General features: G+C 38.9%; 4 protein-coding genes across 8 annotated transcripts; 2 read left to right on the top strand and 2 right to left on the bottom strand.

The window, feature by feature from the left end:
- Nucleotides 1-13909: 13909 nt before the first annotated feature.
- Nucleotides 13910-43450, bottom strand: SEC23A (SEC23 homolog A, COPII component). Of its 2 annotated transcripts, none has more exons than XM_085061820.1 (20): nucleotides 43310-43450; nucleotides 39491-39732; nucleotides 37632-37689; nucleotides 37297-37383; nucleotides 35885-36121; nucleotides 35709-35788; nucleotides 34677-34821; nucleotides 33915-34073; nucleotides 32991-33106; nucleotides 30737-30860; nucleotides 29500-29580; nucleotides 27679-27768; nucleotides 26343-26449; nucleotides 25213-25366; nucleotides 24391-24468; nucleotides 23266-23427; nucleotides 21715-21801; nucleotides 20039-20194; nucleotides 19372-19437; nucleotides 13910-15347 (listed from the first exon to the last, which is right to left on the bottom strand). In XM_085061820.1, exons 2-20 carry the CDS (start codon nucleotides 39709-39711, stop codon nucleotides 15258-15260), a joined length of 2298 nt encoding a protein of 765 aa, XP_084917946.1. In that variant the 5' UTR covers nucleotides 39712-39732; nucleotides 43310-43450; the 3' UTR covers nucleotides 13910-15257. The 2 variants fall into 2 exon arrangements, with proteins under 2 accessions (XP_084917946.1, XP_084917947.1); XM_085061821.1 differs by lacking the exon at nucleotides 43310-43450 and adding an exon at nucleotides 40857-40990.
- Nucleotides 43451-46338: 2888 nt separating this feature from the next.
- Nucleotides 46339-58205, top strand: GEMIN2 (gem nuclear organelle associated protein 2). 4 transcript variants are annotated; one of them, XM_085061842.1, is made up of 11 exons: nucleotides 46341-46522; nucleotides 47046-47130; nucleotides 48303-48392; nucleotides 50341-50400; nucleotides 50566-50676; nucleotides 51257-51301; nucleotides 52014-52082; nucleotides 53411-53521; nucleotides 53730-53788; nucleotides 55582-55647; nucleotides 57860-58205. In XM_085061842.1, the coding sequence occupies exons 1-10, from the start codon at nucleotides 46401-46403 to the stop codon at nucleotides 55634-55636; spliced, it is 807 nt and encodes a 268-aa protein (XP_084917968.1). In that variant the 5' UTR covers nucleotides 46341-46400; the 3' UTR covers nucleotides 55637-55647; nucleotides 57860-58205. The 4 variants fall into 4 exon arrangements, with proteins under 4 accessions (XP_084917970.1, XP_084917968.1, XP_084917971.1 ...); XM_085061844.1 differs by lacking the exon at nucleotides 52014-52082 and having other exon boundaries at nucleotides 46339-46522; XM_085061843.1 differs by lacking the exons at nucleotides 55582-55647; nucleotides 57860-58205 and adding an exon at nucleotides 54104-54563 and having other exon boundaries at nucleotides 46343-46522.
- On the bottom strand, nucleotides 55061-59377 carry TRAPPC6B (trafficking protein particle complex subunit 6B). The gene is made up of 6 exons (XM_085061847.1): nucleotides 58646-59377; nucleotides 58501-58568; nucleotides 57279-57396; nucleotides 57017-57100; nucleotides 55888-55981; nucleotides 55061-55243 (listed from the first exon to the last, which is right to left on the bottom strand). The coding sequence occupies exons 1-6, from the start codon at nucleotides 58724-58726 to the stop codon at nucleotides 55212-55214; spliced, it is 477 nt and encodes a 158-aa protein (XP_084917973.1). The 5' UTR covers nucleotides 58727-59377; the 3' UTR covers nucleotides 55061-55211.
- Nucleotides 59378-59668: 291 nt separating this feature from the next.
- PNN (pinin, desmosome associated protein) lies at nucleotides 59669-69851 on the top strand. The gene is made up of 9 exons (XM_085061822.1): nucleotides 59669-59852; nucleotides 60146-60217; nucleotides 61046-61114; nucleotides 62231-62303; nucleotides 62387-62481; nucleotides 64399-64480; nucleotides 66067-66222; nucleotides 66305-66443; nucleotides 67465-69851. Exons 1-9 carry the CDS (start codon nucleotides 59740-59742, stop codon nucleotides 68748-68750), a joined length of 2085 nt encoding a protein of 694 aa, XP_084917948.1. The 5' UTR covers nucleotides 59669-59739; the 3' UTR covers nucleotides 68751-69851.
- Nucleotides 69852-71225: the final 1374 nt, after the last annotated feature.

Below are 71225 nucleotides of genomic sequence, written 5' to 3'. Positions count from 1 at the left end.
TTTTACACTACAAGGGAATGACTTTCCAGATCAATATGTTGATTGGACTGCTTGCATCCTTCCAACTAGGTCACAGGAGCATACAGGAAAGGCAATTCTCTTAAGGAGCTAGATTAACATTCAGGAGATGGAAAGCCATCTCTGCTGATGCCGTGATTTAACAGAGACTCCTGGTTAAGCCTGTTAAACTCTGTATCACTATCTATAAAATAAGGAAGTCAGAAGGAAGCTGCAACACATACATCAATGTTTGTAATATCTTCAGATGCTGACATTACTTTCTCTTCACTGAACCTTAAGGTTCCTTCCAATCCAAGCCATTCTACAAGTCTATGATCCCATGGTAATTGGAAGCTGTAGTCTCACTAGGACTTTCATCTGGGTGTTGAATCTGTGAGAAGGCTCAGGAGTCTCCCTTTTGTCTTTCTAGACTCATTTGATGCCTAAGACACAAATTCTCAAAACGCTATAAGTAAATGTCATTTACAAGCAGAAACAAAACAGCAAATACAAAATTGTTAAACCATAACATCCCTGATTTTGGGTGTTTATTCCTCTGGTCCTCCTTCAATTCTTACTATCCTGTAGCTTCATTTAACTCAATGGGATTTCTTACGTGAAAATGGTGACAATGCAAGCAATCTAGTAATGATCTTGCAAATGATCTCTTGTTTCTGTGAACACTCAGCTAGGCACTAAGCAGTAGAAATAACTCAGAAAAGAGCTATAGTTTTTCCTAAAATCTCTACCTTTCATTATTTTATTTAGCCTCACCTAAACTTATCATTTTTTCTGTTAAAGCACAGGATTACTGCATTACGGAAATTAGTGTGCTACTGTAATTTTGCACAACCTATTGGGGAAAATGAAATGTAAATTAAGCCTATATGTAATCAGCTTTTGTCTTAATCAAATTTAGGGTGGGGTTTTCTCCTTCTGCAACAGCTTTTATTGCATAAAATAAGAGAGTTGTAACATAGACACATTTAATGAAGGTTTGTGATAGGTTTTAGAACATACATTTACTATAAAAAAAGAAAAAAGAAGAGTGATACAATACAGAGGGCAATACTGTAAGCCATAATCCTGTTTAAGCATATAAAATACATCTACCTACAAGCAGATAAAAGAATGTATTTAATAAATGTGCCATACACATTTTAAATATTTAGACTGTATCAACTCATAGTGGTAAAATTAAAGCACAAACAGACAAAACAAGCAAAAAAAACCAAGAAACAAAAACACCACACAAAATCCATCCCTTGAGCAGTTATTCCAATGTGGAAGTGCTTTAAAACATTCAGCAACTTGAACCTTGTCATAAAAACCCATTTAATTTAAAGAAAGAAAATTACTACAAGTATACAACTCTTGAAGTTAGCATCTATTCCTTACTAAAACAAAAACTGTATCATTAGAACATTAACAGATACCCAATGACAATGTAGTCTCCTTGGTTATTCAGCTAGTGTTAATTAGAGGATTGGTGCGGCTCCCTAAATCAGAAACTTTGACTACAAAGTTTCTCCTCCAAAAAATTACATTCATTAGTACTTCTCCCAAAATATTTCTGACCAGCTATAATTACACAACCAACAAACCAATCCTACACTGCAGAGCTTTAGGTTTTCGCCATTTCAGTAAAGCAGTATACCACCACAACAAATAAATATCCAGATTAGGCCCAGGGACAGCAATGCCAACCTACTAAGATATACAGCATCTACAAGCCAGAGTTCTCAAGATAACAAGCTTCGGCTTGTTAAGAAATAAGAACTCCAACTCATAAAGTTTTTCCAGCTGTGCCTTGAGAAAACAGTTTTATGTCTTGTCAGATCACATAAACAAGTCTACTGCCGACTTTGCCCACACAATTTTGCAGAATTCTGCTGGAAAATTTACCTGCACAGTGCTGCCCAGCAAAGTCAACAATGTCTCCAAGGGCTTTCAAGCTACAGCAGCCTCTGGTGCTTGCGCAACTGGAAAAGCAAAAAGAAAAATGCATCACTTCATAGACTGTGTGGTCCCAATTACTTGAAATGCTGGAAAGAAGAAAAGTAATCAAGGAGGAGCATATCACTTGTCCTGACCTATCTCTATCTGAGACCTTGTGAGTTTTCAGTTGCCTCTATCTTTTACCATTAAGTAATGTGAAGGCAATATAGCATCATTTACCTCTATATTTTTTGACCATCTGTCTCTATTTCCAGGTCATAGCCTGCTTACGGCAGCAGCTCTAGGCAGGCAAGAGGTCTGTAATCCTAGATGCTTTTATTTGATTTTTATATGTTTTGTTCTATTTATTGCAAAAGTATCTTAATTACTCTCATTTATGAGCAGTGAAAACCTTAGATAATGGCAATTCAGGCCTCCATTGGATGACTCTGCTTTTTATTTAATTTAAGGAAAAGATAGGTCATGCTGTGTTCCAAAAGCCATGTACTGAATACCCAAGGAAGTAGATGGGTTTGATTTTAATCAGCACTGCACTTCAAGCACTCTCTCATCTAATCCTGCTTGAGGATGCAGTCACACTGAACAAGGGAGCTGCACTGAAAGGAGAACAATGCTGCACAAAAATCTGCTGTACTGCTTTAGGCCACTGTTGCGAGGTATTTTCCAGCAGTATAAAAACTACAAAGAAGATAAGCCATTGGTACTTTAGGAAGCAAGAAGTTCTCTCCAAATTACTTCCTTTCTTCCTTCTCGGGTTGCAGGGTAATGTCAAACACTGCCCTTATTTCCAGAAAATAGCAAAATGAGTGTTCTTTTCTGTAATAACAAAATCACCGTGAAGAGCGGAGTTGGGTGCTGTCTGGTGCTTGGGTGAATAATGCTGGCATCAACATAAGAGCAGCACCACATGCAGGCCTGGAAGAATTGCTCTCTAACCTGCCCCTCACTATAAACTCATGGGGCAGCTTTAAATAAATCCTTCTCTGAGGTCCTGCTGGTACACTTAAGGGACTCAGCAGGAATGTACAGCCACCCCACATTTCCTCACACATTTGACATTCACCATGTCACCTGCATGTGGCCCCTGAGGCCTGGCCAGACTGTGCAGTGACCGCGCTCCAGCGGGAAAATGGCTGTGCCAGCTCCTTCCCAGCAAGGAATCCTGAGCCTGGAGACGTGCTCCTAGAGCGCACAGGGGACGATGCTTGGTTCCTGTCATGGCACCCCAATAGCTTTCCAACAGGGAGGGTGTTTGTGTGCTGGAGGTGTCCACAGTGGAACCCAGGTCTGGCCTCACAGCAGGGATGAACCCACTGCAAGGTGTGCTGTGGGAAAGGGATTGCCTCGTCTCATTAGAGACTGAAAAAGACAAATACCTCCAAATTTCTGCCAAGGGTTTTAGACAAATTTCTGACAGGATGCCCTGACAAATGCTCTTTCCACCTGAAACTGAAGCTAGAGCAGCCAGACTGTGCCTCTCTCACAGGAGGGAGGCAGGCGGGCAGCAAGGATACAGCCAGGCCCAGCTCAGGGCAGGTTTTTGATCCACTACAAGAATCAGAAACGAGGTGTTATACCAAACAAATGTCTTTCTGCCTATTCCCAGAGCTCTCTGGGTTCACAGCTCACTCCCTCCAAAAGATGTTTCATGCTGTAAGTCAAGCCTGAGCTCTACATCTGTAGTCACAGCTCAGGAAATCAGCTAATTCAATCACACGGTGAGAAGTGCTGCTTCATGGTGCAGCAGCTCCTGTCTGCAGCAGAACCTGTGTGTGCAGCAGCTGCTCAGGAAGTGAAATCAAATTCTACCCTCACCAAACTCATCGTTGGATGATCCTATAGTAGAAGGTTGCCTGGTTCTGGGTAGTTTGTTTTTTTATATAATTTTCTCTGTTTTGACTGAAAAGGAAAAAAAAAAAGGAAAGAACAAAAGAAAGCAACTTTTCAAGCTATTTCCCAAAACAGAGGGTCAACATATTCTTACTACTAGTAATGAATCTGAAAATTCATTCAGTGATCACAAATTACTACTATCACCTTGTTCGTATAGATTTTTCCTATAGCCAAAACCACCTTTTTTTCAGTGCTGATCCTACTCTCCCTATTAGTATTTAAGGTATGGAATAAGCCTGGATTTCACACTACTCAATATGCTGATATTCAATGCCTCTTTTTCCCCCAGAAAAATCTTCAATTCTGTTTGACATGGAAAGAACTTAACAAGTTCTCTATAGTCCTCATGTGATAAATTACAAGAGGTGTAGTTCACAAATTATTTAGAAAAAAAAATAATAATAAGCTTTAATTCTTTACTTTTGCAATAATAAGTTTTAATTCTTTACTTCTGCTAAGTTCTGCTTTTACAAAAATAGTTCCTGTTTTAAAACCAAGCCGTTATGCTTATGCTTGCAAAATGGTTTTGCACACCCCCCTGGAGTAATCACAAGGCAGGCTAGCCTTGACACAGCCCCTGCAAGGCAGCCCAGCAGTAGCTCAGCCCCCCCCACCAGGAGCCCATGCAACCCCCACGGTGAGGACTATGTCCAGCAACGGCCACACAATGCAGAGTACGCCAGCCTGGACAACTCAGCGGCCAATCAAGACTCCCGAGGGGAGGCGAAGGGAGGGGGATGCCAAGGGGTATAAAAGATAGTTGCTTGTAACCATTGGGCGCGGTGCCCTAGGCGTAGCAAGAGACTAGCCTAGCCCGCCCAGCGCTGTCTTGACTGATAACCGCTTGCTTTAATCAATAAATTCTTTAATTGGATCTACGTCTCTGATTGGTTTTTGAGACCCAACTTATAACACTCACATACATAAAACCTTCTATCAGAATGAAGTTCTTGTGACCTGAGCCTTCCAAGCTAACAAGAGAGACTCTGACATTTGTGGAACAAAGATTTTCTTTCCCCAATTTGTGTACCTTGAGTATTGTGTTCCAAGATAAAAGCGTTGTTTTATCAAAAGCTGAGTTCACCAAAAGCCATGCCCTTATGCAATATGCTTGTACAATAAACACATTCCATGGTGTGTAACATTAAAGACTTAGAAATATTGAAGTATGCATTAGCAATCTGAATAAAGACAGGTCAGCTGGATCTGAGCTACATTTTTGTCTTGCAAAAGTTACATGTGAATGTCACCTTAACGACATCTGCATTGCTTTATGGTTAAAACTCCCAATTACTGAATGAAGAAACAGAGGGGAATCATTCAGATTTAAAGTGGCTCCTGCAGGGCAGGATTGTCATAAAAACTGGGTCACAAGATCTGTGAGTTGACCAATGGCAGAACTTAGTCTAAAAATAATAAATGGATATGTAAAAAAAAAAATACCCTTGAATTCTAATAAAAGGCTAATTTTGTATACAACCAAAAACTTTGGCAAAAGGCCCAATTGACAAAGCAAGGAGCAGCTAATGAATTAAAATGAAAAAAAAATCCAAAAACCAGAAACAAGGACAGGCAGCCAAGGAGGAATATAAGTTATTCCTTAGATAGTCAGGGATGGAGTCAGTAAAGACAGAGCCCACTTTAAGCTCAAGCTGCCCAGGGGCATAAAATTTTTTATGTATTCCATGGGGGTTTTTCTCCAAAAAGGAATCTGGAGTTATTAGAAGTATTCAATCAATCCTAAAAATCCTAACTTAAGACGTTTCCTTCTGGTCATTTTACACCTTCTAGATAATTGTCTTCTTATATTAGTTCCAGTTGAGTAAACACTTTGGGCAAGACTGTGACCAACCCATAGACACAACACATCTCACTTCCTTTAGTCAGTTACAACCTGTTTTCCTCTTTTCACACAAATAAAAAAAAAAAATATGCATGCAAATCAGTGTCTGTGTATTCAGTTTCTTATTTTATATATTTGTTAGAAGATGAGGATCAAAACAGGATCATTGTACTGAATTCCCTGTCTTGTGTTTATTTGTGCACATCTTAAAAGTTCACCTTTTTAAAAGGATATGTTTTGCTACACCTAGGAGAGTTTCAGCTTAAAATCGGGTTTTTTGTAGCTCTTTTTATATTATTTCTTAAAACATCAAAAATGTTTATGACAGGTTGTTTACTTTAGAGCGTTGTCATTATTTTGATCATAAACGTTAAAACGTTAAAAGAAAGAAAGAAAACATTGCTGTGTTTTTCTAAGTGAAGGTGGATTTAACTGAAATTCTACACTGATTGGGCCCACACTTATATGGATGTGTCCTGGTTTCAGCTGGGATAAAGTTAGATTTCTTCTTAGTAGCTGGTACAGTGCTGTGTTTTGTATTCAGTATGAGAATAATGTTTGATAGCACACTGATGTTTTAGGTGTTGCTAAGTTGTGCTTAGCCAAAGTCAAGGACATTTCCTGGTGCACAAGAAGCCAGGAGGGAGCACGGCCAGGACAGCTGACTGAACTGGCCAAAGTGATACTCCATACCATAGAATGCTATGCCCAGAATATAAAACTGGGGGAAGCTGGCCAGGAGCTGCCAATTGGAGCTCAGGGACAAATTAGACATCAGTCAGCAGGTGGTGAGCAATGGCATCGTGCACCACTTGTTGTTCTCAGGTTTTATTCCTTTCTCTCCATCTCCTTTTCATTACTATTATTATTGTTGTTACTGGTTAAAGGAAGATGTTTTCTTGTGAGACAAGTACCAGTACTTAATGCCAGACAAAGAAAATTAGCCCTGGCATTTGCATTCCCATTTTTTGTAGGACTGCAGGAGCAGGGCAACTTTCTTCTTTTTTTTTTTAATTATTACACTGTTCTTATCTCAAATCATGGGTTCTACATTTTTCCAATTCTCCTCCCTATCCCACAAGAGGCAAGGTGGGCAATGAGCAAGCTGCTGAGTAGCACTTATTTTCTGGCTGGAGTTAAACCATGACAGGATGTAAAAGAGGAACAATCAAAGACACTCAATTACACCAGTAACTAATTGGAACGAGAATCAGACCAGAAGCTTCAAGTATCTACTGCCGTCTGGAGGTTTGCTAAAGGTAATGAAGTGATGCAAATACTCCCACTCACTGGGAAGCTGCAAATCCATATCACTGTTTTCTCTGTAGTTGGCCTGCTACTGCAATCCTACAAAAACATGGAGTAGCAGCCAGAGTGTGGTGGAAAGGGCTTATCTATTAGCATTAAGTACTGATACTCATCTCAGAAGATAACACTTTCTTTTAACCAAAGTTCTGATCTTGCAGGAGGATCAGCACACACATTTGATCCACACACAGAGCAAAGCAACCACTTATTCCACTGGGATCAAAGTTGAAAGAGACAATTATTTCATTTCTTTGTGAGACTGGAGGTAGAAGCTGTAAAAGTACTCTTCGCTTCTCACAAGGACATGGGGACTGTGAGTTGCAATGTGCAATGCAGTATTTCAAATATTACATCTTTTTGATATATAGTTCTATCAGCAAATGAAATGGTTGCATCTAAGATTAAGAAGTTGCAGAAATCTGACTAAAACAGATGTCCTATATATTTTGTTCAACTTAATTCCAAGTTATTTCAAGCTCTGCTTTGAATGGCATTATGTCATACATTACCAAATATAGCAACTCAAAAAATAAATCCAGACTTATTTATATACATTACTTAACTAGGACAAAGTATAATTTTTCATACAGAGGCAACTGGCCTATTCTGCGGACCTGTCACTTCATGTATTTCAGACACGTACACGCAGGGAACAGCTTCATTTTTTTTTCATCTGCTTTCAATCTATTGATTAAGATGGATTAAGCCTTTGAAAGTGTCCGGCCCACGTGTTACCTTGTCAGTTAAAATAATCTCTCAAAAAATACTCCCTGTGTGTTTATACATGTAGTTTTGCACCATGCCAAAAAGAGCACAGCAAGCAGAGAGCTTTTGGTCCACCTCCTGCAGTTTATGGAACTATTTCTATTAGGGCTACAATTACACTGGATAGCAGGGTAGCCTGTGCAAGGACCTGTCTTTAAATGTGTAAATTTTCAACTCCTTTTCGAGCCCAAAAAAGCCCTCTAAGCAAGATCCTGGGCAATCACCTGTAGGTGGGCCTGCTTGAACAGGTTGGACAAGAAGGTCCTTTCCAGAGATCCTTTCCAACCTTCCCCTTCCTGTGATTCTGTGAAAAGTAATATGTACAGTAAAGGGACTCTATCCTGAAGCAAATCACATGTAATTACCAAATCCATCCATTTTTTACAGTTATCAATCAGGGCTGTATTGTTCCTTTCTCAAGGAAAATTCATTTGTAACCCTTAGCCAGAAAGAGGATATTAGGATAGTAAGTCACTTAATCACTTCGATCTGGAAGCTCCAGCCTTCAGTTTGTGCACCCATGATCAAAAGTACCCTGTCAACATGTGACTAACACATCTCATAAGTACAAAGTAAAGCAATTTCAATTATTCACAAAGGGGAAGAATTAACAGCAGAACACTTACACACTAAAATTTCAGCACAACCATATTTTTCATTGTAGTCAGCCAAATTATTAAAGTAGCAGTCACAGTGTACGTGGCTTGATTTGCTTTTGATGGGCCAAAAATCAGACAACAGAATTGAGTAAAGATCTTTTTGCTGTGAATGTACTGTATAACCCATTCTGCAAGGACTGCAGTAGTCTGCTCCACCACCCATTCATGGCACAGCTGTGCTTCTGGGGCCTTTTTGCCTTCCTTGGAAACAGCCACTAACAACTGCTTGCTCTAGGATGCCAAACCGGTGCTCATAATCAAATGAAAGCTCCAGGGCATCTTGCTAGCATTTCACATTAAATTAGCTTCCTGATTGGAACATAGCAAGGATTTTTCTGCTCTGGTTCGTTTGGCAGGGACCTCCAAGGTACTGCATTTCACATGGCTAACTTGTTCCATCACCTGGGAATTTCACTTAAAATTCTTCGCCATTGCACAGAACCCCAGACTTTGTCGTATGCTTTCTATCTCAGCTGCTTTTTCTCCCATATCACAGAGCAAATTTCATTTTACATTTTTATGAGAAAAGTTAGTTTTTCAATAGATGTTAAAATATCTTTTGCGGTTGACATCTTATTCACAGAGGAAACAACAAAACATAAACCTGCCTGAGCAAAGCCTCTGTTAGACAAGTATGGCAGTGGGAATTTATCTGATGGCAATCTCTCTTTCCAGACCTGTCTGCACTACAGTGAGAAAATGCTGGATGTTCTATGAATGATTTTAACTTCAAGGAGACTGTGATAAAACCCTCAGCTTCTAAATGACAGAATGTACATTCTTAAGAGTTCTGCAACAAGTTAGCTTTCTCATTTTCTGCTTTTACAGGGCCAAAAACAGAGAACAGTTCCATTGTCTGGTTCAATGCCATCATTTAAAGGGTGTCATCTCCGTTTACCTCCTCCTCTAGCAGGTGAGTGTGAGCAAGTCTAAAATGAGAAACTATACCACCTCATGCTCAAGAACTGCTCATGCCACATCTGGGCTATTTTCCCCCTCAGTGCAGTGTGTAAACCTAGACTGTGAGGAAATACTACAGCAACTTCTACGGGAGGGTCACATTTCGATCCTAACTAGACTGGCAACATTGCCTGAAACTATGAGCCACATCTAACAGCCCCAGCTTGACCCTTGAGAGCCAGCTTGGCCAGCTGTCAGTGCCTCCCCTTGCAGATTGTCTTTCACATCTGCTCTTGGACAAACAGGAGTTTGTCAGCAGCTGGGTTTCCATGCACACAGCAACTGCGGTAGCAGGAAGAGATCTGAGGGTCATTCACTGCTCTTTCAGCTGTGTCACAGCATGCCAGAAAAATGCAGCAAGTAGTATTTTGCCCACGTATAAACTTCCAATGAGTTTTCTAGAAAAAATTCAATATAAATCTTTTTTAAAAAACAGGGCTAACAAAAGTACACTCAGGGATGAATAAATTCCTTATAAAACTGCTTCATTAGCCAGATGTGACATATCTGCAGATTAGGATAGCTCAGTGTAAACTGTTCATGTTTCAGTTAGTAATTCAAGCTATCCTGTAGTGCTGACATATCGAGCAGGAAGAAACACAATAAAAAAGGAAAGAACAATCTATCTCCCTTGGAAGCACTTGCTTCAGGTCACACAGGATAGGGCCTTAAAAGGTTCACAACAATCCAGAGCCAAGACTCAAAGATGTCTGTTCTGTCACCGAAAATAGTGAAATCCATACCAGCTCTGGGCCTGCAGCTGAAAAGGAGCTCACAGTTGAATGCTAAAAGCATAAAATCCTTTTCTTTGGTACTTACTAATTACAAGGGCTACTTCAAACCAATCTAGTGCCACCTAAGCTTTGCTGGGTCTCCACTTAGCTTCTGTTTTTCACACATGGCTATGCTCCCTTGCTAAACTTTTACTAAGAAGCCTACAAAAGCAATGCAGTTCCATGTGCTATCTGTAGACTATGAACTCTGGTACATGAGTCACTGGCATTTCTCCTGAGGTTGAAAGGTTTGCAACCACAAAGAGGTGAGTTCTAACCCAGGAGAAAGTGCATGTTCAGGAGGCCATCCCAATTTTATTTTGGTCCCAACTCAACAACCATTACGGTTCCGAGTTATCCTGATCACATAATTTATATGCAAGCTTTGAAAGTGGTTAATCCCTTGAGCAGTTGTCTGCTGCCAGTAAAGAGAGAGTATGACAGGGCTGCCACACCTGGACTTCGTGAGACCCAGGTTCCTTTTCTAGTAAGGTGTATTAGGCTTTGGCCATTCTCTAGCCACAGAAGTATCCACCTAATGTGCACAGTTCCAGTGCATTAAGCTGATTGCAGAACATAACACATTTCCCCCCAAGAAAGCCAAAGAACGGCTTACTGCTTGTTCCTCACATATTAGGTGGCAAGCAAAGTCTTACCCCCCTTCGTGGCAAGCACACCACACAGCTGGATACCTCCAGGCAGTCATAGAAGAGGATGGAAAGACACACAAAATGGACAATCTGTAGGAATTGGGGACAGCCTCCCTTGTTAAAGTATGCAGTGATTATTTTGCTTAATTTTTGCCGAAAATCAATTTATGGACATTGATTTAATTGTTTCTTTTAGCATTACAGTTCTTCCTTCAGACAAAAGCTTACACTATTAGGAACAATCTGCTATTTTAAACAAGATTTTAGATTAAATTGAGGGCAGAGCAATGGCTTCATTAATTTTTCCATCTGTTCTGTTCAGGCTTGTTGGCTTTCATGTAACATTTAACTTTTGTATGAACACAAAATGCCAAAAGCTAAACTGAGCTCAATTCTATTGTGTTTCACAATCTGACAGGAGGTTATATAGTGATTTGCCTCAGATTTGGTTGAACAGGATAGGCTTCTCATCACTGTTCATCAACTATTCTATTTAACCAAGGGAACACTGGGAAATTCAATTTTCCTAACACTGTTGGCAGCCATAGGACCACTCACTATGTGGTGGTGTCACAGGATGTCACAGTTTCACATTCCAAGATGTGAAGTTCAAGGAATTTGACAATATTTGTATTTCAAGGCAAATCCACATACCTTTAAGCAATTCAGCTTCTGGTTGAGCTTGTTAAATCTGTGTCTAAACCTGGGAGCTATCCCATCCAAGCACAAGTAGATAGTCTACAATTAACGATTCACTACTTTATCCACAGGAAGAGGAAAGCAAATTATAAACAGTTGGTATTTTAAAAACCCAGAAAATATGAAACCAAGAGTAGCTAAAAAACCCCAATCCTACACTGTCTAAAAAGATACTGAAGCTATACTGTAATCAGTTAAATTACTCTCAAGTATTTCCAAAGGCTCTTAACACACTGACTGTGCCAGTCCCAGTCCTGTGAAGCCAGGGCAGCCGAGAGGCCAAGCCAGGGCATTTATCACAGAAGCTCAGTCAGCAAGAAACCAAACAGCAGAGGCTTGATGTCTTGCTAGTGAAAGAGCAGAGCACTGTCAAGGATGTTCTGACCTTCTTTCCAGCACACTTAAATATCTGTGTGGGTGGCAACAATTTTGGTTTTGAAGTCCAGTCAGAAATAATTGTTTAAAGGTTTTTATACATCTTAAATCATCATCCACATTTGAGATAATTGCTTTTATTGCTCTAAATGGCTTGTTTCAAAATAGATTAACCATCATTTCTCTTCCTGAATGAAAGACAGCTCTCATGCTTACAAGGTCCAGCCAACTTTTACCTAATCTTTAAGACACTGACAGGAGCTTTGTGTTGTGGGCTGATCTGAATGCATAAATGGCATGTGTATATAATAAATGGACTCAAGTTCAGGACATAAGGCACTGGAAAGAGAAGGAAAATTTAGATGGTTGTGTATCATGTATAGCCTGTAAAGGTGTGCAGAGAAAAAGGCAGCAGGCTAGAACTAAGCACCTTATAGACCAGGTACTATGTAAGCACAGTCAATCACAATGTGCTTTTTTGTATGTCCTAACACCACACACAACAATATCAAAGAACTCGAACAGTTGTTGCATTGCTGTGAACACCATCTGATTTTATTCTCCTGGCAAAACTTTTAATTTCAGATTCACCCATGCTGCTCTCTGAGACAAATGTATTTCCCAGATGGCAATGCCTCAGGCCTATACACGTCCAGCGAGGAACTTTAGATCAGGAACAGATCTTGTACTGCTCTAAAACTCACAGCCTACCTAACAACGTGGAGAAAGCAGCACCTGACTGCTTGTTCCCATACCTTGACTTCCCATGGATAACTTTCAGTCTTTAACTTGCCAGTCCTTAACAGAACAGTGAGCAACTGTTCTATCCCTTGTTCTGCAGAAAGTTGTATCTTCCAAGTCTTCTTCTCAAAAACGCTTGACCAACTCTTCCTCTGATTTCTCTTTCCAGCCAAAAGCAAATGTTCAAAGCAATCATAAATACCATGAATGTCATGGATATTGCAGGTTGGTAGCATCTTTTCACCAAGAAACCCAGTAATACGGACATTAGCAAGGACTTCAAATTGTAGCCATTTGCCTTTTTTAAACCACTTTCTCCTGTAAAACAACCCTACAACACATTCTTTTAAATGCTGATCAATACTCAGTGAATAAATGGCTTCCTTCCCCTACTGCAGCTCACCTGACCCACGCCAACGTGCCAGAGGTAGTAGATCAAGTAGACAAATGAGATGTTCCAAGTTACCAGGACTGGATGGCCTTCACTAAGGAGTTTTAAAGGAAGTGAGACATGAAGGGCAGATGTGCCAGTGAACACTTGTAGCTACCATTACAGACAGACACTGTACCAGATGAATGGCAGACCACTGCCCATGTCACTCTCATCCACAAAAAGAGCTGTTGAGGGAATCCTGCCAATTACAGACTGATGAGCCTGATCTTAATCCCTCGTAAAATTGTAGAGGCTGTAGTAAGATTTATGAGCCTATGGATAGATATGGACATTTTAGAAAGAATCAGCATGTTTCTTAGGAAGGAAATCCTGTCTCACTAACCACAGAGTATTTGGAAGAAGTGAATAGGCAGGATGAAGGTGATACATCAGATATATTTGGATTTCCAGAAAGCCTTTGACAATGTTAAATACTTGATAAGCTAATGTTGTGAAGAAATTGGATTAAAAAAAAAAAAACTATTACAAGGTGAAAGCTGGTTAAAGGGTAGGAAGGGAAAACACAAAAACCCCCATTCATTATTATGACTTGGTGATGAATTGATTTATTAGGTAAACAGTACTTAACTATCAAATAAATTGGACATATTTAGTGTTACAAGAAAATTTAAGCTGTTTATTTGCTAAAACGAAAGTCAAAAAGGCTACTGAATTATCTTCTAAACTGCCACTAGCATAAACCACTCAGTACCTCTGGAAGTTAAACTGGTTTGATACCAATTATTACATGAATAAAAGTTGTGAAATTATACTAAATTTTATCACTACTACCTTCATTTCCACATTTTATTTCAAGAACTGACAGATACCAATGCAATAAATACAAAAAGTGAGGGAAAAACATGGATTTTATTTGTATTGAGGCAAAAGGAGCTCATCTCATTTAGATCAAAGAAATGGAGAGCAATTGATTTAATCAAGTTTTAAGAATTTACAGAAAACAGAAAAACCACCCTCATGTTTATCACACTAGTAAACAACTGAATTTTCTATGTGAAAACTCCGTATTCTTTTAGGCTTGGCACAATTTTTTATTGCCCATTACCACACTTCACATCATTGCTTGTCAAAATGTTGTATTACCTATGTAAACATCTGGTTTATGTGTAAACTTCAACAAGTAAATGGGAAAGCCTACTATCCACCCAAAAAATGAAGTCTGAACTAAATATCAAATTAATTACATCACATTCTATGTAATACTGTTTCAACAAGAACTATGGCCTGTTGAATTCATAACAGAAAGGATGCAGAAACAAAAAGCAGATGTGCAGTATCATGCATTAGTGTAATAACATTGTAAGGCAATAATAAAAAAGGTAAATTTTATTTTTAAGTATACTCACCAAGACAAAAATCAAGGCTGTACTCTTAGTTCATTTTGGTAGTGTAGGATTCTTTCTTAGTTCAAACTGAAAGTGTTAACTTTTGACATATTCATCCGTTACTGTGTTTAATAATAGATACTTTGGCCAAAACACATGTGGGTTTAATTTTTGTGCAACAGTGGATTTTACACTTTTTCAGTTCAAATTCTTTATGTTCAAATAAAAAGAAGCTCTGTTTCCAAAAATTCAAATGGGGTAAATGGGAAGAAAAAGTTGAAATTAAATACCCCTAAAATAAACAATATATGAACAATAGCATCTCTGCAGGAAATAAAAGTTCATCAGCCTAGGTCAGAAGACTTAGCTAATACTATTTTTATATGCTTTTGGTTGTTGTTTTGTTCACTTCATGCTCAAATTGAGTAAGCAAAAGTAATCCTACGGCAGTCTGGAAAACCCGACATCACCCAAGATTTCCTTTATTGTTCACTTGGGCCTTTGTACTGCAGAGCATAATCAACCCCAACCATTTAAACAAGAAACTGAAATCACATCTCAAAGTTGCTGCAAATGATCTCAAAGTAATTACAGTATCACAGTAATCAAAATGACTGTTCTTTTTTCTCTGCTTAAAACGTAATATACTACCTGTAATTTTTACAAACTGCAGTTCCCATTAAAACAAATGCTGATAACAAAAGCTTTTCTTTGAAAACAACACTGCTTTACATTTAGTCAGGCAGCTTGTGCATATCAGAGCATTCTGTCAAGAGGGACATGGAAAAGGGTAAAGGAGAAAAAGCTAAAGTATGGCTGCAATTTGTCTGTGCCTTCAGTGCACTGCAGAATCTCAGGCAGCACTAGAGACAGCAAGTTTCTTCAGATGATCCATAAATACTTGTAAGCTGACATCATCAGTAAGAATGGGTGCTCCAGACTCCTTCGAAATAAGGGAAAAAAGGAGAACTGATTATACACATTGTGAAGAACAAGCATTTTAAGGCACAATATGTTCCACTGAATAAACATTTTATAAATTTAGAATGATCTTAGAAGCTTATCTTTGCTGAAATTCTCTGACAAAAAAAACTCAGCAGACTGTATATTTACATAAATTTTCATGCGTTTACATGAATTCATGCACAAACCACAACTACCTTCTCTTCCATATTAATGCACAAAGCAATGATTTGTTGTCTAGCAAGATCTTTACATCAGCCATACAAAAGAGTTTTTGACAGCTGCCAAACACTAACTTACAAACTTTTAAATGTGAATAAAATTTCCACGGCACAGTTCCTACATCATTCCTACCTCAGCAGAGCAAAGGGGAGAGAAACTGTAATATGCAAGTGACACAACCAACAAATCAGTATCTGTCAGTGAAGCTCAGACATATCCAAATGGTGAAAGCAAGACACAAACCCCCTAAGCAGCTGGCAACACTGCAAATGCTATATAGTAACTCCCTTAAGTCTTTTGAGACCAGTCTACCACTACTTTCATTTACAGATGTAGGAAATGAAAATGATTCAACAATTCAACCTTTCCAAAGGTACTAAGCATCTGTATTTCCAAATTAAACCAGAGCTATCTGAACTTTTGTGAAGTCTTCCAAAACACAGACATAAAAGTCTTAACAAAGACACTCAGAATTGGTGCTGTGTTCTGAAAACTGGCCAGACACAGTTCTCAGCTAATGGTCAAGGAACAATTCCAAGTGCAGCAAGATTTCTTGGATCACTACAATACATAGCCACTCTCAGGGAAGGCACACTAAATCATCTTATCATCTGCTGGTGGCCAAGATGAGATTAAAGGATGCGCTGCTTCCAAGCCTGTCAAATGCTAAGTCTGAGCATTCTTATTTAAGAATCATAGGATCATTTAGGTAGAAAAGACGTCTAAGTCTTTTCGACCGAGTCCAACCATTAACCCAGCACTGCCAAATCCACCACTAAACCATGTCCCTAAGAGCCATGTCTACACATATTTTAAATACCTCCAGGGCTGGTGACTCTAACACTTGCCTGGGCAGTCCATTCCAATGCTTGACAACTCTTCCTATGAAGAAATTTCTCCTAATATCCAGTCTAAATGTCCTCAGGCATCTTGAGACCATTTTCTCTTTTCCTATTGCTTGTTACCTGGGAGAAGAGACCAATCCCTACCTGGCTCCTTTCACGTAGCTGTAGAGAGTTTAAGGCCTCCCCTGAACCTCCTCTTTTGCAGACTAAACACCCCCAGCTTCCTCAGCTGCTTCTCACAGGACTTGTGCTCCAGACCCTTCCACAGCTTCACTTCCCTCTTCTGGACATGCTCCAGCACCTCAGTGTCCTTCTTGCAGTGAGGGGCCCAAAACTGGACACAGGACTCAAGGTGTGGCCTCACCAGTGATGAGCAGAGGAGGACGATCCCTTCCCTGGTCCTGCCAGACACACTATTCTTGAGCCAAGCCAGAGTGCCACTGGCCTTCTTGGCCACCTGGGCACATGCTGGCTCAAGCTCAGCAGCTGTCAGTCAGCATCCTCAGGTCCTTTTTTGAGTATTTTAACTGCATCTTCAAACACCAGCCACATAATAGAGATGCACAAAAAGTTTATCATTATGCTTTCTGTACTATTAAGGCACCTGTCTGCTGAAGTTTAAAAAAAATCTTAACTTAGAATATTAAAAACCAAACTAGGCAATTCATCCCATCCAGTTTTCAGTGGTGTGTGGGTGCCCTCTTCAGGTCAATGTGGTCTTTCAGTTTTGCACAAAATAAAATACGTAATAATCGAGGAAGGTCATGAGAAAAAAGCAGCCAGATGCAAGTCAGTTTTAAATTTCTCCCTGAAGCTACGTTCCTCATTTCATAATTAGTACTTGATTCAACTTTTTTCACAAAAAATCTGCAGATACAAGAGCATATTATCTTGAACACATACACTGCAGTGCCCTGGGGAGATTAATACAGCATTTCTCTTATGTTACCCTAAAACTGAATTCTTTTCAGCATTAAAATGGACAGCTATCTTTTGCAAGATATATCAAAGTCTCATCTGTCTAGCATGAAAAATTTTCTTACAGATCAGTTGAAGAATTTTTTTGTTTTTACATTTGGAATACTGTTTCATTTGCTTATTAATTAAACAAGGAGAAAACAGTTGTGCTGTACTGCTGGAAATGTGAAAACGTCAAAAAATTCCAGATAACATTTAGATGAAAAATAAAACCTTCCAAATTACAGGATTTGTGTGGGGGCAACATGATGAAGAGAGGCACTAACAAACTGCTGGTTAGATTTATCATCTTTGCAAGCAGAAGATTTTGGGATTTGTGTTCAAATCATGCTTGACCTGACTCAGTATAAAATTTTGAACTATTTTCACTTGAGACCTCAGTTCACTGCCAGAAGCTTCATGAGAACCAATTCATCCCCGTGAAAAGGTACCCTGATAAAACTTACTTGATAAAGACGATTGCCATAAAATTGCTACAGAGCTTTCTCGCTCATGAATTCCAACATTGTACATCATTTTACAAAATACTCTAAGAGCACAGTTAATATGTAGCTTCAAATGTCTGATGCCATTACATTTGCATGAGAAGATGACACTGCACTAGTGTCAACTACTAACCCACAGCAGTGCTTCTCTTCCCACTATAGAAGCTGAATGTGGAAGGAGAACAGGGAAGAGAGATGCAATATTCAAGAATACAAGCTGCTACAGAATGTTTAACTTCTCAACATAACTTCCTTCCTAAAGACAAGATCTGAAAACTGATTCCTGGTTATCGAGGCCACAGAAATTCTAGAAAGTGTCAGTACATTGGCAATGGTGTATTTTCCTGTTCTTGCTTATATCTACCTTCAACACTTATTTCCCCTATTGCAAAAAAGTCCTTTAGTCTTTATTTGTGGCAACTGCTCTCATTTCCAGTATTTTGAAGATATTTATACAGATGAGATCTAAAGCTCTATGAGACAGGTGGCCAAGGAGATAAAAATACATGGCTGCAACATGCTGACTGAAGAGAATGCCACCAGGCAAAGGTCAAGCAGCCTCACTAATGGCTCAGCCGGGTGGAGGAAGAAGCAATACGGAAGTGTTACAGCTCTGTTCTGCCCTTGAGCAAGATACTCACCTTTTCATCCACAAACCACACAGCACAGCCTGACCAAAGCTACCTAAATCCTCATTGTGCCTCATTTGTTTAGGAAAAAACACACCCACCAGTATGAAAATGATAAAGTGGCTGCCTTTCTACCATCTTTTACAGCAGCAACAGCGAACCAATCCTATTTGACTACTACAAGTATAAAATTGGTATTTTAAGTCCTCCATGGTGTGGACAAGAATATGATTCTACCTCTCAATTAGGCTGATGAGTTTGCTCCTCTCTCCTTCCAAAGCAGGAACACACTTTGGTAAGATCTGCATCTCTGCTACTTAGTGGATAATACCTGGATGAAACTAAACTTAATTACTGGTGAAGTTAAGCTTAATGAATTGTAAATTGTAAACTTAGCTTAATGAATCATTGTCTAGCCTTATTATATTTAGTGCTAAGGCAGTAAGTGCATTTGTCAGTGACTACTCCAAACCTTTGTATCTGTTACCTCAATAAACTATCTACTTTTGATTTTGCAAAACTGTTTCAGTGGAAGTCCTCGGAGACTCTTTTAGGCAAACATCAAATGCGTAGTCTTAAGACAACACTGTCTAAGAAAGCTGGCTAGACATGAAAGCAGCCTAACAGAAGCTTAAAATAGCAAACCAGATCATTGTTGTCTGAAGAAATAAAGCCTATTTTTCTTAACTTTTGTAATTTTGGTCACATCAGACCAAAACTGCATTTCTTTATCAGTTTCAAAACATTGCATTCTTACTTATATGTACACAAAATGCCAATTGCCTTCTGAAATAGAGGGAAAAAAAGATCATGCATATAAACTTCACCAGCAGATTCATACTCACCTGTCCCCATGCATACATATTGTTATGAGTCTGAGAGGGATTTACTTTTGAAAGCAGGAAACGAGCCTTAAAAAAAAAAGATAATAAATTGATCTTCTCAAATAGAATTTTCCCGCATTCAGAAAAATGTTGCATATGTATGAAATATGTAATTTCTATTATTTGGAGATACAGACACTATGAACAGCACCTTTGTAAATAAAGCCACACCCTGGACTCTACAGCTATAATAACAAACTGCTAACCGATTTCTGATACAGCTGAAAGTAAGCTGTCTTTTTTGCCTTTGTCTTTTTCAAGCACTAGCAAAGCAAATGTGAGTATCAACAAGATATTAATTAGTAAGTTTTAAAAAAATAACACGAAGAGTAATTCTGGTATTAGTTCAGAGACCCAGACAAATACTATATTTTCTGCCCTACACACCTTACACAAAGAATTTGAGAGTCCAAGTCAGTACGATTAAAATAATAATAAATATCAGGGTTCATAAATTAGGGAGAAAGCTACTCTTAAATATCTTGCTCTGTAAAAGCTTTAAGATTCAAAACATTGATTTGCAATTTATGTATATTTTAGCACAGAAATGCATGTTTGCTACCAAAAAGATCTTGCAACAATACTAACATCATTTCCCAGATTATTTTATATATACACTTCACCATACCTGGCTTCCTCCATGCTCTGTATCAATGTATCTGGGCATTGGAAATCTGGAATGCAGAATTTCTTGGGCATCGTCTATTGGAGCTTGCAGCAAGTGGTGGAAATTTTCATATTCTGGCATATCTTGGTACCCCGACTTACGCCACTGAGCTATGGTCTAGGGACAGGGGAAAGAAAGAAGTTTAGAACTGATTCACCAAACTTTCTCAGAGGATACACAGGACTTTTTAGAGGAGAATGTGCCATTGCTGGATTCTTTTCTATCACTCATCCCTTTCTGCCCTATAATATGCAAGTTAATTTTTAAAAGCCAAGATGTGCAAGTAACAAACCACTAGATTTTTTTTCCAAACTCTTAACGATTTCTGGTCCATTTGTATATTCTTTTTTTTTCTTTTTACTTTTTTATATGCCGAATATTTCGTTTGGAGGAAGTCAAAGATATTATTTACACTTCTCTAATATGCAAGTCTATGAGATAAAAGAAGTAAGTATTTATACTGATCTCTATCAGAGTCTGTAGCACAACTTCCCCATCCTCTAGAAGCAAAGCTGGCTGCTCAAGGTCAGCAGTTCCAGGCACTGATCACTGGTCACTGATCCAGGCAGTTGTTAGGAAAGACCTGGAGGGACCCTCAGCAGGGGTTCCTCCCTCCTCTGCTTGGCAGCTGCTTTTAAACTGAAGGTCTCATTCCTGGCTCCTGTCTGAGCCACATGCCTGTACCAGGCCATGTACCCTACTGATCTCAACCCCACTCAGGGACTTGACTTCATGGCCAGAAATTGGACCTGCCTCATCCCCATCAACTTGTCTGGAGATGTGGACTGAAGGCTGAGTCTGGCTACTGCCCACAACTGCTCTGCTTGCCTTGCTCAGGTACAGTGGGGACAGATCCTCAGAGACAAGACCATGTCTGCCTTGCAATGATGCTCAGCCCCCTGTTCCCCTTCCCTCAGAGAGCAGCCACCACTGCTGCTTACTGATAGCACCTTACAAAAATGAGATAACATTTTGCTACTTAAGAAGTGTTGAAGTTTAGTAAATATTTTTATCAGTGCAGCTACAAGGACATGATCCAGAACAGTATTTTTCAAACTCTCAGGTGTGATCCATTTACAACTGCACAGTAGTAAAAAGCAGCAGCTCAATTCCTCCAGGGAGGCAGAGCACGAGCAAGTCACGAGCACTTTCATTTATATTACCAAGGAATGTCTATCTGCCTAACTGCCAGGAGCAGTGCCATTCCTCCAGGACAGTGCAGATGAAGGGTGACTATAAAACTTGGTGTTCTGACTCCCCATCCTTGAAGAGCCAACTTAACTCTAAAATAAATCTAAAATAAATCAGTGAAAAGTGGGGAGGAGGGAGAGGCAGGGTATAACACTCCCTAAAGCAGGAAAAATGTTGGTCTAAACAAATACTCTGCACATTGAAGCTAATTCATCTCAAACTCATCTTAAGAAACAGGACCAAGACATCAAGTAATATCAGGTGACTGCATATAGACATCTTAAACTACCAAACTACAAGCACAAACTAGGACTCTGCTGTCAGCCATGCAGGTGAGAGGGTCAAGCACGGAGGTGCATTAGAACTGGAGCTTGACTTACAGTGATTTTCATAATGTAGCATTCCTACAGAAAAAGAGTATTTATGTAGGAAATGACAATTCTTACCTCTCCATGATAAATAAGGATTTGGAAAAAGGTGTCCATAAGGAGAATACGATCTGGTAAAATGCTGCTGCTATCCAGGAGAACAGGCTAAGATTTAAAAATAAATTTAAAAATTATCAACTGATGAAGAATTTAGCAATCATACAGCATTACCAGATTTTTTAATCAGCAACTGAATCTTAAGAACTTTTTCAACCATTTACTAAAGCTCTGTATTTGCTCCTTCTCATGTTACATATCTGCAACCCACACAATCTCACTCTTATCCTGCCTGGTTTTATACATAAAACTTCATGAAAGTAATAAAAAATGTATTCAAGACCTGAAACCCCTTTCATTATTATGTGCTTTTCTAGTTTTTCAAGCACCTTCGTATTTACCCGTACAATGCCATTAATTTGAATTGAGTAACTGCTGAATCCTTATACATTGAAATACAAGTATAAGATTTTGGGTTTGTGAGTTGTTTTGGGCTTTTTTTCAGTCTCTTTTCAGTTCTTGCAGCTATTATTACTGTGCATCTATATCCACCAATACCATATACAGTAAATACTCATGACTTATGAAATCTAATGTAATATTTAAGGTTTTAAGTCACCTTTTTAAGGGTAGTGACACCTTATTGGTGCTATATGATTTAATTGAATCGATATTACTAGGGATAAAAAAAATATTAGCTACTCCAAGAATCAAGAAAAAAATACTGTTATTCATTCTACACTGAGACATCAGCTCCTGCTTAATCATATTTCTCCTTCAGTCACCAATTGAACTACTTGTTTTTCACACATGGGAAAGTGGTCTTACACTTGCAAGCTGCTCTTCACAAACCACCCTATTACTTCCATTTAAACTCCACTTCTAAAAGTCTTTTTTTATATCCTCATGAATAGTCTTTAAAAAAAAAATCCTTAAAAAAGTTAAAAATGCAACCTGCCAAGATCCTTGACTACTATGTTTGTTTTCACTGCCTCCCTCTCTTTCATGTAACAGACTACTTTTGCTGTCTGCTGTCTGACACTTCTTTCAGAAGCTTCTCGGAAGATCAGCTTTTTATTTTAGGTTTATACAGAATGTGCCATGACAAGGTCAGCTGGAAGGTTCTGTATCAAAACTACACATAATGGAAACTGTATCAAAATTAGAAGCTTTGGATTAAGGCATTAAAATAGAGGAAATTTTGTACATGTAAAAAACCCGCAACTTTTCTTTCAGGCAACAGTGGAAGTACATTTTAATATAAAACCTTGTTTTTTATGTTTACATTCTGGCACAACAAAAAACAAAACAAGCTTTCAAAAAACTAACAGAGAAGTCCCACCCCTTAGTTTAAAACATAACCACTTTACAAAGTGACTTTTGTTCTCATGACTGCTACATCAGAATTCTGAGACATGCCTTGTTCATGCCTGCTTTAAATTAAATCAATGTCTTTTCTCATACAATGAATTTTAAACCAATACATTTTATAACATGTAGCAGTGAGGACAGCAATCACCTCTCTCTCAACAAAGCACCTTTTAACCCACTATGGATTATATTTACTGATACCTCTGGAGGTCCATTGAAAGAGTAGGCATAAAGAATTGGCTGAACCATGATAAGAGACTGGGTTAGATCTTGACGCATAAAATGATGACGATAGTAGGAGCTCTCATCCGGACTGTTGTTAAAAACTTGTAAGAAAGGAGATCTTCTCAAGTGAAACATGAACTGCAAAACAATAACCATTGGTTTGAACTCTGACAGATAAAAAGGACAGTTTTACAAGGAGAGAAATGTTTTTCACAAACTAGATGAGGCCAATCCCACAACAAAATTGAATTCCAACTCCTTTAACATTTCTAACTTCTATATGCACCTTTGCCAGTTTTTACACTGGCATACATGACAGTATGAGAGGTATCAGAATGGATAAACCTACAAAGTAGCTTTGAAATCCTTCCTTTACTATTCCTATGAGGGAGGTTGCTGTTCTGGAACAAAGTAAGTTAGCACGTGAAAGGAAAAAGGACATTAACCACAGCAAAGTCAAACTTAGCTAGTAAATAGAAAAATCATGTACTTTCATTGCTGAAACAAATTCTCTACAGGCTGACTCAATCTGTACACAACATCTAAAGACAGACTGGTAGGTAACTCAAACAGAATTATCACAGAAGTATATGAAGAGTCCAAAAGTGAAGTATCTGGAGCTAGCAAAATGCAGGAATTTTTCAGAATGGATTATTAGCAAAGAAGCTTATATTAAAAGTTTAATACAGTCAAGGTCAAGTTCACTTCACAGAGCAGTGTTTCTTTTCTGGTCAGTATCATAAATCATATGGGAGACAAACAACAAAGCAAACCCATTTATTTTCTTATGTTTTCTGAATTTCTTCATTAAAACTGCCCTTAAAGTGTCATTATATGAATTACAAATTCAGGTGAGGAAAAAATTTCATTATAGGAGAAACAAAAAATACACAGTTAGACAATGTTTAACTGTAAGGAGAGAGGACAAAAGGGAACACAGCATCACAGACAACAGAAGTGATTTTCCTCATGTCACATGCCAGACAGTAGCTGGGGGTCTGCTCATCCTGATATGCCTTATTGAACTATGTGCTACAAGGACTCTTCACTGAGCATTCTCTTCTTATACCTATAAACAAACCTCCCTACAGACAAACTCACCTGTGGGTAAAGTGAAAATGTTTCTGAAAATCTGAAAGAGCTTGGATCATCCTTGTGATATTCTCCAAATTTCTGACACTGGAGTAAATGAGAAAGAAAATCTGTATTAAGAAATATACTTGCTTGGTCATGCCATTACTCTACGTTTGGTTTTAACAGACACATAACTTCTGGCGCTTACAACTTTTTTCAACAAAGTAAACAACAAAGTAAACAAACTGAAACCTAGCAAAAACACTGACACAAGTTCTCTTTTTAACAAGCAGTTATATTCTTGCATATGAGGCTTTAACAACTTTGTGTTTTGGCATTTTCGCCACTCTAAAATCATTATGCAGATTTAGATGATTAAAGAGCCCAGATGAATAGGTTTTAAATTAAATTATTAATAACGACTTACAAATAAAAACCAAAATGCATTAAAAAAAACAAAGAGAAAATTGAACTTTTCAAAAAAAATTCCATATGGTTTTCTAGATACTTTGTCTCCTTTTTTTTTTTTTTGCTAAATATCATTATAGCCAGCAGAAAGTAGAGAAAACTTTGATTTCTGCTAATCTCATGATATAATTTCTCTTAATTGCAGGCAATTATCATCCGTTGAGGAAATGTTAATAAATCAACTGAAAACACACCTGCTCTTTTTTTTAATTTAAAATAGAAAATCTTAGTTAATTTTGTATAACCACATGTTATACACATGAACACATTCAGTTCATTCTTTTGTTTTTAAGAGAAACTGTCACTAAGCAGTAGTCACTTAAGAATGATGTGTCTGCAAATAAGAAACCAGTCTGACTCTTTCAATACAGCTCATTTTACCAGTCGTATTAGTTGTCTGTCCAGCCACCTCAGCACATCAGGCCCCTCTTCTGTCTCTGCCCTGTACACTGCCAATCTAGCCATGAGAATTGCAGCAGCTTCCTGGTCAAAAGATGCAGCAATGTTTTGAATCTGGGTCTGTGCATCTGCCCAGCTGCAAAATAAAAATACAAGGATTTGCATCACAGTGAAAGGAAAAAATCCAACCTCAAAATATCCCTTCCAAATTAAGGCAAAGAAAGTTTAACAGTTAACAGTTTAACAAATTCATGCTGAAGTTTCAAAAAATCTACTGGGTAGATTAAATGAGCAGCCTCCCAACTAACCATTCTTTAATTAGAAATGTTCCTTATTTCTACAGATGCCATGAAACCAGTGAAATAAAATATATCACTAATAGAACAGCTATCATATTTTTTTTAAAAATTAATAACAAAAGGATAAGTTACAGAAAACACCATCCATTAATCTAATCACACATTCCCACATAAGCAAGCTTCTTGTGCATTTTGCCAGTTCTTTTTAATTTATAGAGTAAACTATTAATCACACCTTTCATCCATTGCCAAGATTTTACTAACACAATTAAGTTAACAACATAGTCATATCAACAATTAGGGCAATGCTTTTTTTCAATAAACTGAATTTTACATCGAATTAACCAAGCAAAGATCTCCTTCATCTTGGAGTAAATAAATGTCACTGGACATTGAAAAATGTCTACATATCATTAAACATAATTTCCTAAAATTGTGAAGTATATTGAATCAAGAAAACTGCAGGTAAAGATTATACATGGAACATCAGGTAATTACATCCCCCTGAACTGCAGTTAGCACTCTCAAGTGAAGTTACAAAGTGATTCTTGCCATTCCCTGACTTTAAACATCTCCTCAGTTTAGGCCACAGAATTTCACTCAAAGCTTCTCCTTCATCTAAAATCACTTGGCTTTCTTCAGAGCACTCCTATAATAACATTATACAGCCACTGTAACCTCTCAGAGAAGAAACAGTCCACAGAACAAGAGAGGCAACTGTCTCAAACAAGAGACTGCTTACAAAATCTACAGACTAAAAGGCATATATATATCGGGACTTTTCAAAAATTATTCACAATAAGTAAAACATACTTTCTGGCAACTGTGGTCACTCTGATACGTCTCTGTCCACTGGAATGCTGGTACTGAGTCACAAACTGGATTGCACCACGTCCTCCTTGAGGAATGGGAGCATTGTGCTAAGTACAGAAGGAAAAAATAAATGAAAGGGAATTTCAAGATTTTACAGTATAATTTGAAAATGTATAACTAATCACTAGAAAATCATAACACTTTTTGCAATAGGCAGCCCAAGTAATACAAATGCATTGACTGGTGCTTTTATTATGTTGAATACCTTTACAAAACACAGATAATCAACTTGGAGATTGTTAACGGATGTTAGAAGCAGTTGCTGTAACCACCAAATACCCTTAAAAAGCAACCAATGCTCTCTCTTTCCACATGCCCTCACAGAGACAATCTTTTCCAAGGGGCCTGACAATTCCTGGCTTGATTACATTTTATTTGGACACCATATGATTCACTGGAATTACAGGACACGAAAACTGATACTAGTCTAAAATGTTGATTAATGAATCTCCACTTGTGCCATCAAAACAAAGACTGAAATCTGTGTGTAAACTGAAATTTCAAAACTCTGCTCAGTGAAAATTCAGGTTTACACACTATGCAAGCAATTCAAAAGAGGAGAGTTGAAATCAATTATTACACACCATGACTAGGCTGGTTTTAGAGCTACTAACAAAACAAGCCCAACATAAATATGCAAAAAGTAAAATCAAAAACTGGCTAAGGTAAGTTCAAGTTTTCAAACCTTTGCATAGATAACAAACTACGAAATAGAGCATACTAAATACATAGAAAGTACAGTCAGCTCAGTTCCTGAGCTGCTTCCTGGAATAAGAAATGGTATGAGAACGAGTGGCACGTTTGCTCCCCGTATTTTCATCATCTTTCCTAGTAGCCCCTCAGGGAAACAGGAAACCAGACTAAATATCCCTGATGCATTTCAGTGAAACCAATCTTCACTTGCAAATACTGAGCAATAAATTAAAACGTAACACTATGCAGTAATTACCTTGTAACTAAAACATCAGAGAAATACTGAAAAGTGCTTTGAATATTACAGATTACAGCACTTTCATATATGCAATTAAAATACACTTAATAAGTAACACACTGAACTCTATCCAAAATTTGCAGAGGTCTTTAGTTCTCATTATCACATACAAGAAGATTAGCCCATCATTAAGCAGTTAGTGTTTACCTCTAAACTTTGACAGCACAAAATGGCTGCATTTTTATCCCTCCTATTGTGCCTAGGGGAATCACACAAAAATACAAGCTTCAATAGCCACATAAAATAAAATTACCGTGTTTAGTACACAAGACAAATATTTATTACCTGGTTTACCACCTCAAAGTACAGTGCAAGTGTTGTAGTAGGATTAAGACCACAAATCTTCCACTGACAAGTGCCTCCTGTTCCAATTTCCTGCAGAAAGATTTTGTAATACTGTTATAAACCAGAAGCCTTTCCTGGTTTGTGAAACACAGCATCTAGCCATTATAGGTAACTGTTTATGACTACTCTGTCTCAAGGTTTCTCCCTGCTCACTGTCACTTTCTCAAACACTCCTACAAAGCAATTGCAGCACTGGATGCAGGAATAACAAAAGAGATTGTTTTAAACTATCAACACATTAGAAACACCAGAAGCTGGCATTAGAAAAGAATTGAAAAAACAAGTCAGAAACAGGAAAAAGTATCAGACTTTACTTAGACAGTGGCAAAAGAAGCAGCAAAAAGCACATGTAAGTGGAACGACTCTTCTAAGGCACAGCAGTAAAGCCTCAATAAATAGCCTTACACATTGTATTTTATGTAGACACATAGCCTTTAGCAACTAACAAGGTAACTGTACACAGATACCAATGTATTTCAACTGACAATTCCTTTCTGGCATCAAAGCAACATAAATATCCAGAAAAACTAATTAAAGTAATCCATCATTCATAACGGACATGGCGAAACCAAATAAAACATTCAAGGAAAACTATGCTGGCAATATTGTCACTGTGCCTGTATTCACTTGAAAGCATTAGGACTAGAGGAACTGTCCAGTTACCACTGAAATGAGCTGCATGCATTCTCTTTTTATTGATATTCAAATTTTAATTTAGATAATTTCAACAAAAAGGGGTTTGGAATATAAATTAATCTTGATATAATTAATTGCAAGGCAACAAATGAATTCTCAACTGAATTTCATATTATCTCCAATGTAATAAACAGATATGTAGTTTAAATAAGGAGATGTACCTTTAATTTAGTTTTGGGGTTTTTAACTTGTATTGTAATATACACAAGCCCTCCAGGCAATGAAATAAGAAAAATCTGTACCAGATCACCAAGAAAAAGAAATGCTGATTATATTGAAGTTTTTATATTCAGGAAGATGCAATCATAAATACAAGGAAAATTTAAGGAATACAATTGCTTGATTAAAGCAGGCCATTTGTGAGCATCTTCATACTGGGAAGTCCTCTGTTATGCAGACTGTTAGAAACAAAAGTATGACTTCTCAAATGTAAGACATTTTGGTTACTTGCAGGAATCGTTTTTTTATTGGTAATCAAAAGTTACTAACATTATCTGATAAGAAAATAATGATGATTAAAGTCATGATTTAAGTCTAATGTAATTTAAAGGTGTTACTCGAGGAGCCTGCAATAGTTGGACCTTCCAATCAAATGTGCCTTTGGTGAAACAGCTACATAAAAATGGGGAGTCAAGATAAAAGGGTGTTTCCAAAGTTTTGTGTCCTTCTGCTCTGTCAAGTCTTACTAATAAATGCATTTTTATGGTTCATTTTGGATAAAAGGACACAGCTCTGATTTTAACAATAAAGCATGCTAACTCAATTGCTACTTGGTTTCTGCTACATCATCATGTATCTTCTGTACAGTAATTTTAAAGCAACCAAATCTAAACAATCTGAACAAGTGGACAAATATAAAAAAGTAACAAGGGATCTGCAAGGTCTAATGCAATTGAATCTGACCTAGTAATGAATGTGAGCTTGCATGTATTTAATTTAAAACTGGTAAAAAGTGAACACTGCTCCACTTATAAAAAAGTTTCAGCCTCTCTTCAAATCCAGAAATCTTAAATCCTGTTTCTCCACAGTAGGATATTACCTTCATTTTCAGGAAAGTTTACTTACATTTTCTGAGACACAAGGCCCCTTAGAGTTGAGAGAGACACAGGGTCCAATGGCTCCAGAAATCTTTACTTCTCTTGAAGTCTTCATATTTCAAATAAAAATATACATTAACATGTCATGCTAAAGAATTCAGTCTCATTTTATCATTCGATAATTAAAACCCCAATGCATATTAGGTTACTGACACCTTTAGGAAAGGTTATACATATAATAATGTTTGATACATTTCGAGAAATTTTTCATGTGCTCAGCTTCCACACTTGATTACGGGTTTTGCCATACTAATTAGTGTATCTTAACAGCATGAACATATATTAAAACATGGAGAAAAGCTGCTTTATTTATAAACATGAGCCTATAAAGTATACTGGATAATGTTTCCTTTCTAACAAAATGATTAAAATATTCAAAGGTAAAACTAAAATTGAAGACTTGTAAAATAAGCCTACACAGAAACACAACAAGGAATTTATACTCTATGTCCTAAACATATTTAGCTAAAAACAGGATCCAGTTATTTACATTCCTCCAATGTCATTTTCCTGCTTGAAGTGATCTGTACATCCCTCTAGAACTGGGGCTCTATTTTTAAATTTTCCAGGATCTTTCAACAAATTTCCATGAATATGCATGTGAAAAAAAAGAGGGTTCAACTATTTGTCCTAGTAGTAAAAATCTGAACAGAGTTTTTCCAAAAATGAAAATAGTCTCTTATTCTTCTACAATGTAGTAGTTTTCAAGAAACATCATGGAAGACAATACCTGAACCTAGAGCATATTCAGCTCTAAGCTCTTCAAAATGGTAGAAGCAAAATAGAACATTGTTAAAGTGTCTGGGTGGATTCTGGTAAGGATGGAAAATGAAAAAATCTTTTCCTGGACTATGTAGAGAAACTACCTGAAGAAACTACCTAAAGACCTACCTAAAGAAACTATTGATATCAAAATCTAAGCACACAGCATTTTGAGTTTCTATCAGAGATATTTCTTTTACCTTAGTCTCTCTTTTAGCTGTCAGTGAATGCAAGGTGAGAAGGAACTACCATTACACCTAACTCACATTTACAGAATCACAGATCTGCAAAAAGATGGCTAGGCAATAACAGCTATGTACAGGCTGATCTTAATACATCTGTTTAGCATGTTCCTAAAAATTCCTTAAAACGGCAAAGATTCCGCAGTTTATAGCCATCCTATTCCATTGTTTCATTAACAGACTGCATTTTTATATGCTTACCTTTATTTCTAATGTGCCACCAAATCCCATTTTAAATTGTCCTTGCATATCTTTAGTGAATACTCTCTGGAAAGTTTGTTTGAATAAAGATGTATTGAAAGAGTCTCCCATTACCATGTAGCCTCTAGACAACAACAAAACAAACAAACCCCTTGAGTTAGAACAGATTATTTATATAGCTCATTTTTATTGAAGACTAAAACTAGAGACAGCTCATTGTGAGACATATTTTTACCTTCTTAAAATAGACTAACATTAAATTAATATTTTGCTGCAATGTCAAGGATAAAATTTTTAAGTAAGCTTCTTGCCCTGTGCATCTTAAGGTCATTATGATGATATTACATAACAAAATCTTTCACTGGGAAAAGACTGTACTGGACTTCAACACTAGGGATGTCCCAAGATCCTGTCATGCAAAGCCAGTTTACTTCTAATATTAATTATTCCAAACTATTGCATTTTATGCAGTTCACTCATTATTTCAAGGTTAAATCTATGCTCAAGAAGGATGACTTCTTTTTATGCTTAGCAATATTCTGTGGATGTAACTACAACAGTTGCCACTTGTCATGAAATACCACACTGCCTTTAGGAAACAGTAATGGGAGATATTATTTTCAGTCATCAAAAATATTAATTTAATCCTCTTAGTAAAATATGTCAATAGGTCAAACATTACACCCAAAAGTTTTCAAGTAGATACTCAAAGATAGAAGAAAATAGACATGGATAGGATCAGAAATTCTTCCCTGTATGCAGGATATAACCAAAACCAAAATAGAACAAACTATACATTAAGGCTACAGAAACAGGGTGAGTAAGACAAATAGGCAAAAAGAGCAAAGCAGTATATACAAAAACACAACTTGAGTTTGATGCAGAAAAGGAATAGGTATCAACTAAGCAGGTAAAGTCAAATTTAAACATAAAAATCCTGAACAGTGAAAGCTCCCAAGCTAAGGCTATTCACATGGGTCTGAAGAGCCGCAGTGATTAGCACGGCCAAGCTGGCCTGAAACTCAGTGGCACATGTGCATCACAGACTACAGCTGCACCTCTTGCTCTCCTTGGTATGCCCAGATATGTAGCATGCACTTAGGATCTTGTCATATGAAGACACTGACAGGCACCTAAGAAGGCCTGTTACTCACAGATGTAACAATTATTAAACTGACAAGCAAAGATGCTGCATTTAATTTTACCTGCACTTCATAGTGACAAAGCTAAGAGTAACAAGCAAGAGAAATGAGCTCAGCACAAGAATCCAGACTGACTACCCAAGTCTAACCTAAACCTCAAGTGGTACATAAAGCAGATGGCCATACTACAAAAGATGAAGTATTTTAAGTGGAGAACAGGCTTTCAGAAAGAGTAAGAAAAGACAGTATTTGAAAAAAATAGGGAAGAATTGGCAGCATTTACAAAATGAATGTGCGAGCAAGAGCCAAAGGCTACACCAGACTGCAGAACTGAGGAACAGGAAGGGTAAGGGTGTTAATCCACAGGGACAGACAAGAAGCGAGTGGTTTCAGGAAAAAGAGTAGAACTTGCTTTGATCATATGAAAGTGAACTGATGGCAAGACAAGTTGAAAGGAATACAAGACCATGTCTGAAACGTAGATCTGGATAGACAGAGCAAAAACCAGGAGCTGAACCTGACTGTCACCTAAACCACTAGCTTAACCTATAAAAAACAATATATATATTATATATTATATATAGAATATATAGAATATAGAATATATATATAGAATATAGAATATATATATATAGAATATAGAATATATATAGAATATATAGAATATATATAGAATATATTATATATTCTATATAATAGAATGGCATAAACAAGACAGAAAGAATAAGAGGGTTTTGCACCACTCTGAAGAGCAACAAAAACAAAGATGAAAGGTCCTTATCTTTATTGAAACCTGACACTTACATAGATGCACATGGAAAAACAGAAACAGCACATCTGATAATTTGTCTTTTTAAAAGACATCCATGTTACTTAAGTCTCAAATAGATCACTTTAAAAGAAAACTGCAAACCCCATTCTCATTAAACCCAAAACGGTGGTGACAAATCTGCCAGAGGCCAAGATATTCCAAAATTCCAGTACAAATGCAACCACCACAGTATATCACAGTGTGTTTATGCTTTTTTTTTAAATAGCAGAACGTTTTTTGCAAGTGCTTCCTGTTAAAAACTGCATCTTAATTTACTATGTAACAATAAACAGACACATACCCAGTGTAGTTGGGACAACACTTCATCTCCAGTAGGCCAGTCTGATCCAATGCACATGCATATATGTCAATAACATGACCATTTGTTGCAGCTCGATTAGCCAGGGCTTCAAAATGCTAAATCCAAGATGAAAATACAGATCACAGCAATTTACAACGTGAACTCCCCTGATCTTCATATTAAATCATCAACTCACAAAATTTTTCTAGAACAACATTATCAGACTTTATTTGCATAAAAGTATACTTTTTCCTGAAGTTAAAACTAAGACTGGAATTTTCAACACTCGGGGGGCTTTTTCTGATCAGCTGAGAGCCTGACTCACACTAAAGAGAAAAATGGTTACTTAAACTAGAAAATTACCTTGATCTTTCTCTTTTTAAACTTTGCATTTAGTACTAGATCTAGCACAGAACTGAGTTTACTATTCTAATCTCAAGTGTCTATAATGAGAAGTGCCTGGAACTGAGCTGATTGTTTAAGTTCCCATTATAATCAGTCCAGATGAATTCAACAGGTTTTGGATGCAGTTCAACAACCCAAATGCACATTTTTAATTGAATTAGCTATGACTTAACTCTACAGCCTAACCCTCCCCCCACTAGAGAGACGGTTTTGAGCACCTGTCTTAGAAGCACCAGTCTTAAAACATCAGATAAACCATTTGGTCACATAATTTTTTTCTGAATTAAACCAGAGAAACACTCCAAAGAACTTTAGTGTGAGCTAGACAAGTCCTAACTTAATATACTGAAATTTCTGATTAAATTCTTGAGACATACTCCTATTCAGAGCCAGGTAAACAAAAATACACAATTCCCATCCCTTTATACATTCACTACTACTAACAGCATTTCACACTGCCAAGCACTTTAAATGTTTACCTACTGGGAAGATGTATGAAATCCCATGATCACTCCTTACCTTAGTTCCCTTTTTCACATATTTTGCATTGTCTTTTTCAATGTCATGCCATGATCTTATAGGTAACTTCAATTCATCCCCTACGACCATGCCAGGTCCCTGTGTAGCTGGTCCTCCAATGAACATCATTATACGTGCACCAGTATTAGGGAAAGTGCACTGCAGGAAAAAAAAGACAAATAAAACCACTGGGTTTGCTACAAACTGAACAAAAGGGATAGATATGTGGGTGTGGCTAGCACAGGTCTTTCTCGTGAGAACATTCCGTTGTGTTTTATAAACAAAGATAAAGTTTGGATGTTTTTTAAACAGTGTTTCAAGATTTGGACAGTTCAGGCCTGGCCAATCAGGCCTAGGGGGAGGTTTCTGGCTGACCAATCTGGGCGACCCCTGTAAAGCCTATATATATTGAAATCAAAATAATAAATTTCCTCTTTCTTGCCACACTGAGAACTCGGGTCTTTTCTCTGCTAGTGGCTCGACAGCGACATGTGGGTATTTATCACACTGATGGGACTGTAACAATAAGCACATTTTTTCACTCCTAAACGTTAAATCTGCCATTAATTCAAAGTCTCAATTGTGCCTTATTAAAATGTGTAAATGTCTAGAAGATTCTATGCACATAAAGGATGATATCCATCAGAATTATCCTACAAATCTAATATACATCAACTAAAATGGTTTTTACATATTGATTGTGGCAGCTTTTCTGCAAGAAAATTATCTATGTTTTAGCATAGCTGTAGTTAAAGCTATTACCTCAAGGAGTCCTACAGCTATAGAAAGGGCCACTCCAGAAGAACGCAAGGGCCGTTTGCCTTGTGGAACAGGCCAAGGATCCCGTTGCAGTTCACCCAAAAGATCAGTAAGATTCATATCAATTTTCTGCACTGGTTGCAAAAATCTGGAAAACAAACAGATGGAAGTAGATTAGATTTAAATTACTGGGTAAAAATTTTATCAGTTGCTCACCAGCAATATATTAGACATGTATTAGAAATATCTAATTCTAAATTCTAAACTGAATTCAGGACAACGTCTCTGCTTCATCAAAATAAAACAGTTTGGAATTACTACATTCACATTCAGCTTAAGAAGTTCAGCAAAGAGCTTGCAAAACTAAAATCTGCAGACTAGAGATACCACCACTATGCAGAAAGAGCCCTACCTAGTCAAAACAACAGAGCAGGTGATGACCTATGAATCTCAAAAACAGACACATGTTTCACTACTCCAGTGACAATCAAAGATCAGGAGAAAAATTAACATACAAGATCTCTTTTGTGCTGCTGCAGGCAGTCTACATATGGAGCTAATTTTTGGAGGGCAGGAACAGCAAAACTGTCTCTTTTTTTTCATTTGATAAATTTCTTCTGCGTCACATTGTAAAATATACAAGAAAATCAAACATCAGCCTGTAATTTCCAAATAAGAGACCAAAGGGGAAGGAAGAGGAGTAGAAGAGGAAGGCACAACTAGGTATCGCATGAAAAAGGGGCACTAAAGCATCTATTAACACTTTCCAGCACACCAATCAACAGAACCACCATCATTTATGCACCTATAACATGCCTCTCAGAACACTTTCAAAGATCATCAGATAATATTACTATTACACATTGAGTAGTTTCTTCCCAGTACAAACTGTAGGAAAGAACAGTCAACTAGTAAATTTGTGCCTCATCAAGAAGTTTGGCTGTCAGTTTACTGTTTTCATGGTCATAAACCCTAGGTTTTCCAGTACATCAGTGCAGTTAAGGTACATGTTTAAAGATGTTTAAAGTAGATTACCTGTTAGAAGGTGGTGGCTGCTGCACTTGAGGACCCCGACCAACTTGTGAAACAGCTACTTTTGTAAGCCCCAGCATTTCCTGCAGTCAAAAAAATAAGATTTTATTACATAATTTGTTTAAAGACTATTTCACCATTAGCACCTTCATTTCTTTTTGCTTGCTTCTATTCATTACCTGAAGCTGTTTTGCAGATAGATCCTTTGTTCCTCTGAAGACATAACTTTTGGAAATTCCTTCACAGCCAAGCTCATGAACTTGCACCATTCGGCCAAAGGTAATGAGACCTACTAATGCTGTTGGTGGCAGGAGACTAAGGGACATTTGCATAGATTCCTTCAGAGCTTGCAAGTCTTCATCTTCCATGCATGTATCCACAACATAAAGAAATATCAGCGGCATCTGAGGACCACGCTTTAAGAAACACAATTATAATCATATGAAAAACAAATCTTGCAATATTTAAAGAAACAAAAATGAACAACTAAGATACATCTTGTAAAAATTTTGATTTTAATCATAGCAGTAATGTCAATGCTCCATCTAACTTAACTCCCTCTCAATTAGTAATTGGGATCCAGAACAAAACCCCTACTGTAGTTTGTACTCTGTACAAAAAGGAAATGCTTACTACAGAAGAAAAGAAAAAATCATTTCAGGATATCAGATAGTTTTGAAGCATGAGCTAATTATACACATCTTTTAATACACAATGAGCTTTTATTGCTTCAAGTGAACACAACAGTCATTAGGCTATTCACAGTTATAAACTATTCTAACCTGATGACATTCCATGACATTTCACCTCATAATTTTGCTCTAGAGATCATCAGTTCTTTTGATTCTATCTAAACTAATTTTGCTGTACTATGAGCAAACATTCCACTTACATTGCATTACAAGAGTTGGCAAAAAGCACAGATTCTGTTCAGTATTCACTCTTCTTTTGATTAAAATTTGTAAGACTTCAGTGAGGATTCAGATTACGATCTGCCTCACTGAACTCTTACAAATTTTAATCCTCAAAAGTGGAATTTGGAGATTACAGATTTGCAACTGGGAATGTTTGCAAATTAAGAGGTTCAGGTTTTTTATTTCTATTCAAGTAACCTCTATCCTGAAAAAGGATGAATATTAAAATTCAAACATCTGAATTGAATACATATTATCTGTTGTCTCTAAATCAGAAAGCACTAAAACGAACTACTTATCATTCAAATACAAATTTAAATTCAAATTATTAATGAGAGGTCAATCAACAATCAAACCTCTACTGAAATTATTTCAGCAAGCAACAGAGGTAAGCAGACTCCTGATACAAATTAAACTCCTTGTAAAGAAACAGACCTAACAAAAGTATCCCCTTTAGAAGAGAACTCCCTTTTTGTTTTCAACCAGTCTTATTAGCCATCCTAATTCTCTTATAAAATGTTGTCCTTTTCCAACTGAGGGCATCAATGTTCGATCTACTAACAGGCACATATATATACTCACTGTCATTAAAATACAGTAAAGAAGTAAAATTGCAATTTATTCTTTTTGTATATTGCAAGGCAATAGATACTCAAGATTTTATTTAATTACTTTACCTGTACTACATATTCAATGCTGGAGAATTGAGGCAAAAGTTCAGCTGGCTGATTCATTTCAGATATGCCAGCATAAGTAGGAGGAAACTGCAAATAAAAACACAGAAATTAAATATAAATAAAATATTACCATTTCTATTAAAAAAATAACTTCTTTGCAACACATGTTCATTATTGCTGTTATGAGAAAAATCTCAATGCAATGCCTGAAGATATAGCTGCACACTCCTGCTCTTCCCACCAATTTCAGTTTGCAACTATAATTTGAAAAATCAAGATTTTCATTTCACCATGTGAAAAATGTTTTCTGTATGCTGAATGTTTCATTTTCTTACCTGGTTTCTCTGGTAACAAAAGTTGCAAGCCCAGAGTTTTGCTCGATAATCCACTTGGCTATAAAAATACAATAAGAAAAGTTAATATAGCATGAACAATTCATTTTCCTCCACTGTCCCTAGAACATATTTCTTTAAAATTTAAAAAGAACACATTGACTTTGAAAAAGCTTCCTTCTGATATACTTTCTCCTAAATACCCATATTACAAACTGAAAATAAGTGTAGTCTTACACAGATGTATTAGGCAAATTATTCTGTTTAGAGAGAAAGGATGGTCTTCAGGAAGAAGACGGAAATGAGAAATTTAAAAATACAGACTCAGCACCTATATTAGAGCCTTCCTCCATGGTTTTAGCAAATCTTTTTAACTCTCCCCACCTTTGCATTTTTCTTCCTTCTCTGTCTATTAGCTGTCAAGAGTCTGGGACAACCCTGAATACACATTATGCCCTAAAAAAAACAGTTCCAACATAACAGCTATCTCTATAAGAAAAATAACACTGTATTCAATTGATGAGTCTACCTCCTTTTGTCTACATTTTTATTAGTATTCAGACAGTTAAAATAAAAAATGCAAATTCTATCTTCATGCCACAGAGATGTCTTAACAAAGTCCTAATCACATCTTAAGGGAATGTCAACTTAATAGTTCTCAATGTACACTTCCTGCTATTAGATCTCCTGTCTACAAGGGCAAATATCTTTTTAAAATATCATTAAATCTTCAGCTAAGTCCCAGCATGCTGTAAACAAAACACAGCTCTGTTGTTATCTAATTAACTTTACCAATTATAGGGGCTGCAAATTACCTAGCCCAAAGTGCCACACGGGCTTCAAAAGCCTCCTCAAACTGAGTCTGAAATCACACTTTGGGGGGAAAAAATCCAGTCGTGACTTGCACGTGATACAAGAAAAACATGCACAGTGCAGTGTAACGTCAGCATCTGACTGACCCTTTACAACTTCGTCTTTTCCCTGTTCTTCTTCCAGCTTTCAATAAAAGATAATGCTTCTTTAAAAGTTAACTTCAGCTAAGTCTGACTTCCAGTACATAATCAGCCACTGTGGCTGTTCAATACTGAAACACAATTTCACACCTGCTTTGAAGCTGTCTTTTCTCCCAAGCAGTGACAAGTCATTCATAACATCAAATTTTTTCTACAGGTTCTCTGACATCATGTCTAATCTCTCACTATGATTCAGGACCCTTCCCATGCCTATCAAACTCCAACTTAGAAAACATTCTGTTTCTTTTCCATACTTCACTGACAGGAATGACATATGAAACACCTCCTCTGCTTCCAACCCAAATGTATCCATGACTAGTCCACAATCATTTGAGCTTGTGCCAGTAACAACCTTAAGCTTAAACAGTTTTCCACCCTCTTTCATGCCTACTTCTGATGTTATCTGTATCTGTCACCTTCTCTTTTGGTGAACTAAACCAGCTAACCTGCTTTGGTCCACAAATGAACTCAGGTCAGTAATAAAAGTAGTTTATTTCATTTGAAAATTAAACTGTATAAGGGCCAAACAGTTTAAAAGATACAGTATAGTAACTTTTTACCCATTTTCTAGAGGCAAAATACAAGAGCATACTAACTCCCAAGAAAAACAACATACCTAATCAATAGTAAGAACATTGAAATGACTTGTTAAATGAAAGCTATGTTTTAAGTATGCATATTACATATGCAAACCTATGTGCAGAACCTTCTAAGATCTCCAAGTCTGCGCTGTATAATGATGTGAGGAGTACCTGAACTTCCATATGCCAGATCTTTCACACAGTTCAGCTAGCACTGTTCTCAAGATTCTAAGGCAAAATATTGCAGTAACATATGCATTAGGTTTACCATAAGGGATTAAGAACAGCTCGGCACGTAGTCCTACTGCACAACACTGGCTCATACTGAATAGGAGGCAAGTCTGGCCGCTCCTTCAGGGGCGTGAAGAGGGCAGCCACTGGGACTACCATTCTCGTAGCTTCAAGACGACTTGAAGGCCAAACATTCCAGCTGAATCTAACTCCATCTCTGTCCTCATTCTGCTGGATAAATTCCAGGAAGGTTGTCATGGTCAACTTCTGTCTTTATCACTACAATAAAAAGATAACTGTTAGCAGAATGTTGACATCCAAACATTTTTAACCACTAAATGCTGAATGCACTTAATGACAGTCACACATTCAAATACTGTAACTGAGTTATAGTCAATAAAACACCGAGTAGAGCTTCTTAAATCCTAAAAGCAGTGCACAGCATTCTAAGAGAAAACAAAATACTTCTGTATAAAATTTTGTAAGAGTCATCTAACCATACTTTCGCTATCTCATGATGCAGCCTACATGCAAACATAAAGGAACAACAACTTGATATTCCACAAGAGTACATTCCTACAGCAATGCTAGGAAATAGCTTTGTAAGAAATACAAGTGCCATATTCCAATTCACTGTCTACCAAGAAGCACTTTTCAACAATTCTCTGAATTCATATTTACCATTGTGGGCATTGACCTAAGCCTTTCAAAATTTTCTGCTATGATTACTCAGAAGCTGGAAGACAGGGGAGCACAGACACATCTGAAAAGCTCAACTGGTACCTGTAAACATCTGGGAAAGCCTGCAAAGAGCGCTCCCTCTTCCCAATCCCAAACCCCTCAGCTATATACACACTGTTCCTGACAATCTGCTGTATGCTACACAGTACCTTTCACAGTACATGTAGCACAGGTTTTTCCAGGAACTGAGATATCTAAACCCATACTGCCTAATAATTCAGGATTTATTGTAAAAGCCTGCATGAACCCCCTAAGAGGAAGTAGAAACACTCCTAGGTCTCAATTTATACTGTTCAAAGTTAATAAACAGCTATTAGAAACACTGGAACCCTCCCAAATTGGGATTTAAATCAGGAATTCTCACAAGCACACTGACATTCTTAGGTCTGCTGTTACATATACTACAAAAGATTCCTAGAAACTCTCAATTTATCAAAACTTACCCCTATTTATCAAAATTATAATGGCACCTCCAGTTTCTATGACAGCTAAAAACTTTTCAAGTTATTTTAAATTATAACCTAACTTAATGGTTTTATTCTACTCCCGACATTTAAGAAAACAGAGTAACAAAATATATAAAGCAAAGGGAAGTGCCACATTTCACAGTTAATAACCTTAGGAAATAATCAACTGCCAATATTTTAATGGGTATGTCTTACTGATAGCAGGAGCAAATCTGGTCCTATCTAGACACGTCATGGCAATTACAACACAGGGAGCATGAGGGACTTTGTGCACAAGAGCACTTCCACCATCTCTTTTACTCAAATTGCTGCAAGGCCATTCAGCAGGGGACAAAACTGAGCAAAAGTGAGAATATCTGGAAGTTGTAGTTATTGCAGAGAAATCAGAAACAGAAGCTACCTAAGAGAGGAAAGAATAGCCTGACATTTGAAGAGGATATAGAATTCAAGAAATTTCTCTCCTAATAGATCAAAATGCATCCGTGTTTTGTAAAAATCTGAAGGAACATCATCACTGAAAAATGGGATACTGATGCAAGACTCTGTATGAGGCACCTATCTCCACTATAACCACAAAATGAACAATCTCTCCACTTAAAAATTATTTTCTGAGAAGACAGAGAAAATCGCAATTTAAGACTATTTCAGCCATTCACTGGCATCAGCTACAGAGCTTACCAAATCCAGCTGCAAACACTGCAATGTGTCACAATTTCTGTACTGGACTTCAAAGTGTTTTCTCCATATTTTACTCTAGCTATGTTTGAAACAGCCATATATACAAATATGTATATTACTTTTACCATTCAGTTACTGTGCCCTAAAGGGAAATGTACAAACACCAGTGTGCAGTGACTAATCACATACACATACCTACAGAAACAATTTGTTGGATTTACTGAGTTGGATTTACAACTCAGTTGGATTTACAACAATTTGTTGGATTTACTGTTATTTTCCAATAAAGTACGGATTTCAGATTCAGAAGGCAAAAGCAGCTAATAATCAAGTTCTTCTCCACCTTTTCTTCTATCATTCTCTTCCTTTTCAATAACCAATAATGCTTACCTATTTCATCATTCATCACATGTGGAACTCTTGGTCTGGCAAGTTACATTCAGTACCACTCTTAGAGCCTATGCAGACACATTTTCTGGGATAGGTGTGGAGATGCATTGCATTAGACAAGAACAGCAAACGCTCCTGAACTACAGGCTACACACCAAATTTCAGACACCTGAATGCCACAAAATACACACTGCCGACCTCAGAAAACCAGAGAGAAGGGATTTTCAGAACAGCTGAAGAGCACCTGTTGCCATGTTGGGGTGTCACTGCTTTACCTTTGCTGCAGATTAGGATACCCAGAAAAAAAACAGAAATCCTTTCTGGCTCGCTTCCTCCCTCCCACTGCTAAGGCTGAAAGTACCTCGGAACCCTGCACCATGACAAACTCAACTGTGTGTCACAAAAGAAGCCACACTTGAATTACATTGAGAGTCACTGGTTGACTATCAGCAGCTTTAAACATTTACACATCAAAGGTAAAGGTGTCCCAATACAGACTATCCCCAAAATAATATCCCCTAATCCTTGGAAGTATATACAAACAAAATCAAAATATTTCTCTCTATGGCATTGTAAGGGCTCCAGCACAGCTAGAGTGAAGAAGGCCCTCACAGGACCATGTGCTTAAATATGACTAAATGAGTACAGTTCACTATACACTTTTCTTACAACACACCTATTCTTTCAATTCATTATGCACTAACAACATGGTAAAAGAGATTAATAATAAACCTTTAATTAATTTTTTATGCCCAAATCATGTATCAGATACAAATCCATTCCAGTTCCAAGGAAGAACTAAAATATACAAGGAGAATGGTTTAAATAGTCATCTAAAGTAAGTTGTCAAGCTGACATTTTCACCACTCAAACGCAGTCATCCTCCAAACCTGCTCTCCCAGTCCTCTCACTGAGAGCTTTCTTTTTTTTTTTTTAAACAACCAGGGTATGTGATAACCTACCTAAATGAAAACATAAACACATATTCAAACACAGCAGGGCCTGCATTGTGTGAAGCTTTACCTATACTTCGAGGCACCCCCGAGAATGGCACAGCGGCGCAGGTACAGCAGAGCTCCGGGACAGGAGCAGCAGAGCCGCTGCCGGAGAGAGCCGCCCTTTAGCCCCGGCCGAGCAAAGGCCGTGCCCCGCCGGCCCTACCCGAGCACCGGCCGAGCTGGAGGCAGCTGGGGGCTGCTGGGGCCGCTGGCCCAGCGCCACTCCGCCGGGCGCTCTCCGCCGCACGGCAAGGGAGCTCGCACCCCCGGCCCGGGAGGCCGCGGGCAGCGCTGACCAGGCGCCGGTGGCAGCCCCGAACCCGCAGGCCCCCGGGGGCTCGGAGAGCAGTTTCGGGCCCCTGGGGATCCCCCACTGCCACGGAGGGGACGCGGGCAGCTCCCACCTCGCTCGCTCCAGGCCCGGCTGCCGTGCGGGGCCCCGCGGCCCGGGCTATCTCCCGTGCCCTGCAGCGCGGGGAGCCGGGCTGCCGCCTCTCCTCCCTGCCCGCGGCACCCCCAGCTCCGCCGGCTCGGGCTCCTCGCGCCCTGCACTGCCCCCTCAGCCCTGCTCTGCCCGCTCACCCGCGTCCCGGCCGCCGCCGCTGCTCCCGCCGCGCTCACTCTCCCCGCCCGCCCGCTCGCAGCCGCCCCGGCGCTGCCGACGCATCAACATGGCTGATGGGAGAGTCCGCGCCACGTCAAGGGGCAGAGAGCGGGGCGGGCTGGGCTGAGCTCCGCCGCTCCCCCGCCCCCGGGGCAGCCCCGCCGGCCTCCGCAGCCAGCGCGGCGGGGCCTGGCATCAGCCATCCCGCAGCTCCGACTGTCGCCTCGCCGCCTTGACGGCTCCTGCTCGCGTCTGTGCGTGTGTGTTCTCCGCCCTGTTCGGCTTTCAGATTTCTTCTAAAGGTCGATCGTCTGCATCTCTATCCCAAATCCGTTCAGGAAAAACAGCATCCCGAGCACCGAGGGCAGTTTTGCCTTCTCTCCGCCGCGGCAGCGCTCGGCTCCCCCGTGCCGAGCTGCCCGCGGCTGGCTGCGCTGCTCTGTCCGCTGCTGCGCTCTCCGGCACGGAATTGCTCGGGACCGAGACAGCCGGGCTTCCGGGAGTCCTTGAGCTGACCCGGCTAATGTCCATCTTCCACCACGTGTACTTGTGACAGCTTTTTAATCTGGAAGGTTATTTACAGATTTCTTCTGAGTGCCTGGTGAATAAAATATAATGAAATTATATTCCTGGTGTGTTTTAGCCTGAAACAACCCCTTCATCTCATATTTATAAATACTTTATACATGTTTGTTTACTATCTGCACAATAATTATCACATAGCCATTGCCGTATGGGTTTGTCCGGATTTTTTTGTTAGTGTGGTCATCTTTTATCCCCAAACCCAAGTTACAGTGACTCTTCAGTTTCAGGAATTGTTTTTAACAAGGCCGTCATGAAAGGCCAGAACAGGAACTTCTGTCATTCCTGAGATATCTTACTGCAACTAAACTGAACACTAGGGAAGACAGAAAAACAGTCTGACTAACTACCATATCCTCCTTCAACGCAACTCAAAACATTCTGTGACCACCAACCAAATATAAATTACTAAATCCACCTTATCATCTTTTCTTATATGTCAAACACAATTATGATAGAGTTTCTTTGCCATTACGATCTCCAGTATGGTTTATGGTTTACCAGTCCTCTTCAGTCTAAAAACATGAATAGGTAAACAACAGTAGAATTTATGGGAGGGATTTTAAATTTCCTCATCCACAAATCACACTCCATTTGTGAAAGTGTTAAACAGGAGCTTGCCAATGACAGGTAACATCCTTACTTTGAACACAAAAAGAAAAGGGAAAAAAAATAAAAAACCAACCCCAAAACCCCATAAAATGGCAAATTTCAAACAGATGCACAGAAAGCAATTCAGTATTATAATTTCAAAAGCACGGAAATTACCTTAAAAAGAGGCAAGTCCTGAAGTCTAAACTGCAGGATGAACCCTATAAATACGAGAAAAAGAGGCAACTGACAGTTAAAGACACTCAAAGGGCAAAAGGGGAAAACAGGAAAATACACTACTTTGAAAATTCACTACAAATAAAAGATATGCAGTGTTTTTAATTAGACTTCAGCACAATTAAATTTCATTACATAACTCAATCCAATGCTCCAAGCTTAAAGAAAAGTCTTGCAGCTGTTACAATTCTGAAAACTGCAGAGAAAATCAAGAAGAAAAAACTTAGTATAGAAAATAGATATGTACTCATTAAAAAAAATATTTTATTTGCTTCCTGTATTAGAATGTAGATTGAAAGTATTTAATTTTTCATAATTAATGAAAAGCATTTAATTTTTCAGAATTTATGTGTTACTTTTTTTTTTAAAAAAGCCAACAGAGCATATCCATTAATGCAGCTCACCCTTTCTTTGGAAAAAGTACTCTTCCTTAATACCTAACCAATTGAGGAGAAAGAATATACATTTCCAGTTTAATTTTTCTCTTTCTCCACTGAGTCATATTTGCTAGCCATTGCATCAGCATTGTTGGTAAGACATGTTAGGAACAATTTTATTACCTGTAGAAGACTATCTGTAATAATTTAAAATATGTTGCTTTGTTTAAAAAGTATCCATGGAACGTTCCTGAAAAAGTAATCTAAATATAGAAAGTATATTTAAAGTATTTATATCTGTGAATTCTCTTTCTGTTCATAGTTCTTGACTTTACAACAAATAGGAAAAATAAGTTCTGAATATTAGCAAAGTATTAGAAATGAACTTTTTATAGCTGGACTCACCAAAGTTTTTGTCTTGATCATCAGTCAGCCTTTCCAGAGTTACCCCTCTAGCCTTAGCTAAGCAGGTCTTGTTTTTGGTGGTGCATGCAATTGTTGCGTTCTCAACCAGGACGTGAGATCCGGGTGTCAGAAATAAAACACCCTGGTACACGTAGGTGCTTTTGGAAACACCGTAAAACAAACAAAAGCCATCGGAGAGGAGGAGTTAAGGTAGACGTTTATTTAGAACTGCTGGAATACAGGCTTGAAGGGGATTTAAAAAAAAAAAAAAGGCTTTTTATGGAACCTATGTCAGAAGTATCTAAAACTACTCTGATCTACTAGATCTAAACTGACTTTGCATGCATTACTAATAGTAAAGATAATATACTGGTTGACATTTTGTGTAACAGGAATTTGATAATACACCCTGTCAATGACTACAGCATCATCCTTCCACTTTTTCTTTTACATGAGAAACAATGTCCCTTTGTGCAAATGCTACCTTGCAAGTAAGAGGGTACAAATGGGCGAGCTTCAAAGAACGCCTTGGAAAAACTACAGTGTATTAGAATAATGGCACGGTGCCTAATGAAAGAAGTTGTTAAAGGCTTACACCTGTTCACCGCAAGAGGCCTAGTCTGATGGGCAGTGAGTTAACAAACCCCTTTCCTGTCACTGCTCTTTGGCCAAGTTCCCTTGTATTTCCGTCCCGCGGTGTCCAGCGCAGCCCAGACGCGCAGAGCGCTCGCGACACCTCACCCGCCCGGCCGAGCGCGGCGGAGCTGCCCTGAGGCCTCCGCGCGAGCACCGCCGCCCCGCGCCGCCCGACTCTCGCCCCGCCGCTCTCGCGAGAGCTGCGGCCGCCGGGCGGGCTGTGCCGCCGGGCGGCGCGGCCATGGAGTCAGGCGTGGAGGAGCTGATGCCGCGGCTGCTGCCCGTCGGCGACTGCGACCTGGCTGAAGACTTCGACCCCACCGTGCCTCCCAGGACGCCGCAGGAGTATCTGAAGCGCGTCCAGTGAGTGGCGCGGCGGACGGGCCGGGGGTGAGCCCGTTAGCTCCCCGCGAGAGCGGCGCGGCCGCCGGTGCTGCCCGGGCGGGCTTCGCGTCGGGGCGCGCCAGGCGGCCGTGCGGTGCTGCCCTTGGCCGGGATAGCCGGTGCTTCGCACACCTGCAGCGGGGCACGCACCGATCGCCTCCCTCTCGTGACCGGTAACAACACTCGAGGAAATGGCATGAAGCCGTGGGAGGGGAGGTTCAGGCTGGATAGCGGGAAAAGGTTCTTCACCCAGAGGGTGGCTGAGCACTGGAACAAGCAAACCCAGGGATGTGTCACAGAACCAAGCCTGACAGGGTTCGAGAAATATTTGGACACCGCTCTCAGGCACAGGGTGTGATTTTTGGGGTGTTCTGTGCAGGGAGTTGGACTCAATGATCCCGATTGGTCCCTCCGTGATGTTATGAGTATTTCAGAGACATCCGGCATATATGGACCTGTTACAGGAGAGATAAAACGTAGCCCACTTGATTCTGTTTTGTAGGATTGAAGCAGCTCGATGTCCTGATGTGGTCGTGGCACAAATAGATCCCAGAAAATTGAAAAAGAAGCAGACAGTAAACATTTCAGTAAGTCTGAGAGCTTTTACACGTTTTGAGAGGGAAAAAAAAAAGAGGGAAATAGGTTACTATAATGATGTTTGTACTAATTTTGAGAAGTAATTGGCATAACTAAATAGCACTGCTAGATTTTAAAAGCATCTACAGAATTACATATCTGAAGAAACATCTGCTCAACTGCTAGGTAACAGCAGTCTTTATAACTGATTAAATAGATAATACCCATACTATTAGATACACAACAGGTTATTTTACTGTCTGAGGAAATCAAATGTTGCATTAAATTTTACAATTATTTAATCATAAAACCTGCATAAATTTTAGAAAAAAGATACCTCCATACCTGTCCTTTCGTTTAAGTCTATATCTAGCATAAGGGTAGTTAAGTGCAGCTAAGCTTTACTAAAATGAGAAGAAATTATAGCACCACTTTTTTTCCTTTTGGAAAGAACATTTTATTGGAACTTTTCCTTACTGTTGAAGCAGATTTTTCTGTTGTTGCATTGTCTTGCCAACTTGGTTTTTAATCTACTTTCAAATGGTTCAAGAGACCAAGTTTGCCTTTTTCCAGTGAAAACCATGTAATCTGAAATTTCACTACGAGATTGATCAAGGAAAGTTTCTAGTACTGACATGACCTTGCAATTTCTGTAGCCATTCTCGTCATCTGTGTTTAGTGGTATTCTTAAACACGTGTAGAAAGATTTTAATTTTTTAAATAACTCTTTCATGCTAATCTTTAAAGAGGTTATATCTACTTAACTGTCAATTTCCTAGATGTTTTTGTGGTCTTCTGTCTTCCTCAGCTTACTGTCGTGACAGGCAGAATGCCTAAAATTGATGGCATCTGTCCCAGATAAAGAAACAGCATCCTGCTTTTTATGAGCAGGGAGATTAAAGCAGAACAGTTACTGAAAGGAAGAGCTTAAATAATTCTTTGACAATGTATTTTTGAAGATGTAGTTTTCCTTCTTATGTACATATGACGAGTCAAACAGAAGAAATTTTGTCTACACCAAATTCTTATGTCAGTCTTGGATAGGGTCGTGAAATTACCTTTCTTAAATGAAGATTTAAAAGATATGTTTACCTGACAGTAAACGTTCACTGATTCTCTTGTTCTTAAGAATTCTTCTCATAAAGCTCTCTTTACATTATAATTATTGCCAGTGTTTTCTCAGATTTCTGGATGTCAGCCTGCTCCTGAAGGATACTCTCCAACACTCAAGTGGCAGCAGCAGCAAGTGGCCAACTTCTCGGCTGTTCGTCAGGTACAAGATAGTGTGTGAGAGGTCTTGCACGGTCTAGATAGAACATACCTGTGCTTTACAGGGGACAGCTTTACATCTAGTATAGAAATGTTATTATTTTGTAGCAGGATAGATGTTTATGGGCAAGTGTTTTAAGTCCTTGAAGGCTAACTGAGCATATACTGTGTGGCTTTTAAACCTCTGATAAAACTCTTGTCACGCTTAAGAAATTCTCTTTCAACTTCAACAAATATATGTATTTAGATTAAATGATACAGAGTAGTTGAGGAAGGACAAAACCCCCTATGATGTTATGCAGTTATACTAAAACCTAGTGCTAACAGGAAATGTTCTGCAGAACTCCACATTAACTAAAAACCAAGTGGATTCTAACCCGTCAGGAGATTCATAAAGTTCATTCACACAGTCCATTTAGGAATCTGTTGACAGAGGTGGCACCCATTATGAGGAGAAATACTGATTTGGTAAAACATATTTGTAAGGTTGTGGTGTTAGCACAGACTTTAGTCTTCCCTACCACATATGCAACCTGCTTGAAATAACAAGAACAGAAAATTAAGCAGACTCAAAGGGTAAAGGTTATAAGTTCAGCTGAGCTTTACCAAAATTTTAAACAGAAGGAGGATTTGGATTAGATATAAGGAAAAATTTTTTTACAATGAGGGTGGTGAAACACTGCCACAGGTTACCCAGAGAGGGTTGCATGCCCCATCCCTCAAAACACTAAAGGTCAGGTTGAATGGGGCACTGAGCCTGATCTAGTTGAAGTCCCTGCCTATGCAAGAGGGGTTGGACTAGATGGCCTGTGAAGGTCCCTTCCAACCCAAATCTTTCTATGATTCTACTATTCTCTATGCACAGTTCAAACAGGTGAAAAGGAAAATACAATAAAGATTTAGGTAGAGATCATTTGTGACCCCAATGCTGTAGACAGCATGTTTGCAGTACACTGATGCTGCTTTATAGGAGTACCTCAAGTACTAAGCTGTGACCGAGCTGGGGCTGCTCTAGCACTGAAGTCTGCATGAGCTTATGTACCATGTTTTTTTCAGGAAAAAAAGTCAGTGAAGATCTACATTGCATCAACATTGTAAATATTAACTGGACCAACCCCTGTTTCTGCGAGGGATCACACTGCATCCTGTATATTAGGCATAATATAAGGTTTTAGCAGAACTGAAGAGACTGACATCTAAAGGTTTATTCACTGTATAGTGAATTATGCTCAAATCAATTGTCTACTCATCTGTGCCAGAATTAACACTGTTAAGTATGAGACTATCCTAAAAAGTATTTAAAACCAAAGAAGAGCATCAGAATTCACTTGTTCAACCACTGCATCGGCTGCTGTTACTTACAGCATTTTCAATGGTCTTTTATATGGCTACAGTAACAACTGCAGTGGGAGACAAATTTCTTCTGCTACAGAACACTTACAGCTCTCTAGGAGTAACTGTCAAGCAGGCCCATTAGTTTTACATGGGATTCCTGTGAGGTAAAAGAAGTGTGCTAAGAAAACACACTTGCCTTCTTTCAAACAATTCTGTAGACATTCGATATAGATACAGACCACTGTTGGAAATAGGATATTAGCTTTATGTGTGCTTTTGGATTAAATCAAAGTGGGGTTCTTCTTAGGATTGTTCTAACAGGAAAAGTCTAGAAGACTTTTAAAGCTTGCTACCTCAGCTTAATTTTATGTAATGCACTTCAAAATTCCTTCAGCTTTAACATTACTTCCAAAAGCCCAGCATGAGCATCTTAATTAACATTTCTGCTACGAGGTTTGGGAAATATTTAGCCAGTTGTGCTGGCTATAAATCTACCGATTTATAGAAAGTCAGAAAACATACTTTTCATACATTTTAAGAATAATGAAGAGCCCTTACAGCTAGGATAAAGTAACTGCAGAGTTAAACTGTGATTTGGCTTTGTTTTAATTACTCAGAGCCTGAACAAGCACAGGAATTACTGGCGGTCACGACATTTGGACAGCAATGTTACTATGGTGAGTAGAATTTATAACAGAGCTCTTGTTTTCCCAGTTATTAAATCCATAGTTAATCTTACTTTATAGTTTCATGCAATAATTTGTGAGTATTACCAAGTCTTTTCTCCAGTGTCTTCAAGATAACAGTATTACACAGTTCTCATTTATTTTTATTTACTTCAGCCAAAATTAGAGGATGAAGAAGGCTGGAAGAAGTTCTGCCTGGGTGAAAGAGTGTACTCAGAAATAGATGAACTATCTGATAATGAAAATTTAGGAATTGATTACATGAAGGTGAGTACAGGACTTCTATTAATTTTCAGCAGCTACTTTTTAGACTAACTGCCAGCAACAATCCTACTGTCCATTATCACTTTGTTCTAAACAGAAAGTAGGCACTCTGAGCCCAGCAATTCCCATTTTTTGTTCCTTTTGAGCAGAAACTAAGTGAAGCAGAGAACAAGTCTATTTCTTCAGTCAAAATTTGAAGAGTTCCTTCATCTGTTACCAGCTAAAGTGCACTACCTTGTTCTCACTGAACTGAATGGAAGCTTTCTTAATAGTATGCTTTAGTGTTTTGTTGCATAGTGATATGTGGTTACCCTCCTCATGCCAGCTATCCTACAAACATGCCCTTCACTGCCTCATTTTGAAAAACCAAAACTTTAACAAATAACAGTAGAAGCAAAGTTCTCTGATACCAAGTTTCACTGGACCTTCATTTTTTTTGAAAATACTTTTTAAAATAGATTTCAAAGCTCAGAACAGACTTTCAAATCACTACAAGTGTCTGGACATCAAATTAAAATCTTAGTATGTTCTAAATTACCACAAAAAATATTTGTGATAATGTTTCCAACTTGATTTTTTTCAGGTGGGCTTTCCCCCTTTGCTAAGTATTGTAAGCAGGATGAATCAGGTAAGCCTACCTCTTACAATCATATCGTGACATTGCCTAAATCATTATTTCTCATATTCTATCTGTTGCAGAAGGCTTATCTATTTTTCTTTGCCTAGAGTAGGCAGTAGTTTATTACAAATTCTATTCATTGCTTGCACACTTTAGAAGGAAAACATGCTCATTATCTCACTTTCAGCTACAAATGACTTTATTAGCAAAGATTTATCATGACTAATTCTGAAAGTATTTTGTTGTTGTAATTTCTCTATAGAACATTTAATGTTTGATTTTTGCTGAATACCCCATTAAGTGCATGACAATGTTTTAAAATTTCTCATTTAGTGTTTTAAGTGAAGTCCTTCAATTTGATTGTGAACTTTTATGTACATTGCAAGGCTAGAGGTATCACACTTTCCTCTTCTTTACTACATTTTCCACTTGCCACCATTAGACTCAACCAGCCAGTCAGTGTGATGCCACTCTCCTAATCTGGAGCTACTTATCCATAACTTTTCATTAGCACAGAAAATTACTTCATTCTATATAAAGTTCTTTCCAAGGAGTGGTACTTTAACACTGACTTTACCCTTATATGTAACTTCAATCTGGAATAAATACTGTGGAGTAGAAATACTTTTTATGTAATAAAATCCTTCTACCTTCAGGTAGAAGGGTAGCAAAACAAAACATTGCAGTTACTGTATTGTCTCTTTCTGTTCCTCTTTTGAAGGCAACAGTAACCAGTGTCTTAGAATACCTGATAAGCTGGTTTGGAGAGAAAAAATTTACTCCAGAACTGGTAATTTTTAATTTATTCTAACTTCTTGCAAATGGATGCATTAAACAAAGAAATTCTTAACCATTTTCTATTGTTTTAATTTTCTAAAGAGTTCTTTAGATGGTTGTATCATATCCTTACTTTCAAAACTTTCTTATTAGATACTAAAATTAGTATTCATAGATTTTGGAAGGCTAAAATTACAAAACATAACAGATAGACATACCAAGTATTGCCTAAACCCCCTCCCCTATGCATCATTCCCCACACTAACTTAAGCCACAAGGCTCAATGAGTATCAGTGTTGAGCAGAGAGACCTACAGCAGCTTTCGTTCTGTCAGAGTGCTGCACACTTTACCAACACCTCCAATTTAGTTTGGAGGTGCATTACAGTGTGCTGGCAAAGACACAGTTAATCTTGCCACATGCAGCACAGACCAGAAAGCTTAGCTGCGTTCATGTGGTGACCAATCAAACCTGCTGAGAACTCCTGATTGACAGGGTACATTGGCACAGAGTTTGTCCACAACTAGACTGACCAGCTGCGTAATGGCATCATATCTACAGAAAACCTTGGTGGATGCATCTCATCTCCTTCAGTACCACAAAGCAAAAGAGTAATGAAAAATTACATTATGCTTACCATAGTTTCACTGTTTTTCTTCAGTCACTTAAAGGACTTCCATGTTCTGTCTTTTCCTGAATAAGACTGTTTTCTTTTTAACTAGTATGTGGCAGAGAATGTGCACATTGACTTTTAGTTTAGTGCCACAATGAAGGCCACTAGACATTGGAATTAAATTATCAACTTAGAGTGGTAGCAGAAACTAAGTTTGCAAGAGTGCAGTAGAATTCAGTGATGTAAAACTCAAAAGACATGTTTTCACAGTGGTGCAAATCTTAAAGCAGATCTAACCACTAATTCCACAAATATCTGAGTTCATACATTTACTCTTCAGGAATATTTTTTCACACATTGTGAAATTAAAAATTAATAGCCAAGTAATCATGTTTAGATATTACTAAAATAATTCTTCCTTCAGACTGTAATAGTGTCAGCTGTAATAATTTATATCTTGGCCAGCATTCAAAAAAATTCCAGGAAACCTAAGAGTAGTGCTCACAAGAATCTTATCCAGAGACACAAAACTCTCTACCATGTAGTATCTAATTTGGTTTTCAAAATTCACTTACGGTGTGTAGCACTCAAATGCAGTTTTGAGACCTACACTCCAGTCCTGCTCTATATAACATTAATTGAGCATAATTCACTATACAGTGAATAAACCTTCCTTGAATCTTCAAGGAAATACTCAGAATTAACACTGTGTTATTTGAATCCTCACAGGGTCGATGGCTTTATGCACTGTTGGCATGCCTTGAAAAACCTTTGCTACCTGAAGCTCACTCCCTTATTCGACAGCTGGCAAGACGCTGCTCAGAAGTCAGGGTACTAGAGGTAAGATTTAATGTAACTGTGCAAAGGAGTTGGTGAATTTAGCAGGTAAGGAGGATCATTTTTCAGAAGTCTTATTGTTAATTTTTCCTGTCCTAAGTTTGCAGGAGGATGAAGAGAAGACTACAAACACGTGTAAAAGGGCATGTAACAGCTTCTCTATTTGACACAGGTGACAAAAGAATTGTTGTAATATTTATCTCTTTTCCAGGAGAGCAAGAATGAAGAACAAATGTCAGCTCTGAACTTGATGATTTGCTTAGTTAGCAGGTGATGCAACTTATACATCTAGCCAGTAATGTATGTCCAAAATGTGATTACTCATCCTAACCTCGGTCCTTTTAAAAGTGGAAGTCCATAAAAAAATTGTAGGCCAATGTAGCAAATACACTTAGCTAAAAGGACTTAAGATAAACCTAAGAGTAAAGTAAGCTTACTCCTTTCCTCAGCTGAGCCCTCTGAACCATAAAGCCATAATTATGATAGCAACACTAAAAGATGAATGAGAAAGCAATGTGTCAGACAACTTGAAGTAAGGAATATATTGCATTGGAGGTTTCTTACCCTATTCTATTTCATTCCTAGGTACTTTGATCAGTATGACCTGGCTGACAAGCCTTCCTAGGCTATTTTGAGGACATCCAGTATTTTGCATTGCCATAGTACAAACAGCATTATCAGAGTTAACAGCAAGACACTGCATTGTTCAGACCTGAAGTACTACACAGTCCCTTCAGAACACCCTCACGCTAATGCATTTGGGACAGCTGTGAATGACTTAAGCTGAGTTTTAGCTGAGATTGTCAGTGTCTCCAATAGCATCATCACCATCATCATAAAGTGGTAATTGAAGTGTCTGTCATCATCTTTCAAGCTCCTGTCTTTGTAAACTACATTCTTGGTTAGAAATTTCTACGATCTGAGTAATCCTATGGACACTATTAGGTGAATTCTGAGGTTATGTTACAAATTATTACTCTTTCTCTACCAGACTTATTGAGGGGTTTTTTAATAAAACTAAACGATTTTAAAGACTGTTCTTAAACATTGTGAGTTTTCTCATTCTATACTATTAAACAGTAGCCTTACTAGACAAATCTATACAGTTAGGGCTGAAGAAAGTGTTTTTTCAAATTTTGGTGCCTGAGCTCTAGCACTGCTTAGCAATTTCAACTATAGCCAGTATATTACAATTGTTTTAGTAAAACATAAACATTACTACTTCTTGAGTCGTATTACTACTTTTAGTAAACAGTGCTAAGGGCTCCATCAAGGAAATACAAAAGCAATTGCAGCCTCCCAGTTCCAAGTGAATGGGGAAAGGTAGCAGTTGGGCATTCACATGGGGCAACTCAACACACATTAGTTTCTTATTCCAACTTGGTCTTGGTCAGGATTTTTCTCTGTTCCCAAACTCTGCCTCTGGTCTTCCAGGCTCTTTTGGTAATTGAGATATTTTGGTGGAAACTTCAGAGTACATGGGTTTACCATGTGGACATTGTTTCCTTGGTATAGAATAAATTTCATACCAAGACACAAGGATAGTGTTAAGTTATTTCAATTAACATTTATTATATATTTTGGAATTGTGCTGCACACTGCTATAATTTACACATTATATACAAGATTGAGCCAAGATACTGAATCCACACACAAAGGCTTTTTAAAGTTGATACCCAGAATTCAATATGCTTTACATCTTCTGTATCATCACCTGAAATTTACCTGTAAGAAAAACAGAGTCAGATGCCAATATTACCATTAGAGTTATTTCTCCAAGTAATTATTTTCTTGTAGTAATTTTTTTCAAAGACATATTAAAGAACATTTCAGTCTTACAGTTTAATTGTAAGCAGTTGAGCCATTATTTAAATTTAATATTTAAGTTTTAACTCTACCCTGAACAGCTTTTTTCTTTTCTTTCTTTAAGCTGACCATGTCCCACATCACAGTTTTGTTAGCTAAATTTAAAATTTTTGCAAAGTCTGTGGAAAAATTTTAATTGAGCAGCTTAGGTAGTTACAATGGACTTTACTTACTAACTTTCTTAATGACCTCTACAGAGATAGATCTCCACTTGTGCAAATAACCTTCTGGACACACATCCTTAGCATGTAATGCTTCCAAATGTAAGTACAACTTTTTAGTTTAGTTTTACTTTCCACTCAACATCATGGAAGTTTATCCTCTGTCAGTATTTTCTAAATACTAAAGGATTTAATGGCAAGCCATATCCTGAAGTTCATATGCACTCTTACAGCCCAGCAACTTCAAATAAATTCCACCTTGAGAAATGCTTTAACAGCAACAAAGTCAGTCAGGAAAGTTATCAAGTGAGCTAATAATTGAATATTCCAAGAACTACTTACATGCAGGCATTGATGAAACTTCAGCCGTTACAATACTCTTTATTCCCAAATTCGATAGGCCTCCTCTGATTAGTCCGCAGGTGAATGCTAAATACTAAATATAAAGCTGCACTTAAGTAAATGTCAAAAGTGAAGCTTGTTGATAAAGATTGAAACTAAGTACTCAAGAACAAGACAAGACTTAATACTTGGAAAACAAAACAATAGAGGTTTTGTTACCATGCTTGAGTGACTGTCAGGTCTCTAATAGACAAAAGTTCCAATATTTTGTATAGCAGAGCTCACTAGTTCTAATTAGAGGCACTATTTTGAGTCACTTGTTTCTATTTCCATTAAACCTGTAGGAACTTAATATCCTTAAAACAATTATTCCCAAGATTTGGCTGAAATGAGCAACTGGTATTAAAGTCAATGAAGGAGAAACAGTCCAAGACAGCATTCTTGCACAGACCATATCTTAGAATACAAAGGCCTGCAGCTATTTAAAATGTGTGTTGCAGAACAGGAGAAACAGTTCACCAAACAAAAAAAAACATGCCAGGGACAATAGCCAATTGTGAGGACTAAGATCAAGAATTAAGCAACCATAAAATAGAACTGAATGTCCCATTTCTTAATCCACCTGAACCAAAGTGCTCTATGATAGGTTCTGCAGAGGCACAGATTCTACTTACCTGAACTATTACCCTAATTCAGCATCTGCACTCAAAACTATTTTTAATTAGGGGAAGATCCTTCTGAACATTCATATAATCTCAGAAACTTGTTTTAGGTAACAAACAGCATCTTCCAAATGTGTTTTGGAAATTTTAAAAAAACTTCTGAAAACACATGCTTTCCAAAGAATTAGTGACAGTGCCAGGTAGTGGCAGACAAGCTTCCACCATGAAGTAACTCAAACGTAAGAGCAGCAAGTTTCACAACAACCATGACCATTTTTTGCACTATAAATAAAATCCACTGTTCTAAAACAAGGTACCTTTCTAAAAAGCATACAGGTTCTGAAGATTTATCTTTAGCTGCCCTTTTGAAGAGTTTGTATCTATTCAATTACAAAATTTATAGTTCAATAGATCGAGGTAATTCAAATCAAACTGGTAGACCCCCCACATATAAAATCAAAGAGTACCTTTGGTGCATGTTCTAAATACTGCTTTCCTGCAGACATTTGTGTCAAGAGACGAAATTTATTGTCTTGAAGGACATAAATACCCTGTTTAAAAAGAAAAAATTGGGGATTTTAGTTAAATGTGCAGTAACAAAACAAATATGGAACATTTTGGGTTTCTTATCCAGTAATTAATTCTAGATAAAGAAAAACAAAGAATGCACTAGCAAGTCAAAACTTTCACCAATTTTCTAATTTAAATCTTATTCTACAGCATTATTACCTGATGATTAGTTCTTAGGTTATCTATTTGTTTTTTGAATACAGTTGTCCAGAAATCTTTACAAATGAACTTCATAATATCTAATTCATCCTTGAACCTGGCAGTGTCTTTTGTAAACCTAAGAGATAAGTGAGATATATATCAATAATGATGGTACACACAACCTGACAATTAAACAGAGAAATATTTTTTTAAATGATGCTATACAACATAATTTTTGAAGTTGTTATAGAAATCAATTTTCCAACCATTGTACAGTATCATTCTGTCATCACTCTGCATTCATCAAGTATTTTAACTTACGAACAAAACAGTGTTATCTTAATATCTGCAATATGATAGGAGAATAAATTGTTTTAATTCCATAATTATTAAACATAGTTGACATACAGAAAGGTGAAAAGCATTCCATCAGTTTTATCTTCAACGAAATATCTAAATAGAAGATAAACATAATGCTCACACCTATACTACTCCTTGGAAGTAGTTCTCCAAATAAGCAAAAGCTCTCTAACACAGGAACAAACGTAAAAACTTGTTCTCATTTTTCAAAAGAGACCTCCTTCTCTTGCTTATTTCAGATTTCTCTCCCTTTATTCTCCTTGTGGGTCTTTAACTGGCACTAAAGCACCACTTTGTTCACCGAAAGAATGACTTCAGAAGCTCCAAAGTCTCCACACGACCTGGGAACGAAGGTGCTGGACTTGCATCGCAGCTCCCCAAAGGGCTCGAGCTGCTCAGCTGCGAAGTTGCAAGGACTGAGAGCACTTTATAAAAACGAAACAGAGTAACAGCCAATCATAAAGTTATGCTTAAAAAGTAAATCAGAAAGAGAATAAAGTCATTAAATGCACTAGGAGCAAGAAGCATACAAAAGCCTACACAAAATAGAATTAAAGATGATTACAAGCATTAAAAGTAACCATATACTCTGATTCGGTTTTCGTGACGGGAAGCAGTAGGAAAACACACTCCGAAACCGTCCTGTGATGCTCAAACACAGTTGCCCACAAGAATGAGACACGGAAAGAGAAGATGCCAGAATGACTGAGCATAGAAGGAACACGTCTGCAGCGTAATTCTCTGTGCACCCAAAGCACCGAGCGGGCGAACATTTTGCCCGGGCAGGTGTGTTTTACTGGCGAGGTAAAAGCCCCGAGGAGCAGCGCCCGCCCGCTGCGGAGCGGGACGAAGGCGCTGCCGGTGCCCGGCGGGGACCCACCTCTCGATGAGCCCCTGCCCGACGCGGAAGCCCATGCTCTCCAGCTTGGTGGTGCAGCGCCCGTTCTCCTGCAAGACACAAGGCGCCGCCGCAGCGTCAGCCTCTGCCGCTGCCGGGCGGCCCCGGCGGCCCCAGCCCTACTCACCCCTTCGCCCTGCTCGGCGGCGCGGTACAGCCCCGCCACCATCTCGCTGTGCAGCAGCAGGAACAGCGCCTCGTCCGCCATCGCCGGGGCCACCGCCCCTTCCGGGCGGGCCCGGACACCCGCGGCAGCCCCGGGCCGAGGCGGTGGGTCCCAGCAGTGCCGGCCGGGCCGGCTCTTCCCGCCGGGGAAGCGCTGGGGAAGGGGCTCTCGCCTTACGGCTCGGCACACACCGCGGATTCGGGCGGCGCCGCCAGCGCAGGGGCCTCAGCGGGGCCGGAGCCGGGGACCAAACGCGCCCCTCCTGCGGAGCTCCCCGCCCACCCTACTGCTGGAGCCGGGCGGGGAGCCGGTGTGTCACTGCCTTCGGGACAGCGCCCGTGCCTTCCCCTGCCCGCCGGCGGAGCCACAGCGCGGCGGCGCCTGCGGCCGGGGAACAGCGCGGTTTAAAGCCTCGCCGCCGCAGCAGGCGCCAGGAGTAACGCGCAGTACGGAGCTTCCCAGCCGCACCGCTCCGGGCGGGATGGTGAGGGCAGGAGCGGCCCGGCACGCGCCGCCCGCGAGGCCACCACCCCGGCCACCGCCAAGTAACGCCCCCGCCTATTGGCTCGCCGGGCGCTGTCTCCGCTGGTAGCGCAGCGGTGATTGGCCCCCCCGGATCCGCCCGTGCCGGCTGCTCGGCCCCACTGAGAGCGGGAGAGCAGCACGCGTCCCGGGGGGCGGGAACGAGCGCCCTCGAAGCGGCTTTCTGATTTGCCTGCAGGAAATGACGTCTTGAGTTCTCATTAGCTCTGTCTCATGTCGCTTAGGCGGCCTCTTTCATTGATTCGTCGAGCTGGCAGGCAGAGCTTTCCGCTAATTGGGCTGCCAGGATGCCAGTCTGCCCCTGGGCCCTGTGATTGGTGAGCGCTTTCGGCGGGCCCCCCCTAGAGGTGTGCCCTTTCCCGTCGTGCCCAATGGTTGGCGGTCACAGGGGGCCGCCGGCGTGCGATTGGCTGCGCCGTCCCGGCCCGCGGCCAGCGAGGGGGCGGGGCCTGTTCCCCCCGTTTCCCAGCGGTGCCTCGCGCGGGGCCCGGCCAGGCCGCGCGGCGGGCGGGATGGCGGTGGCGGTGCGCGCGCTGCAGGAGCAGCTGGAGAAAGCCAAGGAAAGCCTCAAGCACGTGGACGAAAATATCCGCAAGCTCACGGGCCGGGACCCCAACGATGTGAGGTGAGGCGGGGGGCGCCGGGCCCGCCGCTGTCCCGCGGAGGAAGGGCCGGGCGGGGGGGTGGGACGCGCGTCGGGCCTGCAGGGCGGGCGGCGCGGAGCTGCCCGCGGGTCCACGCGGCCCTTGGCGGGCCTCTCTGCTCCGCTGGCGCGGCGATCGGGGAGCTCCGCCTGTGGCGGGGAGGACACGGCCGCGGGGCGCGGGAGGGAACGGCCGCGGGCGCGCCGGGCCGGGCGGGCAGCAGCACCCCCGGGACCGGGCAGGCACCGCTAACAGCGCCTACCGTTTCTTGCAGGCCCCCTCAAAACAGACTGTTAGCCCTCACAGGCCCAGGTGGAGGTAGAGGGCGCGGGAGCTTATTGCTAAGGTAAGGAGGTGCAGAACGGGCAGTGGAGTTTCATCCATCCTTCCTCGGGCAGCGGTTCGTGCCATTGCGCTGGGTGTTTGGTGTTTGCCTCCGGTACTTGCTGTACTGCTGTTTGAATGAGCACCAGAGCTGCCCTACAGGGCTTTGGGGGTTAAATTTAAAGTGCCTTTTCATTCTGAGTTGCAACAAGTTTAGGCGTGTGGCTTTCTCCAACCTTCTCAGCTGTTAGGCCAAAAAATTAGGGGAAACGTCAAAATGAAGGGAGTCGTATGATGTGTGGGACCTAGTCTCTTTGAAATCGTTCAAGATCAGTCTCTTGGTGATGAAAAAACTAGTATATGCTCCAGGAGGGGTGTTAAAATACGTGTAGATAAAACCACTAGTCTTCTATTGTAGCTTTTTGTTTTTCTTTCTTTCTCTTTCCTTGTCCCCACCCTCTCAAGTACAATGGAAGGGACAGTTTGTGTTGAGCAGCTCTTAATGGAGCAGGTAGCAGAATTTTTGCTGGATCTAAATATTAACCCACTGGTTAAGGCTTAATACATCTTGAAAATTACTGCAGATGTGATCATTTGAGCATAATGGGATCCTTGTTGCAGTGTAGCCATTCAGTTAGATACGTGCAGAAAGTCAAGGTGAAATTAGTTGGTTCACAAACAGTATGTTTGAACACTTCATTGCAGTGCTAACTAAATGGTGATAGAGCTAAGTAAAGTTTATGTTTTAAGTCATGACCACGAAGGCAAAATTGTAGCTCAATTGTGCAGCCTTAAGGTGGCCCAGGGATTAACCTGATTTGTTCTGCAATCACAAATGTTTTCTTTTTAGGCGTGGATTCTCGGATAGTGGAGGAGGACCCCCAGCCAAACAGAGGGATCTTGAAGGTGCATCCAGTAGGTGAGTGCAAAAAACTGATGCAGCAAATTTGCTTTTCCAAATAAGAATTTGTAACAGTAAACCAATAACTACTAATAACTGATGAGTTTCACTGTTGTCTTTGGAGATTACATATTCAAGACTAGTTGGAAATAATAAGTGTGATAACAAATCACTGTGGTGAAATCTTTCTCATGCCTTAAAGCAATATAAAGATGGTTGCAATAATATAAAGATATAGCAATACAAAGATACTTTGAATTTTTTGTCTGATTTGGCATATAATCTGGTATATTACATTCATCTTAGTAGTCACATTTGTTTGCAGTGGACACAAATTATGACTGAGATCTCCTGTTCAATAGATTGCATACAGGCAATGTGACAACAGACTCGGGTTTTGAGCTTTCACATCTTGATGCAGATCCATCAGATGTGACTGATAATAGTGAGATTAAGTACTGTGGGCACTAAAGATTCAGTGGTAGTTGTTCTTGAAATTCTTGAAATTTTGAGTTAGCAGAAAATGAAGCTGGGAAACAGGAAAGTGCTGTGCCACAAAGCTGAAAATGAAAACTGAAAAAAACTTCTACTTACTTATTTTAGGGCTTATTTTATTTAAATTGTTTAAGTTGTTCTTTGTTAAAGCCTTAGTTGGTCCATGTTCTCAGGTGGTAAACCCTCTGCCCCTCTCCCATAGATATTTGGTTGGTAACTTAAATAGCATTTCCTGTTTGAGAAAATTTGCAAATATTTCCATGTCAATGCATTGAAATCTGTCTAATGAGCCCTTGATACCGGTAGCCGTTTCAGAGGTTCTGGAAAAGCTCAAACATTCTAGAAAACAAATAAATTCTAAATGCATTTTAAAAAGTCAAATATGGTAGTTATGTGGATTCTTCTGTTTTTCTGTACTGTGCAAGTTGTATTAAAATTTAAACTGTTTTGTCTCACTGATTTTCACCAGCAATAGATTCTGTCTGTAAAATGTTACTTACTGGTTGTTGGAACAGTGGGGACATTTTTACTGGAGGTGCTGATTCTTCTGACTAGATATGATTGTATTTTTTTTCATGCTAGAAGAGATTCTCTCCTAAATTCATGATCTCTAATGACCACTAACATTTTCTTGTTTAGGCTGGGTGGAGAACGTCGGACAAGAAGAGAATCACGCCAAGAAAGCGACGCAGAGGATGATGATATCAAAAAGGTAATATATAGTAAATGGAACTGTGTGGGAGGGAACTTATCTGCAACATGATGAAAAAAGTAGTTTGTTTTTCTTTGTTGTAGCCAGCGTTGCCATCTTCTGTTGTTGCTACCTCCAAAGAGCGAACACGTCGAGACCTTATACAAGATCAAAATATGGATGAGAAAGGAAAACAAAGGTATGCAGAAATCTCTTTTACAGAAACATGATACTTGTGAGTGCTAGCATAGAAAGTAGCTTTAGATTTCTGAAAGTATTGCACGCAGGCTGTTATGTATCAAAGATCATGTTGAAGAATTACCATAATGATATAAAATTTATTTTAATAAGTATGCTCTCAAAATACTTCATGACAACAACATGTGCGTTGCTCACGTAATTGACAGGGATTCTATTTCTCAGGCCACCTACAGGAACAGGTTTGCTAGTGCTGTTTTAACATCTTTTGAGTAAGACAGAAATATCTGTAGCTTCATTGGTTGCTTAATGTCTTGGATTATTACAGCTGTCTTGGCTCATCAGTTATTTTGTACGTTGAAGGAGGTTTTTGGGTATGGTTCCTCATTCTCTCTGCCTCTTTTTTTAAACACAATATTTCCATCATGTGTTTCTTTTCTCTTATTACTTTGACTTTTTATTGTGTGTATAGTCTTACCCTCATTTTGCCCACTGCTTTTTAGATTCCTCCTATGTATATCTCCTTTTTCTTATATTTTATTTGTCTCAGGGATAGCTCATTAAAATTCTTTCTGAAATGCATTTCCATTGGTAAGAGGTGTTAGAAAATCATATTTGCAACTGTGTCCGTCCTCTTGGACTCCATCCACTTCAGACTGCAATTTACCTGGTGCAATAATAATTATACCACAAATAAATAGAAGAATGAGAACTGGAATAAGGAGCTATAGAAAGCTTCTCTGATAAGTCCCCACTGATCAACTGGCACAGAAAACTGGCACTTTGCTTGCTTCTTTTAGTTGTAACACCACTGATAGTCTGCTCTTGCTGCCATTACTAGGTTATAATCATTTCCCTCACAGGGAGACTTGTGAAATTCTTACTGAACTTCGTAGAGCTTCAGGCACTAAAAGTTTGTTCCCTCAGAACTGTCATTTTACTGCTTTTCAGTTCAGTAGTCTCTGGGGAGATGAGAAAATCAGTATTCATCTCTGGCTTGTGGTGAAAGGAGGTTCTTTAAGAGCACTGCACCCACTGAACTCCTGATTTTCCTCAGTGTCTTCTGGGATGTCATTCGTATACAAAGGCACTTTCAGTGATGTCTGGCTTTCAATTATTCCTGTTTCTACTATTTACTATACTTTTACCTTTCCATGTAAGGTTTGTACCACTGTAATAGAGTGATTTCCATTCTCTCTTAATCAGGTAGAAGTTCAAGGCAAATAAGAGAACCTGCCTCTTGTTGTAAAGACTTATTTTGGGATTAAATGAAAAGAAAGAAAAGGTGAAATTCAAGAAACTAGGTCTTGGTCAGAAAGAGGGGATTTGTTGAAGAATTTTACTTACTTTTCTCAAAACAACACCTAATTGGATGAGAGCAGTTCTGGTTTCATCCCACAGTGCAGTGTCTCATTGTTGGGCAGCTGTAGTAGATAAGCTTTCACTCCTTTGTGGCTGCATTTCTCCTTAGTAGTCTAAGCAGATTGTGGAGAGAGGAGTGTATGTTTTTCAGAAAGCCCAGTTTGCTGCTGTGTTGATAGCTCACACTGTATTTACTTGACCATTTTTTTCTTCAATACTCTCTGCTTTTAGATTTTTTAAAATATTTCCTTAGTGTCATTATTTCCAGATGAAAAATGTTTAGGCTTCCAATTTTCCCAATGCTAGCTGTTCTGTGTTACAGATAAGGGCTGTGTCTTACTCTTAAACAAAATAATATGTCACTGTAAATTATATCCTTGACTGTTGGCACAGTCAGTATGTCTTCTATTGCTAATGGCCTTGGGTATTACTGAGCCTTAAAAAATAAATATCTTTGAGGTGGAAAGTTTCTCTGATTGTTTATGCAAATGAAAATCTTAGTACTTGAACTGACTCTCAAATTTCTTTTTGTTGTGGGTTTGTTCTCTTTTTTCAGGAATCGACGTATATTTGGCTTGTTGATGGGCACTCTTCAAAAATTTAAACAGGAGTCTACAGTTGCTATTGCTACTGAGAGGGTACTTATTTTAAGTTCTATCAGATTGTAAATAATAAAGCAAAATTGTGTGGTTAAGCTGTTTCAAGTAAAAACAAAAATTCACTGCAGTGTAGGTTGCAGGTGCAGGAAATTGGTGAGAGTGCATGTAGGTTTTTGTTTGGCTTAATTCAGGGCGGTGAGGGTGGGAGCAGGACAGGGGTTCTAACTGACTTTGTAACACTGTTTCTGACGTTTGTAGAAGCAAAAAGGCAATATTAAATGGAAATTAATCAGGTAACCATTAAAGAGGTCACAGGCTACTTTTGGAAATGATGATGATGTGGTATTGTTGAAGCAGTGCCTACCTTGGTGTGTTCCAGATGTTTAAATTATAACCATATATATATAAATCTGTGGTTGGTTATGCTCTCTGTCTAAAAATGCTTTCCCCCTTCCACTACAGATAACCAGAATTTCTGGTTTTAATGAGTGAATGTGTGATTGTACTGAAGCAAAGGCTTTGCATGGCTTAGTGATTACTTAAAAAAACTTGTGTATGGGATAGTGGTAACTTTATTCCTAGTATGCCCTTTTAATTTGTGAAGGATGTGGTATTTGTTTACTGTTGCTCTAAATGGGTTATTCAGTTAATACTAATAACCTTTAGATTAAAAACAGTGTTTAAAAGTTCTAATTTCAGTAGTCCAGTTGAAGAGATAGATTTAAACTTAAAGCCTTTTCTGTACAGTGTCAGCAGAGCTGACTCACAGTGCTGGTATTGATTACTTTCAGATTCAGTATTTGAGTGGTTAAGCTAACTTGTCATGTGGCACACAAGACCAAAGTTCACTTTTGCCTGCTTGCTTTAGAACAACAAAAATATTTATCAGGTTTGTCTAGAAACATGGAGTCCCTGTCTAATTTATAGTAGTATGTGTTTGCACAAATAGTCTTCAAGGAGTTACTGCACTTTGCAAAATTTTTCTGAGACTCCATATAGAGACTTTTTTCTTTATACATATGAACTTGCTATAAATCAAAGTAGAGGCCAGAGGAGTTTTATGACACAGGTATTTCATCATCTAGGCAGTAAATTCTATTTTTTTATTGACAACTGTTATACAGTCTGAGCACATGGCATTCTAGGGCATTCCTGGATTGTAGTAATATATTTAATTAACAATTAATATACTGGAACTATTCACAATCTAATTTTTATTGGTCACAAACACCAGTCTGCAGTTCTTCATTTGTCTCTGGAGGAGTTGACGTTTTTCCCTCCCAAGTGGGAAATTTACCTGATTTCCCTGATAGATACCTGAAATATATTTCTTTTATTTTTCTGCCATTGGGGAAGAAAACTCAACCTGTTGAAGCTTATATTGAAAATTTAAATCCAAACTGAAAGATAAAAAAGCTGACAGAAATTCACAGGGCCCCATAATTATATAGTTAAACTAACAAAAAATTAGTTGCCAGCAAGCACCTGTAGTTTAGGAGGGATTTCCTAATGTGTTTTTAGAAATGCCTTTAATGTGTAAATAATTCAAGATTTTTAAGTGGACCAAACTAGAACACTTCCTCTTGATGTAGAAAAAAATTAAGATGGTACTTCATTTATTTTAGCAAAAGAGACGGCAAGAAATTGAACAAAAACTTGAAGTGCAGGCTGAGGAAGAGAGAAAGCAAGTTGAAAATGAGAGGCGAGAACTGTTTGAAGAAAGACGTGCTAAACAGACGGAGCTGCGGTTATTGGAGCAAAAGGTTGAGCTTGCTCAGTTGGTGAGTTTTTATTTTGTTCTTGGTCTTTCTCTTGTTTAAACTGTTCTTGTGTATCTCAGGGTTATTTTCTTTCATTTCTCAGCAAGAAGAATGGAATGAACATAACGCTAAAATAATTAAATACATAAGAACAAAGACAAAACCTCATTTATTCTACATACCTGGCAGAATGTGTGCTGCTACCCAGAAGCTGATGGACGAGTCACAGAAAAAGATGAATGGTAAGTGGTCTTTGTGTTACAAAGGTCCTTGTTCCTGCCCTGCTTTGTTTGCCATACAAGTTTCTTTTAAGTCTCTGCTTAAATATATGAATTCTGTGCTTAAGACAAACTATATTCTTACACGGGTTTTCATCGTAAGTAGGCATTACTATTTCAGGGACTTATTTTTGCATTGAATGGGATTTGATTCTCCTACAAGAAGTCAAAAGATATGTATGCATAATTTCAGAGGTTTGTGTTAAAAACAGTCCTTTATATTAGCTTTAGTACCTAGATGTATCCCAGTGCAGCAACTTAGTTTTTGAAAAGGCAGGTTCTGTGAAGACCCAAGGAAATGCAGGTGTTTACAAAGCATTTGAGAAGTATTTTCTTAAGCGCAGCACTAGAACTTTTGATGACATTTTTTTATCTCAATGTGTGTTCATTTTTGTTTCACAGGATGACTATATTTTTCTTTTGGAAAACAATTTAAAATACTCCGATTGATGGTAGTCTTACTGTTCTTTTTTTATTAAACTAAGAATGTATTGGTTTGTTTTTCTCTTAGGAGCTTTTCTTCATTTTGTGGGGTTGGGGGATAAGAGAAGGTAGCTCACCTGTCTGAATAGCCTACAGTAATTAAGCTTTCTTAATACCTAACCAGCTTTTTGCTTATTCTCACTGTCTTTTGTTTACCTTAGGAAGTATAACCTTAATAGATAAATACCAGGAAATTAAGGTATTCCTTTGATATACTGTGGGTTGGTTTGATTTTAATGAAGTCAAAAACTTTCTGTTAGCTTAGATTTAGGGCTTTACTGTTCTAATACTCAGCTGAGCTTGCTCTCCCCTTCGCTTTGTTTTCTTAAGGTAACTAGCAGTCTTTTTTGTTATGCATGAATGGCTTGATACTTCAGAAAGAATAAGGATGCAGTATTTAGAAGTTGAACAATTTGATAACTTACTAGCTCATAGTTTAAGGGTAGATAGACTCCAATGTCTGTAGATTATCTTAACTATTTTTAATGCATTTATTCCCTAGCACTCTTTGAAAGCAGGAGAAATGAATTTGCAGAGCAGATTAACAAAATGGAGGCCAGGCCCAGAAGACAATCTATGAAGGAAAAAGAACATCAGGAGGTGCAGAATGAAGAAAAGAAGCAAGAACAGAACAAGGAGCAGGAAGAGGGTAAGGTGGCTCAGCAGGTGGAAGAGATGGAGACAGGTAATCAGCACAATGATGTAGAAATGGAGGAGGTAGGGGAGGAAAAGGGAAAAATAGGTTCAGGTTCAGGGCATAGTGATGCAGAAAAAGAACAGGAAGAGGATGAACAGAAACATGATGTGGAGATGAAAGTAGAAGAGCCTACTGAAGTGAGGGAGAATGATAAGCAACAGGATGGTCAGCATGAGGAGGTCACAGTTGTAAAAGAGGAAAGTGAAAATACTCAGACAGTGGATAATGAGCAGGATGTGGCTGAAATGAATGAGGCAGATAGTGTAGAACCTGTAGAAAATGAAAATGGCAAAGAAATAGAACCAGAAACAGAGTGTGATGCTCAGCCAGAAAAGGTGTGTAATGTTCCTTCTCCCAAGAAGGAGAGAGGTATCAAAACAGAAAATAAAGCTGAACTTGAAGAAACACAGGAGAAAGCACCTGAAGCTCAGACAGAATCTGTGGCTGAGGCTCTATCTCAGCCACAGTCTGTGCCTCTAGCACAGTCACCTCAGTTGTCTCAGTCCACTCAGGATACAGAGCCTCAGGCAGACAAGGATGAAAATGCTGTGCTGTCTGTAAAGGTGGTTGAAGCACAGGCAGGGCAGAATCAGACACCGAATGTAGAAAGTAAGAATAAGACTAGGAGTAGAAGCAGGGGTAGGGCAGGGAACAAAACTGGTCATAACCGTAGCAGCAGCAGCAGTAGCAGTAGTACTTCAAGCAGTACTACCAGTGCCAGTAGTTCCAGTACTGGCAGCAGTACCAGTCGAAGCAGTTCCACCAGCAGCAGCACTACAAGTGGAAGCACCAGCAGGGACAGTAGCAGCAGTAGCTCTAGCAGTAGTGAAAGTAGAAGCCGAAGCCGAGGAAGAGGGCATAACAGAGATAGAAAACGCAGAAGGAGCACGGACAGGAAGCGAAGGGATGCTTCAGGAGTAGACAGAAGTCACAAGTCCTCAAAAGGTGGTAGTAGAGATACCAAAAGCTCAAAGGATAAAAGTTCAAGGTCTGACAGAAAGAGGTCTATATCAGAAAGTAGTCGGTCAGGCAAGAGAACTTCACGGAGTGAAAGAGACCGTAAATCAGACAGGAAAGACAAAAGGCGTTAACAGAAGAGACCAAGCTTCCTTAGCCTAATCTTTGCAGCAGAAGATTATTTCAGTGAAAGGATTCCTTGTCAGGAGGAAGAGAAGGCTGCCTTAAGAATTGCATGCTGTAAAAAATCTTTTGGAAAAATGCAGACTGTTTACCAGGCATTCTTGTACTTTTTACATAATTTTGTAAAAGGTTACTTACCAAAATTATGTGAAGTTCCTGAAAATGTAAAAATAAAAGATTAACACTCCTTTGCATTTTTTTTTAAATATCCTGTACTCATTAAGATCCTCTGTATATTTTAATAGGTAAATCTTTAAAGTAGATGTGATCATTTCTTCTGTATGATACACTTTTTTTTTTGTAGAAATAAATGTGCATTTTAAATTAATTGTTTGAGATGTCCTGTTGACAATTAAATTCCCCTTTTTAGATCATATGTAGGAAGGCAGTATTGCAGAAAATGTAAAATTTTGCCTTTCCCCTCTATTCCTTGCAAGAATGGGAATTTTAAGACCTAGTAAAGCAGATAATCTCTCCAGTGTGGGGTAGGAAGGGAAAGTAATTGATTTGAATCGATGCTTTTTGTTTTCTTCTGTAACTGCAAGCTCTTAGTCAATTCTATCTGTCTTCCAGTTTTATAAAAATTTCCTATCCATAGGCAGGCAGTGATTAAATGGGAGCATTAACATTGTCCAAGATAGCTCAAGTCAGTCTGGAAAACCACTCCTATCTGCCTTCTGCGGGTGCTTTGGTAATATTTACTTCTATGTTCTAGTTAATCTGTTCAATGATGATCCTTGTTTTGGTGGCCAGTGGAGGAAGATTTCAGCTTGCTTCTCAGCCAGGATTCTTTTTATTTTAGTTGCAGACTAATCTTTGATCCCTTCATACCACTAGGAATAATTACATTGCAGTGTTGGAGTTACCTGGGACTACCTAATACTAGTGTTGTGTGCGTGCAAGAATGCTTTCTGAATGTATTTAATAAAACTTAAGGTGGTATAGTGTTATCTATGAAGGTGAATACTGTTTTTATATAATTTTGTATGGAAAACAATAACATCTGTTGCTTTGTTCTGTACATGTGCAAATAAATGTCGCTTTGTAGACTACTCTCTCAATGCCTATGATCTTTTCTATTAACAGGTGTATTACTTTAGTCTTTCTGCATTTAAAGTATGAATTGTAATTGCAGTTGACTGTACCTTACAAGCTCTGTATCCAGAATTATTCTTAAGGGCTTTAATTGTCTATTAACTGAACATGAAACTATCATGCTATAATCCATGTTGTCTTGACAGGAAGCAAATTCTGTTATCTCATATGCTAAGTCACAGACCAGGACATGTAAGCTTGGTTAAGTGTACAAAATGCCATATACACCCCATTTTTCTGGAATGTAGTTGCCAAGTTCTAGCTTGGAGTGTGTCAGTTTTCATCAGAACTCAAGAGTAGTGACAGATTTATGTGTTGTGAAGTGCTGAATGTCATGACTTCAAGAAACGCATCTAGTAAGGGATGAAGTGGAGTGCAGCACAAATAGGCACAATGGGAAAACTTCCAGTTTCTCGAGGAGTTCAGATTCTTCAGTCCATTTGCTACTTCAGTATGCTGTCTGCCTCTGCCTGTCTACAACAGAGTAATTTCTAGTTCTTGTCAGTACTTTCCAACTAGATTTCATTCCCTTCAGGGAATGTTCAGGTTTAATGTGCCATCTTTTTTGAAGGACCAACATAAGTTTAAATGCTGTATTGAAGATGTTAAATAGTGTTCTACCAAAGAAGCCTCTAATACTGTGTAGCTGAGTAAATGTTACTGGTTTACATGTTTTGACTAATTTCAGGTTTCAGATTGCTTTTGGAAGCCATTTTAGTTTTGTCAATTAATTACATTTTTTCATAACATTGAGTAATTTTAATGTTTCTTATTTTGAGCCTGTGTGATTCAGTGCTGTAGTGCATTTACTGCATAGTAAATGGCTTGTCCTGTGGTCAGCATGCAAAGCTTCTGCCCACTCTTTCAGAGCAGCATGTTAACAGGGTTTATGAAAACAACAGGATGATGGATCCTGGTAGGTGAACTAAGGATTGGATTGATTACATTGTTTCAGGTTATATTCCCAGCAGCAATTTATTTTTGACTGTGAAAATACAGGAGCTTTGTTGCTGAGTACAAAGCTGGTGATGTAATTGATGCTTTAATGTTTGTTAGAAGAAACTTACTACCATGGTTAAGCAGTGCCAGTATTTGTTGGTGTTCCTAGATCTAAGCAGCTCAGTGTAAGAAACAGCAGTATGTGATAATTTGGTAAGACCAAAGTTTTCTAAGAGCTAGATATTCCTGCCAATATTCCACTCTAGCAATAGTTCAAGATGGTAGTATACTATTAGCACCATAAAGGAGGAGTGATTTTAGTAACTCTTACATTTTCCCTCAAGGTCCCCTCCTCTTATCTTGAAACAATTTCAGAGCTGTGCATATGAATG

Source organism: Lichenostomus cassidix, chromosome 5 (assembly GCF_008360975.1).
Source record: "Lichenostomus cassidix isolate B80296 chromosome 5, HeHo_3.0, whole genome shotgun sequence".
Lineage (NCBI taxonomy): Eukaryota > Metazoa > Chordata > Aves > Passeriformes > Meliphagidae > Lichenostomus > Lichenostomus cassidix.
The sequence above is the reverse complement of the archived record's forward strand: the minus strand, read 5'-3'. Positions and strand labels throughout refer to the sequence as shown.

Coding starts and splice junctions, on each gene's coding strand:
- SEC23A (XM_085061820.1), bottom strand. CDS start 39,711: ATGACAACCTTCCTGGAATTTATCCAGCAGAATGAGGACAGAGATGGA. Junction 34,822..35,708: donor CAGCCACCACCTTCTAACAG/GTAATCTACTTT, acceptor TTTGTTTTCCAG/ATTTTTGCAACCAGTGCAGA. Junction 23,428..24,390: donor CATTTTCACTTTACCCACAG/GTGAGTTTGTCT, acceptor ATTGTTTTGCAG/TTCATGTTTCACTTGAGAAG.
- GEMIN2 (XM_085061842.1), top strand. CDS start 46,401: ATGGAGTCAGGCGTGGAGGAGCTGATGCCGCGGCTGCTGCCCGTCGGC. Junction 48,393..50,340: donor ACTTCTCGGCTGTTCGTCAG/GTACAAGATAGT, acceptor TTAATTACTCAG/AGCCTGAACAAGCACAGGAA. Junction 50,677..51,256: donor TAGGAATTGATTACATGAAG/GTGAGTACAGGA, acceptor GATTTTTTTCAG/GTGGGCTTTCCCCCTTTGCT.
- TRAPPC6B (XM_085061847.1), bottom strand. CDS start 58,726: ATGGCGGACGAGGCGCTGTTCCTGCTGCTGCACAGCGAGATGGTGGCG. Junction 57,397..58,500: donor GGGCAGGGGCTCATCGAGAG/GTGGGTCCCCGC, acceptor CTTATCTCTTAG/GTTTACAAAAGACACTGCCA. Junction 55,244..55,887: donor AGTTTCATCAATGCCTGCAT/GTAAGTAGTTCT, acceptor TTTTTCTTACAG/GTAAATTTCAGGTGATGATA.
- PNN (XM_085061822.1), top strand. CDS start 59,740: ATGGCGGTGGCGGTGCGCGCGCTGCAGGAGCAGCTGGAGAAAGCCAAG. Junction 59,853..60,145: donor CGGGACCCCAACGATGTGAG/GTGAGGCGGGGG, acceptor CGTTTCTTGCAG/GCCCCCTCAAAACAGACTGT. Junction 66,444..67,464: donor GTCACAGAAAAAGATGAATG/GTAAGTGGTCTT, acceptor TTTATTCCCTAG/CACTCTTTGAAAGCAGGAGA.